This window comes from Lissotriton helveticus, chromosome 7 (genome assembly GCF_964261635.1).
Source record: "Lissotriton helveticus chromosome 7, aLisHel1.1, whole genome shotgun sequence".
NCBI lineage: Eukaryota > Metazoa > Chordata > Amphibia > Caudata > Salamandridae > Lissotriton > Lissotriton helveticus.
The window spans coordinates 722,369,771-722,441,859 of NC_136068.1; positions in this window are offsets into that span (position 1 = coordinate 722,369,771).

Here is a 72,089-nt window from a genome sequence, read left to right on the forward strand (position 1 = left end):
ATGTGTAATTATTCAAAATGCAAATCTGTCATTTAGCAACATATGTTTGCGCTAAATGCATACATTTTTGACCACCCGCGTAGCTAGGGGGGTGCGGGGGGGGGCGGTCCGCCCCAGGCGGCAACATTTTCGAGGCGGCGCACGTCATTGATGGCCCATGGCGGCGGCCTTTATAATTTATTTGGGGACACTGTCAGTGTCTGCAAACAAATTATAAAGGCCGCCGCCATGGGCCATCAGTGCTGCGCAAGCGGGGGCTGCCGTGTATTTGGATACCAGACCCAGAGCAATCAGCGGTAGCGGTAGCGCGAAAGCGCTACCAATGATCGCTCTGGGAATCATTTTTTACCAGCCCCCCCTGCGCTGAAAGCGCTGCAGTCACGTGCACCACCACCAAGCGCTCTCGAGTCTGTGTACAATGCACGAGTGCGCTTTGTGACTTTCACTTTTGTTCTCCGGCTGCTGTAATGTTATGTGGGGTCTCCCAAATTCCAGGTCAGGCACCTTGCCCGAATCCTTTGAATATCTGGGTGGTGCTGAACTCTTCAGGCAGGATCACAGGCTCCGATTGCTGACTGAGGCACTGCTGCTTTCATAAGGGCACTGGGCAGTCCTTGGGCGTCGGAGCTTCTTCATGTGAGCCACGGGGGCCCATATGCAGTCCCCAGCGTTGTGAGTGAGAGCACAGGACGCGATGAGGTCACATCCTCGCCCACAAAAGCCACGGAATGAGAGGTCCGGGCCTGTCTGAGCCTGTACACTCAGGCAGCCCCTTATGGCCTGACGCTGTGCCCGACATCATGGCGACAGGGCGAGTGGAGAGTCTGCATGTGGCATCAATCTGGACTGTTTATAATCATTATCGAGGCCGGCTTCTGCTTCATGATGTCAGGGAGGTCACAGCGGCAGAACGTGTATTCAAGCTATGAGACACGGCTGACACTGAGTGAGTTTATTTACAATTTAATAAACGCTTTGTGGTGGTAATGAATATGTCCCAAATTACGTGCAGCCGGTTTTATTAAAAAACATTTGCGTTTGTTGGTGTTATGGGGCCTTTGTTACGCCACTGCACCAGTTTTTATTAATAATATCAGTGACATTTTCAATTACTGGAATATAAAGTATTCCTGCACTGAGTTCCAGCAAACTCAAATGAGTCATGTGTTGCGAAGTTAAAATTGTGCAAACGTTTGTGTAGTGGAATTTTGTTAAAACAAGTTGCAAATGTTGAATGCATTACCTTGTTGAAGTGATAAAGGGAGGGGAACGAAGAGAGGAAGAGTGAAAGTGTAAAAGAGAGAGATAGAGAAATTGAAATAACTTACAACATTGAAAGAACATTCCTTGTCCAGATCTAAAGAAACACCAAGAGCTGTGTAACCAACAACCTTCTATCAATGTGGGTGATTTAGGGTCGACCACCATTTGTTTTCTCAGTCAGTATGTTACAAGTATGCAGGCACATGCTGATGTGTGCAGTATGCAGATTCCGAAGGAAGTGAGGGTTAGCCACGATTTCATGCAAACAAGATTTGATTTTTGAAAAATAACATGTTCTAGGTTAAACTCGTGAGAAACGGTAATGGGAGAGGAACTATTGTCAGAAAAAGATGAAACAGTGAGTGATTCCAAAAATTCTTTAGCAGCTTTCTCTGAAAGGACACAAGGTTATAGTGCGCTTACTGATGTACTGTGTTGATTCGCCCACTCAACTTCCAAATACATTCAATGTTTATTGATAAAGCAGACTACAGGTTGGAGAGTAGAGAGGAGACGCTGCCCTAACAGCCACGCTCCCTAGCACCCACTAGTGGTGCCTATCTACAGGGCCTAATTTGAGCCGGTGGTTGCAGGTGGGACCCACTGGCATTCTTTGATACAGGTGGCCTGTGCACATGTCTCAATTTGCTGAAGAGGCGTCAAAGCGCTTTTCGGTGAGTAGCATGCTACTCTGGAACTTAAACACTATTAGTTGATTTGGTGTAATGTAATTGAAAGTAATTTGAGTTGTTAGAATATTATTTGGACTGAAAAGGAATAGTGGGGGATATGTGGAGTTGGACAAGAGGAAGTCATTGGGCCTCTTTTTATATTTAAAACCTATGTTTTGTTCAAACTAATATTTTTTTGTATTTCACTTGCAAACAGCGTGCCAATCGCAGGCAGCCTGCTTCGAGGTCACTTAAAACATTGATTTAATGTCTTCTTCTCTTTAAGTGTCTTGATCCATAATGCCTGTCAGAGTAGTATGTATGTGAGGGGGTTGGGAGGGCAGCTGTTGTAAAACGATTCCTTGCACTGTTGTAGATTTAGGTTTCTCTCTGAGTTTTCCAGATCCAAGCGTGAGGTGCTCACTCAGTGTATTTTTTTCCTTTGCATTCTGGAACTTGTCGTGTTGGGTGTATGATGGGATGAACAGGACTGGAAACCCCTGAGTGCAATAAAAACATATGGACAGGATGAGCTACTCAAGCTTGGAAATGGAGAACCTGAGAGGTCTGTGGTTTATCAGTGGAGCCCGTGCCACCAGAAATATCTCATTCCAGTCCTAAGCTTTCCTTTTAGAAATCATTGCCATTTTGTACTGTAGTCCAGTAGGCTCAACTGAAGTGAATCACGACTGCGACTCCCTACATTCAATACGTTGTTGCATAAAGAGCAGAGACCCGAACATGGTGTCCCAATGAGAGGATGTAGCGTTAGGGCCAGACTCCAACAACTATGAGTGACATTTCCACGCGAGCAAAATCAAGCAATGAAGAGGAGGGAAACATATAAATATTATAAATTACACCCATTTGAACAACGAGAAACTATAAGAAGATCTTAAAATGGCTGGAAAGCACCAGAAATGGACAGGCACGCACATAGCTAGGGGGTCACAACCCAGGCTGGAAGGTACTGAATGTGGTGATGAGGAATAAGGTTAAAAATACATGATAATGGGATGGAATAATGTAGTATGTATAACGTGATGATGTAAAAAAAGCAGTGTGCGATTTCTCTGTCACTAGGCCTTGCGTGAAATGAACTTCTATATATCAATAACAATCTGGTGGTTTTTGGCCTGACAAAGCCAAGCTACATGGTTGACTTCATTGGGGGCTCCGGAGCAAATACGCCCTTTTTTCTGCAGACCTCTCCCCTCCCCCTCCCGCTATCGGCCGGGGGCGGCAATCTGAGGGGTAGCCCCGGGCGCCAGAAGCTCTAGCTACGCCCCTGTTTTTGACTTGAGGATGTATTTCACGATAAAGAGAGAAATACACAATAGCAACTATCAACACCGGCTCACATTTGGTTGTTCATATTATTCCTGCGCAACCTTGGTATAATTTTGCTGCAAACATCTACATAACTAGGCAAAGTGGAATAACGGGCTTAATTTCAGGAATTATAGGTAACATGCAGGGGTGTAGCTTCACCCCCCCCCCGAATAAATGCATTCTAGACTTGAGAGTTGGGTCTTGGGGCCTATGCCTTTGTTCGCTTTTGTCGTCATTCTCATTTAAATAAAAGGTTTTTAACGTTTTATTATAATTTTTCTCATCAGGGCTGTAGCCATGGCCCATCAAATTCAAATCAGTGTTGAACCTCTTCCTCATGGGAACAGCGTATCCCAAACATTGGTCATTCCTCCACCCTTCGACATACTGTGGGGCAGACTTATGAGGACTGGCGCATCCCTGCAAATCAGCAGGGATGCGCCAGGTAAGATGCGTGATGCAAGTTTACCCTTGCGCCATCACAGATGCGCCGCATTTACTATGGGGTGCATTGTGGGGCAAGGATAAACAGATGCGTGACGCATCTCCCGTCGGAAGGGTGGCGCATTGCTGGAGTTGTGTTGCAAGCACGATGCAACTCCAGCAATGCCCGTGGCCTGCCCATACATAACGTGGTGCGTCACGCCTTACGCCTGCTTCAAGCAAGCGGAAGGTTTTGACGCAGCGGCGTCGGAAAAGTGACTGAGTGGAATCTTGTAGATTTCACTCAGGCACTTTACTGAGGCTTTACTGTGTCGGTACACCCCCCCCCCCTGCGGCGGAACGCCCACATGAAACCTGACGCAGGTTTCATGTGGCGCAGGGCTTTACAACATGACGCATCTTCCTAGATGCGTCATGTTGTAAATAGGGTGCAACGTGGCGCATGGTTTACGCTGCTGCTGCGTCACAGAAGTGACGCAACGGCAGCCAAAAGTGGTGAAAGGGGCTCGTAAGTCTGCCCCTGTGTTTTGGTTGGGAAATTTACGATTCACAACTCCCCCCACACACTCACACACACACAATCTCACAAACTGAGCTACAAACCTGGTCAAATGCATGACAATTCGAAATGTGAATTATGCCAGAGTCATTTATATTTCATCTGAGCCTACCTGCTATGTCAATAAAATACCTACCAGTATTAAGCAGTCTTCCCAATGTCTGTGATAGTGACTTATAATATTCTGTACCTGCTGTGGAAGCCCCAGAGCCCTCCCTTCCTGGCGCCTCCCCAAGCGCAGGGTTTTTCCTCCATCAACATGCAGTCAGCTCTGAAATACAAGATCACATGAAAGTTATGATGAAAAAATGTTTTGTTTTTTCCCCCCAATGGAAAAGCAGGGAGAGCTCGTCCTTTCACGGAAGACATGACAAGCGTTTATGTGGAAATGCAAATTGCCGATTGTTGGTGCAGATGGGTCCCATATATTTCTGACTTTGAACTTTAATTGGGGCTCCAGGAATGAGATATGGCTTCTCTCTCGCGCGCGCAGATTTATGTTCCACACTTAGACTCCATTTATCTCTGTAAGTAGGGAGACGGCCCTTTCCCTTAAACAGATTTTCATGCTTGTGGCTTAAGAACTGGCAGAGGCGGCTCTGGCGCTTGTTTTGTAAGCCTTGTTCAATCCACTGCGGCTTCCCTGTGAAGTGGAGCAAGAAATAAAGAAAGAGACCAAAAAGCTGAATGAAAATGACTTTGGAATATGGCAGATTCCGAAGCATCAGGAAGGATAAAAAGCAGCTGTTCAGATATGAGATGGCGGGAGTGCTGCTGTAGACTTTAATGTTACTAGCACGTGGTGGATACTTCATAAGGGGATCTCTGCGGGAGTCCAAAAAGGTTACATTTGCCCAGTAATTTGTAGCACATTACTAGGATTGTCTCAAAAGCTGCAATCTTTGTTCTAAATCATGGGCTGAATAGTCCAATCCGGTGACATAAGTAACGCGACTATAATCCTACATTTTTATAAAGGGGTTTTGTATGAAGAAGCTAATACTGGATGTGGCTGCTAGAGTGCTCCCGCCTCTGCTTGTGTACGGCCTGAATTGGTTCTAGGCCCTATTTAAAATCCTGGGAGTTAATGTCACCAGTGAGGCTTATACAGTTAGACCTTTGAGTGTGACAGTTGCAGACTGGGAGGGAAACTGCAAGGTTCTAAGAGTTGTTATCCTGCTGGATGGCTGGAGTGGACTTTTAGTGGGACATACTGTGGTAGACAACGTTCTAGGGGGACACTGTGGTAGAAAACCTTCCAGGAGGACACACTGTGATAGAAAACGGATGTACGACATTACAACGCATGCTTTTACATCGCATGCTTTTACAACACATACCATTACAACGCATAGTGCTTTGGGGCGCTGGTTAGTGATTTATTTAATTTACTATTCCAACTCCAGTCCCCGTGGATAGTAGGGAAGGCGTTGGATAGCAAATTAAATATATTCCCTATCCTAGAGCGCCCCCCAGCGAAATGCGTTGTAATGGTTTGCGTTGTAAAAGCTACGATGTAAAAGCACTGTGTGGTAAAAGTTGCGTTGTAAGTGATGTTCCCCATAGAAAACCTTCCAGGAGGACACGCTGTGATAGAAAACCTTCCAGGAGGACACACTGTGAAAGAAAACCTTCTAGGGGGACACACTGTGTTAGAAAACCTTCCAGGGGGACACACTGCGTTAGAACACCTTCCAGAGGGACACACCGTGGTAGAAAACCTTCCAGGAGGACACACTGTGATAGAAAACCTTTCAGGAGGACACACTTTAATAGAAAACCTTCTAGGGGGACACACTTTGATTGAAAACCTTCTAGGGGGACACACTGTGATAGAAAACCTTCCAGGAGGACACTCTGTGATAGAAAATCTTCTAGGGGAACACACTTTGATAGAAACCCCTCCAGGAGGACACACTGTGATAGAAAACCTTCTAGGGGGGACACACTTTGATAGAACACCTTATAGGGGGACACACTTTGATAGAAAACCTTCCAGGAGGACACTCTGTGATAGAAAATCTTCTAGGGGAACACACTTTGATAGAAACCCCTCCAGGAGGACACACTGTGATAGAAAACCTTCTAGGGGGACACACTTTGATAGAACACCTTATAGGGGGACACACTTTGATAGAAAACCTTCCAGGGGGACACAGTGTGTTAGAACACCTTCCAGAGGGATACACTGTGATAGAAAACCTTCAAGGGGGACACACTGTGGTAGAAAAGCTGTGAAATTAAAAGCTCTACATTTCAATCTGAATTTGAAGGAGTTATAGCTCAATAACACCTATAGCAGTATTGCAGAATAAAGCAGAGAATAGAGGTCAGAACACAATTATACAAATAGCTTTTAAGTGCTATTCTGAAAAGAAAATGGCATAAATGTTAGGCAGATTGTTTCGGATTAGAAGGGCCTGATCAGAGAATGCCCTACCTTTGACATGGAGTCTTTGAAAATGAGCGTAGAGATGAACTACAGAAGCAGAGCGAAGCCTTCTTTTAGGAGGGTATTTATTAATCTCCTAGAGATGAGTTTAAGAGTTTTACCATAAAGAGAATGATGGACTATTCAAAGAACTTTAAAGGTGATGAGTTACCATTTGGAAGACAGTGCAATTCGCTTAAAAGAGATCTGTATTTCGAAAGTGAGAAGCCTCACCTACCATTTGAGCTGAAGGATTTTAGATGGATTATAACTATGTCAGTGGAGCAGCTTTTTATCCAAGTTGAGCGTATTGCAGTAGTCCAGCCTTAAACTTTTTTTTTTATTTCAGGAATTTTTTATTGAAAAGAAAAGTTTTGTATATACAAGGTGCAGTATACAGGGGGTACAGTTTGATGGAAGAAAGGCAAGCTTGTTTGCTGTTAAAAGAGAGCGGAGAAGCATATGAAGCACAGGAGCCTGCAGCCTAAGGAAGGCATCCACTTCATTCTTGCCCTCCCCTTGAAAGCTCTGGAAAAGAAGTCTTACTGATAGTGGTGGCTTTAATATAAAAAAAAAAGGAAATTGATGGACAGAATGCAGAACAATGTCATACATACACCCCTGTACAGAGATCTGGGCCTAAATCCATCGTTTTTTTGCTCCCCATGCCATTCCAGTTTGGACCCAGCCATATGCAAATCAGTCCTGACCCTGTGCCCCATGGGAACAGTCCAGCCCGAACAGCCAGGCCAGGTCCACCCTGGGTTGGAAACAAGCAACCTAGGGCCGGTTTCGGGCTTTCAGCCCACATCAGCCAGGATAGCTTGAGTCCAGTGGCATGGAGAGCATGGGACCGACGTCTGGGCATACCCTTCCAACTCGGGTTGACAAATGCAAGCAGACCAATTGATGGACAGAATGCAGAACCATGTCATACATTCACCCCAGCACAGAGATCAGGGCCTAAATCCATCGTTTTTGTGCTCACCATGCCATTCCAGTTTGGACCTCATTTCACTTATCACACATAACTACCCAGGCATATTTTGCAATGATTTGCGTACACCTGCGTAACATTTACATCTGTTGTGGATTTCCCAACCAGCTCTATAAATAATAAAAATGGAGGTGCTACGAATAAGAACACTCAATATATAAGAAGATTGGAGTTACCCTTCAGAAAGGATATGGTGTGGCTCTTAGTAGCACAGGTCATCTCTGACCATAATTTGCATGTCTGAACACAGACAAAATGAGAAACAGCACGTAGAGCTGCCTGACACTAAGTTAACTGGAAAACAAAAGCCAATGCATCAATCATTCCGGAGGGAAATAAGGAAGCAGCTGTCATTCACAACATAATGTTGTTGTGGTCTAATAGAACATTGGAATGTTGGGAGCTCCATTGAAAACAATGGAGTGCTCCAGGCTTCTAATGGCCGGTAGTAGCACGGAGCTCCAACATTCTAATGTTGTCATTCATGACTGTTGCAGTGAACAAAGGCCTCATGGAGCTCAAGGGGATTTCAATCCCCTCGGGCTCCATGAGGCCTTTGTTTTATTTGTTAGAACATTCTGCCCTCTAGTGGCAGAGTGCTCTAATAGCCTTATAGCCCTCCATAGCTGGGCTATACCGGCATTAAATACACGCTTTCTTGTTAAATTTCCTCGCCTTCGGCTCAGGCCTTTAAAGCTGGAGTGGGCCTTTAATGACCAGTATAGCCCGTTACAGTGCACTATAAGGCTATTTTAAGTGTAAGTATATTGGGAGTTAGAGCACAGCTCAAGTAGAGCAGCACCAATTGTTAGGACAGGTATTTAGCATGAGACCACACTGGAAGACTTTTGACTATGAAGGGAGTAGAAACATGGACTGTTCTGGACCTGGCATTGAGATCCCAACAGGACTGTTCTCATTGTGAAACATTGCAAAAGGAATCCAGAAGCACAATGATAACACTTATAACAATGCACAACTCAAGGTCCATCAAAGTGAAAAGTGATCTCTGTACATGTTGTCCCTTGTATTTTTTCCACAGCTGCTTAGTAACCTTACCACTATTTTCAGCTAATTGCATATTACTATGATTACAAATGTTATGTTGTCTGAGGCGAGGAGCTAACTAAACCCTCTGACTAAAGGGCACCAATATAGAAGATGTTGTAGTATAGAATTCCAGAATTTAATTTACCCAAAACAGCTCGGTGGAATCCCACCTACAGTTATTTATTAAACCCACACTAGTGGGAGACAATCTTAAAAACCTGTGTGTTGCCTAAATAGTAATTAGTATTTACAAACACATAAGAACCACAATGAACAGGGTGTATTTCTTTGTGTTTCCTTGTATGTAGATGCAAGAAAAGTCACCTGCATATTCCATGTCAGTTTAGTGCTGTCGGTTGCTATCTCTAATACTGATTACTTTACAAGCTTATTGAAGGATCTTCCGTAACGTGTCCTCTTCTTGGTTACAATAAACATAATATCTATCTGCCACAGTGGTGAAGGTAGACATGAAGGAGGAATGAACATAAACATTTTCTATACTAATGGGTATTTTTTGCATCGGTCCCTGATTATAGAAAATATCACTTTTAAAGTCACATTCTTTAGGTTTAAAGCCCAGCTAGCAAGAACCCAAGTTAATTGGGCCAACCGAAAAGTTTTTGTTGTTTCTCAAAAATTCACTCAAAACAGAAAATCTGAGGTAATCTGGCAAATAAAAGTAGGTCTTACAGATTTAAGCCATATCATTGTAGAACAATCTTCTCTAAAAGCTAGGTATGGGAAAACATCAGAGACTATTTAGAAAAAGGCTGAAAGCTATTTGTTTAATTCAGATGTCTTAGTCAACTTTGTTTGGGTACTAAAATTCTACTGCTTCTGGAAAGTTAGCCATAGATCAGAGCAACTATGGGCCTCGTGTATAAAAGTGTTTTACCCATTCTATGTCTGTGAGAACATGTGTTAGTGCATATGGGCATATGGTCTGTATACAAACAAAATGAAAATAACATTTATTCTTTTGTTTATTAAATTATGTTTTTATTCTTGCATCCATCTATTCACAGCAAGTATCTTCAGACCCATGAAGAATCAACTTGTCAAACACAACATTTTCCTAACCAATTGTAAAACATAACAGATATCAAGTTGTTTTTAAATGCATTGTGAGCTCATCATTCTGCAGTTTTAGTGGCATATGTCGTATGCTGGGCTTTGCCATTCTGTCACTTTATCCGGACTATTTCATCTGTATTTTTACTGGTCTCCTTAAGAAGTTGCTTTAAGAAGTTCAAAGAGTTTAAACCCATGTTGCAAGTCTCATAAAACCATATTACCCATCCCTATGGCCATACTCCAAGTTATCTGTCCACATTCTTTCTGCAATGCAGCTGCAGGAAATTTGTCTTTCCTCCATGGTCACTCCAAATTTTTCACCATTTTCAGTACCTCCTTTGTGCTGGACTTAGAACTCTGTCCACTGTCACCCCTACTAAACAGGAGTAAAGTGCCTTTGGTCCCTCTTTAAATATATTGAAACTGGCTTAGACTGAGATGCCATACCCTATTTTCCTATAAGGCCATAGTACATGGTGCAAAAATACCCCCACAGCATGGAAGGTTAAAGGTCACTTGTGCACTCTAGTACTGATTATACTATTCACTACAGAGACAGAGAAAGCATGGTTTCAGAGCTGCTGAGTGATCCATCTCCCAGAACCTCAATGAGCCCTGGGGATCCCATCCCCCTGGGCTGAATCCCTATAAAAAGGCAAGGGGCATGCAGACCCCCTCCCCAAGCCTATTGTGCCAGCGGAAACCCCATTCCCCATGCCATCGCTTAAATTATAGTGGTGTGCCCCCGTTCCCGCCCAAGCATCCACCAAGCAACCAAGCAGCATGTGGAGGCCACAAGGGGAGCCCCAGGGCCCCCATAGCCCCAGCCAGCTCCTTGCATGATGTGGTAGCTGGCATTGATCCAGCCTGTAGGGAGTAGCTGTATTTGCTTGCCCCATCCGGGCAGGATCAATATTTGTTTTTCTGCGTGCAGGAGCACGGGCATGGAAACAAAAGTCTTCTTCTCCGAGTGGCAGCAGGCATGCCTTCCCTCCCTGCACTCGTGCAGGCAGTGAAGGCATGTTTGCTTCGGCCCGACAGAAAAAGTAAAAATCCTCTGACAGGTGGGAGCAAACAAATGCTTCCCTGCCTGCCCTGGTATGGGCAGGGAAAATACTGTATCTCAGAGATAGGCACCCTGGGAAACAGTGACTGAGCCAGCTCCAGGTAATGGAATACTCAGGACCTTTTTTAGGCTTCAGAATGAGGGGGCTTCACAGCCCTTCACTTTTCAAAAGAATTTCAGCCCCGGAGGATGGGTTCCCTTAGGCCTAATAAGGCTTCAGAATTGGGGGGCTGCACAGCCCTTCACTTTTCAAAAGAATTTCAGCCCCGGAGGATGGGTTCCCTTAGGCCTAATAAGGCTCTAGGAGGGGGGGCATGCACCCGTCTCCCCTGAAAAACAATTTGTGATGCCCTGCAGGCCGCAGCCCACCCCAGGAATGTTTTACTAAATGAAGCATGGGAGCCCATTTTTAGTGTCTTTCATTTTGCCATAGAACCTCTGTCAATTTGCAGAAAAATTTAAATAACAAAACTTGTTGGGCCCCAGACAAGGTCCCTCTAGGATTCCACCATCAGGCCTAGGGGGTCAGGGTATACCTATCCTGCCCCCTTTTGTCTTTTTCCCATATTTTTTGGGACTGAGGACCTAATCCCAAGTCCTAAGGTGGTTGCTGCCACATCGTTGTTGATGTGGTGTAAGCCAAGCAAATCTTAGCAGTTCTTTGGGGTTCGCAGATTGTTCACTGCATGATATATACAATTCCTTTAGAAATAATTGCTCAAAAACTACTGAACGGATTTACACCAAATCACAAAAAAACACTCTTTCTGGACCAGATCTAGCTTTCTGCCAAATTTGATGTAAATCCATTATGCAGTTTGTGCTGTGGCAGTGTCTAATGTACCTTTGGAAAAAAAATGGGGCAACTACATTTTGGGACCCCTCCTTTATCTTGGCCCCCACTTGATGGATCACCCTGAAACTTTCCATGCGCAGACTACACAAAAAGGAACAACGTTTTAGAAATTTTTGTGAAGATTCTTCAAAAGGGGCCAAAAGTATTAGCAACACAACAAAGGAATTTCCTATGGATGCACAATGCATAACTAAAACTACCCAGTGGTGACCAACACTGGGCTATATATGTATTTCTCCACAACCTGTTCTATGATAGAAGACAGGACCGACACAGCTTGGAGTCCCATTGCACGTCTTTATTTAAATACGGGTTGCCATAATGAACACGTTTTGGTCATGAAATCGGCCTTTTTCAACATAACAGACGCCATATTTAATGCACAATTTATACCACATTGTCCCCACATGATTATTAAACATAGAAGATTGCTTCAAATGTATCTGACCTTTACCCTCCGTGAGATTTATCAGAGTGCCCCAATGCTAAATTTAAACATCATAACATTTGGTAAATCATTAAGTACAGTACCATATCCGTTGATGACATTAAAGATCAAGGACCTGCAGTAAAATACCATACACACACACACACACAATATATAAATAATCCTAGTAGCCTTGATGATGGTAAAGCTCCGCAGAGTGGTTTTGGAGCCGTCATTATGTTGTTCAAACAAATATTTTACAAGAAATTGTGGTATGTGGGTTTTATGCCAATACATTTTGTAGAATAAAAGTTCCTTAAATAGTATATATAATTAATATTTTACAAGGAATTGTGACATATGGGTTTTAGGTCACTGAATTTTGTAGAATAAAAGTCCTATTTTTGTATGTGAGTGTGTGTGTGTGTGTATATATATGAGGCATGCACCGTTACAGCATTGAAATATAAAATAAATAAAAAATCTGGCACCCGCATATTCTGTGTCTGTGATCCTGTTTGTGCGAGGGGGCAGTAAGGATAAGTGGAGTCGATATATATATATATATATATATATATATATATATATATATATATATATATATATATATATATATATATTTTTTTTTTTTTTATATATATATATATATATATATATATATATGAACACGTAGTTGTAGCTGTTCCCAAGCCTCTGTATCGGCGGGCTCACGGCAGGGGTAGCCACCCCCTTGAATAAATCACGTCTCCACCAGCGTTTTCCTTCTCGATATTGTGGAAAAGAACTACACAGGAGCCATGGCCTCAGTCAAAGTCCAGGTTTATTTCCAGACACAACATCCTACGCGTTTCGGAGTGAAAACTACTCCTTCATCACGGGCAAAGATTGTGCATCTCAACAAAACAAATAAAGTAAACTAATGTGTCACGTGGTACAACAACATAAACAAAATACTTAATATTTGTACTTTCATACACCAATTATAACAAATTGATTTTTCATTGTATGCTCTTTTCAGGCGAGTGACCGCTTGCTGATGTCTTAACCAAAGCTTATTCAAAAACATTTTGAAAAAACATCTTCAATAAATTGCCGCCGACCCATAAAGTTAAACATTACCATCCGTAATTTTAACAAAGTTTGACTCCATGTTTTCATACTCATATAACATTTCTGCTAACACTGAGTCTGTCATTAAAGTAAAGCGACAATGAATAATCACCATCTCTTAATCGGCAAACATGAGACTCGAACCCTCGGTCTCAAAAGACAAAATGTTAGTCTATTAGCCGCTTGCGCTACACAGTTTAACCATGCTCAATGTAGAACTGCCGTGGTACATACATGGTGTTTCACAGTAAAATACCATTTTCCAAAATAACACTTAAAACGACTCAAGTGGGCCCAAAATTGCTCGTACATATGTTCCAAATGCAATTTTCATGGCGTTATACAGAGGGTCTCATGGTATCAGCAATCTTATTTGTGACATGTAAAACAAATGAAAGTATTGCCCAAGTGGGCCAGAACTGTTCACAGTTGATATTGTAATCGGGTCAGACAAAATCATGCCCCAGTGGGCTAATAGTCTTGGTCAGCAAAGTAGCTTCTCATCACTCACTCTTGTACATACATCGGTAATATCTACAAAGATAAGATAAAGTCCTGTTAAAATCTTCATAGCCAAAAAAGAGGTTTCTGAAGAAAACGCACACAATTCTAAAAAACAGCAAACAGAGTAGCAACAGCAACAATTAATTTACACATGCTCAAATTGAATTTAATGTAAGTGTACTGACAGTTCTTCGTCCATATTCAACCCATGGGGAACCATGGTGTTGAATCTGATAATACATTTGGACTCTAGTTTCCTAAGTTCAAGCAATCTATTGCCCCCTCTCATGTTGGGAGAAACACAATCAATGGCTGCAAATCTGACAAGGTTAGCATTGCTTTTATGGTACTCATGAAAATGTCGGGCTATCGGATAGGTTTTATCATTGTTACTGATTGCCCTTAAGTGCTCTAACACTCTCTTCTTGCCTTTGTGGATGGTGCTACCGATATAATACTTAGAACACGGACATTTGAGGGTATAGATGACATATTCAGTATTGCAATTGAGGTGTTTTTGTATGACCCATGGAGCCTCATTGTCATGAAATTTCAAGGATTTGACGCTGCTGCTGAATTTGCAAGCCTTGCATTGATTGCAAGTAAAAAAAGCCTTGCACTGCATTCTTTTTTATTGGAATCGGGATCATATTGCTACACAACTGATCACGTAGTGACTTGGGTTTTCGAAAGGTTAGGGATGGATAATCACCTATATAATCTTTCACGTCATTGTCAGTTTTTAAGACCTCCCAAAACTTTTTGAGGCTTTTTCTAACTTCCCACGCATGTGTATTGTAAGTCGTGATGAATCTTATTGGTTCCTTGGGCTTATTTAAAGATTCGTCAGATTTAGGAAATATAAGTTCATGACGATTAAGGGCGTCCACTCTATTGATGGCTTTTTGACTGTTTTGGAACTATAGCCTCGTGTCAGAAATCTTTCACTCATGATTCCTTTCTCTTGTTCAAATTTCAAGGTTGTACTGCAATTTCTGCGAGCTCTTAACAGCTCGCCATAAGGTATGCTCTGTATAAGATTGCGAGGATGGCAGCTGTCCGCATGTAGTAGACTGTTGCCAGCCGTCGCTTTTCTAAATAAAGAGCTCACAATGGTGTTATTGCTTATCTCTATTTTGAGATCCAGAAATTCCATGGAATCCTTACTTATGTTATGTGTGAATTGGAGATTCATTTGGTTGTTATTTAGTATTTTCACAAATTCCAATGCTTGTTAGTCAGTGCCACTCCACACACAAAAAATGTCATCTATGTACCGCAACCAGAGGACGGCGTGGTCTTTAAATAGCCCGATCTTGTGGACAACCTGCTCCTCCCACCAGCCCAGGTAAAGACCCGCAAAGCTGGGGGCGAAGCAGGTCCCAATCATATATATATATATATATATATATATATACTATGTGTGTATATATATATATGACCTGCTTCGCCCCCAGCTTTGCGGGTCTTTACCTGGGCTGGTGGGAGGAGCAGGTTGTCCACAAGATCGGGCTATTTAAAGACCACGCCGTCCTCTGGTTGCGGTACATAGATGACATTTTTTGTCGTGTGGAGTGGCACTGACTAACAAGCATTGGAATTTGTGAAAATACTAAATAACAACCAAATGAATCTCCAATTCACACATAACATAAGTAAGGATTCCATGGAATTTCTGGATCTCAAAATAGAGATAAGCAATAACACCATTGTGAGCTCTTTATTTAGAAAAGCGACGGCTGGCAACAGTCTACTACATGCGGACAGCTGCCATCCTCGCAATCTTATACAGAGCATACCTTATGGCGAGCTGTGAGTAACACACTACTCCGGAACCCATAAAGGATTAATGGTGAATAAGTATAGTGAAATATGAAAATAGTTTGAGTGGTGGATATTAGTCAGTTAATTGGATTGAGAAGGATAGCGGAGGGATAGAAGAGGGAAAAAAGGTTAGCATTTATATAGCATTTGTTAGCCCTAATGGGGTGTTGAAGCACTTTCTTGGCAAGTGGCACGCTACTCCGGAACCCATAAGGATTATGGGTGAATTAGTATAGTGAAATACGAAACTAATTTGAGTGGTGGATGTTAATCAGTTATTTGGATTGAGAAAGATAGCGGAGGGATAGAAGAGGAAAAAGGTTTGCATTTATATAGAGCTTGTTACCCCTGATGGGTTGTTGAAGCGCTTCTTTTTTTGGCGAGTAGCATACTATTCCAGAACCCATAAAGGATTAGTGGTGAATTAGTATAGTGAAATATGAAATTTGAGAAGTGGGCATGTTAGTCTGTTATTTCGATTAAAAAGGATAGTGGAGGGATAGAAGAGTGAAGGCTTTTTTTTTTTTTTGGGAGGTAATAGCAGTAGTGGGAGGGTTGGGATTAGTAAAAAGGGATGAGGAGGGGAAGAGTCAGAGGGAAGAGTTTAGAAAGGCTTGCTTTGGGGGATCAGTATAGTAAAAGAGGTGTCAGGTGGTGCAAGGAGGGGTAGAGTAGGGGAAAGTCTAGAAAGGGCTATTTTGGTGATCATAGTAGTGTTATGGGATTTGGAATGAATGACAGAGTGGCGGTAGTTGATATATCGATAGAGGTATACGGTGAGAAATAGTGTGAGTAATAGGCTAGTGCATTTGAAAGAGTAGTAGAAAGAGGTTGAGGTACTGGGTTTTTCAGAACCGGTACCAAACCTTTAAACCAGCGGTGCCAGGGTACACCCGAAGACCTCGGGTTCTTTCCTGATTCAGACCACAGAAACTCAGAGTCTTCTAGGTGAAGTCAAGGATCGATTTTATTGGCTGCAACCAAGGTAACAAGCGTCCTAGAAGTACAACACACGGGATGTATATTCTCAGGAGACTGCTCGACTTCACAAAACCAGGCTTCTCTTTTTATAGAAAATATTCAGCTTCAGGCAAACATTCTTGAATTTACAGTATACTATTCACATACTTCTGTTACAAAGGAAAAGCAGAGTCATGGTGACAAGCCCATATTTCACTTTGTCCAGCCCAAAATAAATTACCCGGCAAGGTCCGGTATTTCCATCAGATATCAGTGGACCCCTAATAAAAACGGGCCCCTCCCCATCATAAAGCAAGTGAGAGAAAAGAGCAGGGACAGATGTGAGCAAGATTCGGCAGGGTGTGTGTGCGATAAAAAGGTTTTATGGCTTGTTGAGCCTTGATGCTATCTTGTTCGGCCACTGGGAGAGGAACTGACCTAACAGGTTCGGCCTGGGGCAATGGTTCCAACTTGCACAGGTCATAGGAAAGTCAATTAAGGTGTACGTGCCCTTTTGGAATCGAATTTAGCAGTATTATAAGCCTATGTAAAGGGCAACTCACAAAATGGCTGCCGCATACAAAATGGAAGCCAAGGGTTCAGAACGAAAATGGCGATTTCGAGGTGAAATCGTCACTCGAAATTGACGAAAATGTTTGTACATAGTGTACTAGCCATTCTCGGTCTTTTGATACTAAATTCGTCATGTTACGACGAAGTTTTATTCTCAAGTCCAGAATTTTCAGAACCACAAACCCTCCTTTTGCCCTTACATAGGCAATTTAACCTAATCTCATGCTAATCTGAGACCAGGTCCATATTCCTAAAGTCATTGAGATGTTGCTGTAACATCATTCTAGTACTTAGTTCGTCTCTTGATACAGGCTTCCTTACACATGATGTGACACAGAGGCCACATATTGCAGGAGCACACTGCACGCACAGACAGAACAGGAAAAGAATGGCTAAGACCATCCCAATGACCATCAGAATTTTCCATCCCCAAGGGGATATCAGTTCCCAGAACCATCCCATTAATGACCAATCTCCTTTATCCACATGAATAGATTCGGAAATCTTATGCAGTTTGGAGATGGCCTGGTACACTGTTGGAGCGTTATCTGGGATGAAAACACAGCAACTCGATTGGATCAATCTACATACCCCACCTCGGTCTGCAAGTATGACATCTAAAGCGACCCTGTTCTGAAGGGTCATAAGACGATCCGACTGGAGCTCAGCAGTCAAGTTACTAAGGGCACCAGCAGTTTCAATCACGGTGGACTCAACTACCCTTGTCAATTGCCTCATGTTCCTGCTGTTAGCCATGGATCCCCAGAACGGCAGAAAACCCTTTGCAAAGTCCCCAAATTCTTGACCTGCAGTGTCTTCTTCACTCAAGACACCTCTAACTACCCTTGTCTTGTGGTAATCTGCCGCTGCTGTGTAGGTGGGAGGCAACAGGAATGAAACAAAACACGAGCCCGAAAAGTCAGGGGGCAACCATGTATAGGCTCTATCATGGCAGATGAAATAGGTACCCTTAGCTGCTAAAAACGATGGGGAAGTCTGGGCTGCAAAAACATACGTTTTAGTGCAGATACTCTTCCCTAACTGAGCTCTGGAATTCGTGCCATTACCTTGCAGACACAGATGACCCTGATGGGGTACAATCCAAATCGGGGAAGATCTCTTAGCTTGCTGTTTCTCACTCAGAGTAGCTCCATATCCGGTTATGTTCCAACCTATGTATACTAGTGTCTCATCACTCGGGATAGTCTCATAAGAAATACCTTCCTTAATCATGTCTACTATACCCTTAACTAGAGCACTATTTTTAGGATTGTCTGTTACAGAACGTAGGGGGTAGACTTCATGTGCATATATGAACATTGTTCTGTATGCCCACACAGAACCATTGTGGCTAAATGGCAGGACCAGATAAGGGATACCTTTATCCGTTGTGTGAGGCATAAGACCACACACCCAACAGTTAGTCGTGTTCATTACAAGTTGGTGTTGGTACAAGAGCTGAACAAAGGAGTTGTTAATAAACTCTAACCTCCTAGCTGATTCGTGTTCAGGAAGGGGTTGAAAAGAGTGTGGGGAAACAGTAGAAGGAGGAGGTATAGGCGATGTAGTGGGTGCAAATGTTACTCGAAAAGAGAATAACACATAACTTATTAAAAATATCATTACACTGAATAGCATGAAAATGCACAATATAGAGAAGCTCTTCTTTGTCATTACATTACACATCCTGTGTTTAAAGTTCATTTCCTTGGCAGGTCTCTCCATCTCGGAAAACTCCATCCTCTCTAAAGTGCTGCCCGTGACGGGAGGTTGATTCTGCTAAGGAATGCTTCTGTCAGTCCGGGGCAACTCCCTTAGACCAACCAGAACTGCCGACCTAACGTCGTCAGCTGCACCCCAAAGACTTTAAGCAATCGCGGCCCTAGCAGCGGAACCCGGATGGCGGTTCGAAAAACAAAAATAAGCAAGTTTCTCAGATGGGAGAGCTGCACTTTTAAAAATAGTACTTGGAGGAAAAAAAGAATTGTTTTATTTGTCCATAGGTCTCGGCCTCAAATTGTAGCGCTTTTTCCCGGGTACTGTCTGATCCTGAAACAGGAGTTCAGGCTCTGTAGTGTTCAACCGTTTTGATGGTGATGCTGCTGGTTGCAAAATATTGACACTCTCTTGTTCAGTTAGCGTTCCTTTTACCCGTGCAATACTGAAAGGTAGGAAACGTGGCACGGTTTCAGTTTCTGTGTCGCCGACACCCTCCTGGACCCACTGGTCATACGGCAGAGGTAAAGGGATTCTTTTACAGTGGACCCCGTGGATCCAGTGCTTCTTCCCTTCCACTCGAACTGCCGATCTTGTGGAAAGAAGGACGAGGTGCGGTCCGGTCCACCTGGGCTGGTTGTTTTTGATCCGCTGGAAGTTCTTGACCAAGACCCAGGATCCAGGGTCGATCTGATGTCCTGGAGTCTCAGAGACCGGAGGCAGGGTGTCGTGAAACTGTTGATGCAAAACACGCAATTTAGCCGTCAATTCGTACAGATAATCAAGCAAAACAGGGTGTTCGATCTTGCTGAACTTGGTGGGTCTAGGCACTCCCCATATATTGGCCGGGCGGCCAAAAACTATCTCATAAGGACTAAGTTTCACTCGCGAATGCACAGTCATTCTGGTGGACAGGAGTGCTAAGGGTAGAGCGTCAGGCCATTTAAGACCCGTGCTCGCTTGAATTTTGGCCAGTTTTAACTTAAGCGCGCCATTATAACATTCTACTAATCCAACTGATTGGGGGTGATTTGCAGCGTGGAACCTGTGTTGAATGCCTAGCCCTTCACATACTCTCTTCATCACTCGACCCACAAATTCACTTCCATTATCACTCCAGACCATTCTAGGCATTCCAAACCTGGGGAAGAACTCTTTCACAAGGGCTTTAGCTGTGGATAAGGCAGTGTTGTCTTTTAGGGGATAGGCTTCTACCCATCTTGAGAAGGCACAAACAACAACGAGTACGTATTTTAAATTGTTGCACCTCTCATGTGAATGAAATCTAGCTGCAAAACCTCGAACGGATACGTAGGAGGTGCAAAATGACCAGCTGGAGTTGGGGTTCCCCTACCAGGATTGTGTTTCAGGCACACCATGCAATTCTTGACGACATTCTCTGCACACTTAGGAATTCCTGCATTTTGCCATACTGGAGCCAACAACTTGCAAATCCCTTTCACGCTGATATGAGCCATTCCATGAGCCATTGTAACCACTGCAAGCACATATGCATCGGGTAACAACCATCTCTGATGCTCTGATAATTCAATCCAACAACCATTTGCATCCATCCTACCCGTACTTTCTCTCCACATGCTCAACTCTTCCTCTGTAGCCTCAGATTGAATAGACTTCACACTCTCTATCGTGTCCTCACACATTCCAAAATCACCAACCCATCTTGCAAGGCCTGCAACATACATTCGGCTCATCTTATTCCTTGCAGTTTCTTTCGCGATTTCGTCAGCAAATGCATTTCCACGACCAACATCATCAGTCACCTTCTTGTGAGCACTACATTTCACAATCACCACTTGCAGAGGCATGGTCAGTGATTCAAGAAGCTCATTCACCAACTGACCATGCTGAATCTTAGCTCCATGCGAAGTCAGGAATCCACGTTCTTTCCACAGTCGTCCAAAACTATGAGCCACACCAAATGCATACTGACTGTCGGTATAGACAGTCACTTTCATTCCTTTTGACAGCACACATGCTCTTGTAAGTGCAATCAACTCTGCTGCTTGAGCTGAATTATGTGGAATACGTGCAGCTTCAACAATTGTATGCAAAGTCGTGACAGCATATGCTGCAGTCGTGTCACCATTCGGGAGCTTGAAGCACGAACCATCCACCCACAATGTACCATCACATTCAGCAAGAGGAGTATCGTAGAGATCTACTCTCCCTTTCGTTTCTTCTTCTGTTCTAAGAAAACAATCATGCTGTTCTGAAGCATCTAATTCCTCTACAATTGGCAACAACGTAGCTAGGTTTAAAGTGTTGCACCTTTTTATGTGCACATGACTAGCTAACAATGTTATTTCGTAACCTGACAATCGAGCACTAGTTAAGTGCTGTGTCTTGGTTCTATTTAACAACGTGTCTACTGCATGTGGGACCATCACGACTAGTGTATTGTTCATTACTAGACCAGCAGACTGTCGGATAGAAACAGCTGCTGCCGCTGTGGCTCTTAAACAACTTGGCAACGCTCTAGCTACTGGACCCAAACTCGACGAAAAATATGCACATGGACGCTGTTTGTCCCCAAATAACTGAGTCAACACTGACAATGCACAACCTTCCTTCTCATGGACATACAATGTAAAGGGCTTACTGTAGTTGGGGGTACCCAACACAGGAGCCGAACATAATGCTGTGCGCAATTCAGAAAAACTTTTCTGACACTCTTCAGACCAAGGAATGGGATTGGGTGTATCTTTACACGTTAATGCCACCAAAGGTTTGGCTAATAATGAAAAATTTGGAATCCACTGTCTACAGTACGATGTAATGCCCAAGAAAGCACGCACTTCTCTCTGTGTTTTTGGCACACTCAATTTCGCTATTGCCTGAATTCTTTCTGGGGTCAGTTTCCTTCCCTCCTTCGATAAGAGGTGACCTAAGTAGTTCACTTCTTGTCGACAATACTGCAGTTTTGAGAGAGACACTTTGTGGTGCAAATCACACAAATTACGCAACAATGACAATGTGGCTTTCTTACATATTTCCTCAGTATCTGCAGCAACAAGCAAATCGTCAAAGTACTGTACAAGAGTAGCACCTTCAGGTAAAACAATCGTGTCAAGCTGTGTTTTTAAAGCTTGACTATATATTGATGGGCTTTCACAGTAGCCTTGGGGAGCGCGTTTAAAGCGGAAGCTGAGTCCTCCTAAATTGAAGGAAAAATATCCCTGCTCTCCTTAGCAATCGGGATGCTGAAGAAAGCATTCTTCAAGTCAATCACCGAAAACCAGGTGGCAGAAGCTGGAATCATAGTCAATAATGCAGTAATGTCGGGGACAACTGGAAATTGTGGCACAACTATTTTATTGACCTCTCTAAGATCAATCACAAATCTGTACACAGGTGGCTGAGAGGGATCAGTTCATTTTAAAACAGGCAGAACAGGGCTATTGCAAACGTTGCCTCTTGTCTCTTCAATCACATCTTTTTCAATCAATTCGTAAACGATCGCTAGCAAAGCTTTTTCGCCTTCACTAGAAATTCTATATTGGGGAATTTGTGTCATTCTAACATTGGCTTTCAATGTTACAACATATGGCGGTATTTCCAAAAGACCTACATCATTAGGACCAGTAGCCCAAAGAATATTAGGGAGAGACAATTCTGTTGGAAGTTTGTCTCTCGACAAATACATTGGAGAAACCACTTTCTTACCCAGTGTAAGTTGTACTCCAGAAAGAGAACAGTACAAAGTCGCATACAATCTTTTTAGCAAATCTAATCCTAGCAAGTTTTCACCACAACCTGTTGTTAGAATAAGGGGTGCTTCGAATTCACAAGGTCCAACAGAAAGGGACAAAGGGTCAGAAATTGGATTTGTAACTGGGGCGCCAGAAAAACCTACAGAAACATTCATTTCGCCAGACAAAGGTGCACCAGGGAGTTTGGAGTGCATAATAGAACTCTTTGTAGCACCAGTATCCAACAGAAAAGGCTCTGACACACCTGATGTAATCACCTCAACGTAAGGTCCACTCTGATCTACTGGAACTGAAACAACTCCCTCTCTTTGTCTATGGCTGTCCTAGCAATCATTACCTTCCCAATGTTCATCTTCTGCATAGTAATCATCAGCATAGTACTGAGCTGTCCTACCAGATGCGGTATTCTGCTGATCGAACCTATTCATCGAATTTTGAGGTGGAAGAGACTGTATGTTCTGGGGGAAATTTCCACGTCCTCTACCTCTAGACGCTTGTTGAACACCTCGACCTCTTACACCAGAAGCACCATTTGCACGCTGTAATAAAATAGGACAACTATACTTGAAATGACCATCTTCCTTGCAATATGAACACTGATTGGGGCCTACAGGGACACGTGGCTGAGTATACTCGACTCTTTGCAAGTTCCTCTGATACTGTTGAGGCTGCTGATAATTATTCTGATAGTTACTCTGACCACTATTATTTTGACCACCACTATTCTGGCCACCACCACCACGTGGCGGATATGCTTGCTGTAACAAAACCTTCGTTTTCAACTCTTTAGTTTTCTTTTCTGCTCTATCTTTCTCATCTTTGTCTCGATTTTCGTAATACTGTGCAGTAGCCAATATCTGTGCTGAGGAGGAAACTGCCCAAGAACTCTCTGAGTCTTTTAACTTTTTACACAACTCTGGAAGCAGATTGTGCACGAATTTATCGACGAACAAACAAACGCTGACCACCTTCTGTGCTCATATCTTGACCACTGTGGTCGACAAAAGTCTCTTCAAACCTGGTGAAGAAATCTGACACTGTTTCATATTTCTTCTGCTTACATGCAGACAACTTATCCCAATTTACACGTACTGCAGGCATTATCGTTTTCATGTAATCAATTATTTTACCAGGAAGTTCAGCTACTAAAGGCTCAGGCTTAGCACCACCAACTTGTCGGGCATCTGCAGCAGTAATATTAGCCCATGAGTCACCTAACTCCTGATCATGATCTGTATGACGAATCTTACCCCATAAAGGCTGTGGAACAACATTCCCAAATAACATATCGATATCGGCTAAATTCATGATACATGACCCTGCAGTCTGTGACAACTCTTTGTAATACCCTGCGGGATTTTTACGGGGATCAGGTAATGTCTGTTTAAGGGCTAAAACTTCAGCTCGCCTCCATGGGACATGTACCCACACCCGCTGGAAATGAGGCTGAATAGGTGGGTTGGCATTTGTATCACCCTCTCTCCATTGTGGGGGAACTTCTCTCATTGGGTATTGTCGTGCCTTTTTCCTACCGGGTGCGTCATGCTCAAATAGTGATTGAGAAGTGCCCCCCTTACTCCGAAATGACAACAATGTCTCAACCGCTCTCTCGACATCGGGACCTACAATCATGCCCTCTCCGAACTCGAACCGTACATGACTCAACTTTTGCGGGTTGCATTCCAGATCATTGTGTTCCAAATCCTCACAGAGGAAAACACACATTTGTTCAAAAACATATCTCTGCGTCGGTGCTTCCCATTGACGGAAGACTTCCATGACAGACTCTACATCATACCTTACAGTGTCCATAACCCATTTATGTGCTAAACGATTCACTGAATCTCTATCTTGATAGTCAGGCAGTTGACTTCGCAACTGTCTTCGTCCCATGTTAGGGGTCGTAGTAGGCAACCCGAAAAGAGGTGAGAAAAGATTGGTAACAGTGTTGGCCATTCTCTGCCGAACGGAAGGAGAAACTGAAGGAAGAACGGGTGGAAAAACAGGGTGAGATAAGGCAGGGGCAGAAGCAATAGCAGAGGGATCATTAGGAGAAATAAAAGGTGCACTAGGCAAAGTCGTAGAAAGCACAGGTGAAACAGATGTGATCGGTGGGCCTTGAGGAGGCTGCACCAAAGGAGCAGGAGCCAGCTGAATAACAGCTGGTGGGTGCTGTGGAGGAACAGGAGGCACAGGTTGCACAACTAAAGGTGCTGTGCTGTGGCATTTTGCGCATAGGGGGGTGGCGTTCTTAATAAATGCGACATTGAGGGATCTTTTTCAAGCCCTTTTGCTGCATCTTGCTGAGGAGGTGGCAAAACTGGATAGCATTTATCTATTATCATTTTACGTTGCCTGTGCAACTGCTCACTCATCTGTTCTTCTTCATTGTCTTTAAACTGCATAGCAGCTTGCATTATCGAAATTCCCCCTTCTCTCTTATTTTTCTTCGCTAATTTAATTTCCTTCTGTTTGGCTTCTTTACGCCATAAGCGGAAAGAGTCAAACATCGCCGGCCGGGCTTTCTTTTTGAAAAGTTTAACTTCGAGGTTATCTAAGATTTCGGTATCAAAGCTACCATATTGGGGCCATTTTAAAACACCATCTTTTCTGGTGTATTTGATCCACACTTCATTGTATGTGATGGGGCCTACTCCATGTTTCACATATAACTCGTAAGTTGGAGTTCCAACCGGAGGAACCGGACATGAGTCCTCCAATCGGAAGTCCCTATTATTACAACCAAGACAAAACAAATATCCAAGTCTAAGACCAGGCATCTTCGCTCTCTAGTCTAGCTCCAAACTTCAAAGGATTATCGATTACGATATTTCTCGTGAATACACGAGTCATCCGGCTTTGGCACTTGCAAGTTCCAAATTAAAACCAACTAAGGACTGGGAGACGCTCCACTTCTACTTAACTGAGATATCGATGACGTCACCAGAAGACTCGTCTTATCGTTTCGCTCTACCAAACTTCAAGGGTCCAAATCAGGGCGATAGCCAGGGCAGCAGTCCTTCGTAACCGTCGGGAAGCGGGGAACCTCGCAGCAAAGACCTTCGGACCACGTCGACATGCAGGGGTCGATGAAGTGGTTGGCCGTCCTCCAGAATTTTCACACGAAGCTCCTCACGAACCTCTGGCTGGACTGGTATAGCTGGTATCGCCCCAAACGTTGGGCGCCAACTGAGGTACTGGGTTTTTCAGAACCGGTACCAAACCGGTAACCCAGCGGTGCCAGGGTACACCCGAAGACCTCGGGTTCTTTCCTGATTCAGACCACAGAAACTCAGAGTCTTCTAGGTGATGTCAAGGATCGATTTTATTGGCTGCAACCAAGGTAACAAGCGTCCTAGAAGTACAACACACGGGATGTATATTCTCAGGAGACTGCTCGACTTCACAAAACCAGGCTTCTCTTTTTATACAAAATATTCAGCTTCAGGCAAACATTCTTGAATATACAGTATACTATTTACATACTTCTGTTACAAAGGAAAAGCAGAGTCATGATGACAAGCCCATATTTCACTTCGTCCAGCCCAAAATAAATTACCCGGCAAGGTCCGGTATTTCCATCAGATATCAGTGGACCCCTAATAAAAACGGGCACCTCCCCATCATAAAGCAAGTGAGAGAAAAGAGCAGGGACAGATGTGAGCAAGATTCGGCAGGGTGTGTGTGCGATAAAAAGGTTTTATGGCTTGTTGAGCCTTGATGCTATCTTGTTCGGCCACTGGGAGAGGAACTGACCTAACAGGTTCGGCCTGGGGCAATGGTTCCAACTTGCACAGGTCATAGGAAAGTCAATTAAGGTGTACGTGCCCTTTTGGAATCGAATTTAGCAGTATTATAAGCCTCTGTAAAGGGCAACTCACAAAATGGCTGCCGCATACAAAATGGAAGCCAAGGGTTCAGAACGAAAATGGCGATTTCGAGGTGAAATCGTCACTCGAAATTGACGAAAATGTTTGTACATAGTGTACTAGCCATTCTCGGTCTTTTGATACTAAATTCGTCATGTTACGACGAAGTTTTATTCTCAAGTCCAGAATTTTCAGAACCACAAGGTTTGTGATGAGTCTAGAGTTGAAGTATAAGATATATTGAGATAGGTATAGGGTGAAAATCGGGTAGTGCATTGGATATGCTAAATTAGAAGAAAGTCATAAATATATAGATCCAAAAGGACATGGAAAGTTTATAGATGCATAAAAGAAGTAAGCATATGTAGATTAAAGGTATTGATAGAGGTGTAGGGTGAGAAATAGGGCAGTGCAAATAATATATATATTTATTTTTTTGTAGGAAAGTAATAAATATATAGATCCACGTACATGGAAGATATATAGATGCATAAAGGAAGTAAATATAAGTAGATTAAAGATGCATTCGATAAACTCTGGTTTTGAAGTATTGTCCTAAAAAATGTATTTATTTATTTATTTAAACATAATTATTCTACATGTTGTACAAAGCAATACACATATATAGGTACATATCTATAGTACAAATAAATACTTATATACAGAGGGATATGCTGTATATTTCAGTTTACGTATTGTGCTTATGTAGGGAAGAGTCAATTCTTGAGTAGTTGAAGATGGGGTGGTTGTCGGTGGCTCTTATCTTAGGGGTAAAGAGTTCCATATTTTGGCTGCTTGAACAGAGAAGGATGTGCCACCCATGTTTTTTTTCTTGCATCTTGGGATTTTGAGGTGAGGTGCCACTCTAGAGTGGAGGTTCCTTTGATGAATGTGTTTAGTGATTTTAGTCCTGATGAAGAGCAGTCCCATTCCATGTATGGCTTTGTGGGTGATACAAAGCAGCTTGAACGTGGATCTTCTGGCAACCGGTAACCAATGCAGGGCATTCAAGGCAGGGGAGATGTGATCTTTTGGTTTGATATGCAAGAGTAGTCTGGTAGTTGAGTTCGGAATCCGTTGTAGTCTTTTCATAGTCGTTAAAGGTGATCCGCCGTTGAGGCTATTGCCTTAATCGAGTTTGGACAGATCAAGGGACATAGTAGCTTGGACCTTGTGTGAGAATCCCAAATCCCTAAAGCTTAATCTTGTTAGGATATCCACTTGGGTATTCATCGTCACACACAGTAGATAGTTATAGTTAGGACCTACTATCCATAAAAAATAGCAACATTCTATTCCCAATAGCTTTGGTGCCGGTTGACGAATCTTCGCAAAATTTTCAAAACTCTTGGCCCGCTCCGGTCCGCTCCCATCTTGAAAGTTTCAGGGTGATTCAGCAAGCGGGGCAGAGAAAAAAGGGGATCCAAAAACGTGTTTTCCCCATGCAATTTCCCATAGGAAACTTTAGACACGGCTACAGTCCGAACTGCTGAAAGGAATTACACCAAATTTGGCAAAAGGTAGCCCTTGGTTCAGAAAGATCCCTTTTTGTTAAATGGTGTAAATCCGTTCAGTAGTTGCTGAGAAAAGCAAAATTAAAAATGTTTCGATATCTAGAGGCGCGCAGGATCCGCGCACCCTCCCGATCACAAGCTTTATGCTAATTGGCTGTCAACACTCCAAACCAGGAAGTGTTGGCAGCCATCATGTGCCTCCGAGGCACAAGAAATCAGTAAAACAAATGCGCAAAACACGAATAGGGGGCAGGGTATAAAACACCCTGACCCCCTAGGCCTGCTTAGGGGGTCCCACAAGGACCCCCCGCACTTTGTTAATATGTATCCCCGGGTGGGCCAAATCCCGGGGGCAATATTTGTATTGGGATGGGGGGCCTAAAAGGGCCCCCCAGCCAGACTGCCACCCCGGGACTTTTCAAACATAATTGCTGGGGTGGCTCACAGCCCCCCCAGCCCCGGGGACCGCCACCCCCTGGGACTTTTGAATGAAATGTGTAGGGGGGGCTCAAAGGCCCCCCAAGCCCCAGGGACCGCCACCCCCTGGGGCTTTTGAATGAAATGTGTGGGGGGGCTCAAAGGCCCCCCAAGCCCCGAGGACTGCCACCCCTGGGGCTTTTGAATTAAATGTGTGGGGGGCTCAAACGGCCCCCAAACCCTGGGGACCGCCACCCCTGGGGCTTATCTAAAATATTTGAGAGGGCTCCCTGCCCCCCCGCAGCCCCGGCGACCGCCACCCCAGGGGCTTGTTTTTCTTTTTAAACCTGTGTGGGGGGGCTTGAACGCCCCCACACGCCTCGGGGACCGCCACCTCCCTGGGGCTCTAAATATTAAAATTAGGGGGTTCGTGATTGACCTTCAAACCCCGGGGACCACCACCCCCTGGGACTTTGTAAATGGTGGGAGAGGGCAAGCCTTGTCATGGCCCTGGGGACCTTCACCCCCCGAGGGCCGGCTCCTACAGTTTCCCGGGGTGCCCACCCCGGAACACTGCAGTTTTCGATGGCAGGGCGGGAGCCTCGCGCCTCCCGCCCTGCTATAACAATCTCTGCTTTGGTATTTGGAAGAGAGAGCAGGAAACTTGCTCTCTCTTCCAAATACCAAAGCAGATTGCTTTTCCACATTAGGAGCTGCATTTTAGCAGCTTCACGTGTGGAAAAGCAATGTCGGCTCCCGCAGGAGGCGCGGAGCCGGCAGGACCGTTTATACACATAAACACACAAACACTCACATACAATTTATAGGCCTTTAATTCTACGAAATGCAGTAACATAAAACCCATATGTCACAATTCCTTGTAAAATATTAGTTATATATACAATTTGAAAAACTTTTATTTTACAAAATGTAGTGGCATAAAACCCCGATGTCACATTTTCTATAAAATAAAAGTTTCATCAAGATAATGACAGCACCAAAACCACTTTGCGGAGCTTTACCATCATCAAGGCAACTAGGATTATTTGCCAATGGAGGTCTAAATTATGAAGGAAGGTTATCTAATTTATGCAGTAAGAAATGGCAAGATATGCAACACAGTCAAATGATTAAAACACCCTATTTTACCAATATGGTTACTTACCTTATTGTATAATATTACAACATGGAACTACCTTGTTTAATTCACTGTTTTTGAGTAGTAAACCTAATTCTACAGTGGTTCAGCAAGATAAAATGCCATTTACTTGATGTAGCGTGTTGTCTATGGTGTAGGTTCATTGGGGAGCAGTTCAAATAAAATTATGTGCAAAGGTATCTTTTGAGTTCACCACTTTCTCAGCTAACTTTTTGCTCTGATTCCATGCCATAGCAGTCTCTGTAAACGTTTGACTTACTTCTTTTAATGTAGTGTGTGCAGCATAAGGACCGTTCTCTCAGCTTCCATATTGTAGACGAATGACGTCTCTTTCTCTCTCTCTCTCCTCCGCCCCTCCCTCCATCCCCCAGCATTACCAAACACTTTCCCTGAGAAAAAGTGTTGGAGAGAGAGAGAGAGAGAGAGAGAGAGAGAGAGAGAGAGTCCTATTGGATCTGCCAATCTTTGATGAATCTGTGCATTGCTTTTGCAGTCCAAATTAGCCAATTAAAGTACAGCATTGCTGAATTATTGATGGAGACAGCGCATACATCTCTTTCTAAGTGGGACGCCCACCCCCACAGTATTGCCTCACTCATTATTTATCTACAAGAGTTGCCCAAACTAATTGCCCATCCTCGCCCACTCTTCAATAATAAGTTAGATACGATGTGCAAGCGCCGAGAGTAGCTTGATGCAGTGTGTAATACACACATGATTTGTCTCACTCCTCCTGTTGTATGGACACATCTCAAACGGAAAGGTCTCTTTGCAGTAATGCCAGCTACTACTAGCACCTAGTGAATGCGGCTGCTTGTATTGACATTCAGATGAAAGAACAACAAAATAAACCCCCAGGATTCGAGGGTTTGACCTTCTAGTTCCCATTGTAGCCTCGGCTGGTTGATTAATCCCTTCCGGCATCTTATCAGCAGTTTAGAAGTGCTAGAGAGCAGTACAAACACATCTAGTTTGAACCTTCGAGATATTTGCTGGTACCATCTCTCCTCAGCCTCTACAGACCGTATGAAAGGAAGTGTTTTTCCATGAACTGAAGTGCGGCTTATTCACTGAAAACCCCAGGAAATCAGAAAAAAGAAGTGTTTGAAGGAAAAAAGATCAGAAAACATGGAGTTTTCGACAGTACCTAAAGGTATTTGCTCACAAAATATTACTGCTTGCTAAAGTGACTGCATCTGACCTTCTCCCCCGAATACAAATTTAGACATGAAAGTATTATTAATAATATAGTATTGGCCATTCAAAATATCACATTCCACATATTCAATTTTCTTGTTTGCCTTCAATTTTATGTGTTATTGTAACCAATCTAAGGCACACGTATACAAAGCTTTTTTGAGGTCGCAAACGGCCTGATTCACAGATTCAACTGCAAAAATTGTTTTTGTTTCGATAAACAAAAGCCAAATCACGAATCTGTAACTTGTTAGCAAATCATAATTTGGTTTTGTGATTGGAATGGCTGTGTTTAGGGCACCCCTTTCAGATACTAATTTGAATTGGTATGTATTAATGTTTTGTAACTGACTTCCTTTTGCCAATACAAGTTTACCAATACCTCATGGTAGGTGGTAATCCATTCACAAATGGCAAGGTGTCCCCAAAGGACCCCTTCTCCTGTGAGAATGTTAAAATACTATTTTTAGCAGCAGACAGTGGTCCCACTGACCACTGCCTACTCTTAAAAAAATAAAAATAAAAAGTTTTTTTTTTCAAATGTACCCCATTTTCCTTTAAGGAATGTGGACTGCATTTAAAAAAAAGTTTTTTTATTAAAAAGCAATCAGAGACATGGTGGTCTGCTGACCCCAGGAGGCTACCATCCCTGTGATTTCATGGGTAAACAGATTATTAGTCTTTTACTCAGTCATTTACTAAGCTCTTCTAATGAACTTTCTGTAGATACATCACCAGCCTTGTCCTGGGTAGGATGAGCCAACCATTTCTCATGCTGTGAGCCTTTTCCAAGGACACTTTTAGACTTTGGATGGTGAATGATGGCACTACAAATATCAACCAAAGCTTAAAAAACACAAAACATACGCACAGGGTTCAGAAAGATGAATTCAGACGTAAATGTATGTTTATTATTAAATGTACCAGTTTTACACTTGCCAAGAATTCTACAATTGGATATGCATTTAAGTGTTCGGACATCTCCACCACGAGTATGGAGTTCTCTGCACCTATGAATCCCACTCAAGAGTTGGGACATTGGGTATTGCATGCTGTGACTAGCCTTGAAGTTTGTATACATCCACAAATATGTTTGTTTGTAGACATTCACAAACGTCTCTCACTCCTCTTTTCCCCATGAACATTTTAGATTTTTTTTGCAGTCAAGGGCTGATATATCTGCCTATTAAGGGCCAGATGTAGGTGGCCAATTACCGGTCGGTAACGGCCGAATTCGGCTGTTACCGACCGGTAATTGGATTTTGAGATGTAGGGCATGCATTTACAGAATCGGTATTTTACCGATTCTGTATTTACCGATTCGGTAAAATTACCCAATCGGTAAATACAGACTCGGTAAAATACCGATTCTGTAAATGCAGATGTAGCTGGCACATGTCAGAGTGCCACAGGGCTTTAAGAATCGGTATTTTACCACCTAATCCAATTGGGTGGTAAAATACCGAATCCAGGTGTGCATGCACATGTGTGCATGCACACCTGTGCCATGTGACACACAGACATGCCCTCAGGGCATGTCTGTGTGCCACATGGCGCACATGCCTATTTTTGGGGTGCCAGAGGGTGTCAAAGTGACACCCCCTGCACCCTTGCTAAAATCGGTATTTACCGATTCTGTAATTACAGAATCAGTATTGCCCATTGATTCCTATGGGCTGCAAGGCCCATAGGAATCAATGGGCAATACCGAATCGGTATTTACAGAATCGGTAAATACCGAATCTTAACGATTCGGTATTTACCGATTCTGAAATACCTACATCTCCCCCCCTCTATTTTATCACCTCTTAAATACCGATTCGGTATGAATCGGTATTTAAGAGGTGGTAAATTAAAATTACCTACATCTGGCCCTAAGAGTGGTAAGGAGAATGGTTCACTCACAGATTTGGTAGTGGTGGAGTGGAAGGGCTTTCATCAGTAATCACAGTAAAAAACATTTTCCCTATGATTTTTTTTTTATATAGGGGACTGTGGGGCATATTATCAAGGGGGTTTATCTCCGCTTTTTTGGCTTTAAAAGCCAAGAAAGTGGAGATAAAATTATCTCCCTATTACCAAGCTGTCGCTAACACCAGTTAGCGACAGCTAGTAGGAGATAGCGACCATCTTGGGCCCCACTTTGCATGTCCGTGATATTTATCACTAATGACATGCAAAGTGGGCGTGCCAAGATGTTAGCGACTGGAAACAGTCGCTAACATCGCTATCTCCTATTACCAACTTTTGGAGATATTCGCGCTAAGCGCGAATATCTCCAAAAGCTAACACCTGCCCCTGAGCAGTTCTTAGCCATGTTATCCAATGGGAGGTGGATAACATGGCTAAGAGCATTAGCTCGATAATGCATGAATATAGCTGACTTTTCAGCGATATCCATGCATTTCGGCCGATTTTTATCGCTTAGGAGATAAACCTTGATAATAGCAAGGTTCCTAAGCGATAAAAATAGGCGATGCTTAGCGATACTTAGCGATAAAAAAATTGTCTCTAACCCTACTTAGCGATAAATATCGCTATTTGTTGATAATATGCCCCTGTGTTTCCCTTCTGCGTAATACTGTTGTGAAATACTGCAGAGAGACGGAGTAGGATCCTGATGGGAATGTCACATGACCGTTTAAAAATATGCTTTGAAATTTGCCCCTGGTGCAACCTTCCAGGTGTACTTCTTAGAAAGTTAGTCAAGAAAGTCCGAAATAACTTATAGTTATACCATAAATTTCAAACTTTTTTTGTGACTCGGAAGATTAAACATGTATCTAAACTATGCATAAAAGTCTCTTGAAAATAAAATGTAACTAATCCTTTCTAAAATAGTGTCTAAAATTAAAGGGAACGTAACGAAAGTCACTGTGACACTGAACATTTTTTACACTGGGGCAAATCAAACCACAGACCTAACTAAACCTGGAGGCAATCTAGGACTGCCAGGTTCTCTCTCTTGACTTTGTAGTGGTTATTCAGATTGTCCCCCTTCATGTTTCTTTCCCTGCAAGATGTTTCTGCGCCTCTGTTTAGGTTGCTTAGATTCCTTATAGTTTGAAAGAATGTATTTAACTCACCCATGTCTGTCCTTTGTTCTGTCTCTTCTCTTTGAATGCCTTATGCTATAATGCCACCTTTTTTCTATACTCCGCACTCATGTTCTCTCTGTCTCTCACTCTTGTTCTTTCTCCTGTTCTCCTCTAGCTGTAGCCCTTTAACCCCTTTAGTGCTGCTGCCGGCCAACGGTCATCGCGAGCACTACCTTGCCAGTGCTGCGCACGCCCGTTGGCTGACGCGGCCGCACCCGTTTCTTCGAACGTTCAGCACTTGCGCAGAACGTTCGAAGCAACAAACGGGTTAACATACGTGTTCTCTATTTTTCTTTCTTTCTTTATCTCTGTTCTTCTTCATCTCTCTTTCTTCACAGCTGTTTGTAAAACAAAAGAAGCCCACATTTTCTTAATAAAAAAGCATTCGATTAGAAAACTAAGTTTGAGGTGTAAGTTTGTTATATTTTTTTATTAAAGTTAAAGAGTAGACAAATAACAACAAAACACAAACTAAAATAGATATACTCAACTATCAGTAGCTGCATCCATGGGCACTTGAATGATGTGGAAGTGGCAAGGTTGACTTAATTAAATGGCAAGAAAAGACAAATTATGAGGTGTTATGTGGAACATTTTATGGAAATATTAGTTTTCTTTTTTTCATTTCCACACAAATTGATACAAAATTAATATCGAAGCTAAATAAAATAAGCAAAACACAAAAGTTTCTCAAGAATAGAAAGAGTACATATTCACAGGATCTTATTGAAAATGTTATTGACCAACAAACAATAAAGTCGTTTTGCCCAGAAACAAATTATATTTAAACTATACCTTCCAACTCTGAGAGTGAGATGATTTGAGTGAAACAAACACATTTGCACTCTGAAAACAAGCATACATGTGCATACTTCATAAAATAAAAGTTGCAACTCTTTTATTCAATGTAGCCTAGTTGGTCTTTAATGTTGGTTTTGTGTTTGCACTAAATAACAAAGCAATTTTTTATATCAAAACATGACCCTACAGAATGTAATTTTGTGTTGCATACATAACGCAATAGCTCATTGGGAAGTATAACAAGATCCAAGACATCCTGTGTTCAGTTTCAGCTGTTCCTGGCTAGTAGCCACCTACTGGGAGAAAATCTCCCTTTAGAGGCTGAAACCTAACAGTACCAGGATATGCCGTTAGAGGGCAGCAATGTCCCTGCTGAGCAGAGGCAGCTCCAGATAGAAGGGCAGGCCAAGGGCAAGGGGACGCTTGAACTCGCCTTCCTTCCCTACGAGTGCTATCTGCACTATTGGTTTGTAAAGTTGGTAGCACTGCTGTTGGAAAACTGGGGGACGGTCAATCATTGTATATAGCCATAAAAAGAAGAGCTTCTGCTGATGCCTCCGTTTGTTGCTGCTGCTTTCCTATGTGGATCCTGAATTAGAGGATCAGCATCAGAGCAACAGGTAAGCAACAAAGCCATTCCTCCTACCTAAATTATGCCCATCCTACTGTCTGCTGGGCATGAGGTTCTGTAAGTGATGAGGTCTGGGGAACCCATGTTGCCTGCAGGACTTATGATATCATTATGTATGCATTTTGAATGCAGGATGCCTGGACTAACTCCTCTGCCCCCATGGAGGTCATTTAGACTGCTGGGCTTGGAGTTTCAGGAGGCACATTATGGGCTTGGTAGAGGGAAGGGACACTACCTGCCAGGCTTGGGGTCTTGACAGGTCAATACTTTGAAATGTGTTGGAGATTTGTAGCAAGCCTCTCCACTCTGTGGGGCTTCATACACATTTGCCAGCCAGGATTGGGGCCTCAGCAGACCAGAACTTTGGGTGTGAGGGATTAATGCATGAAATAGGTAGGGCACAAGCTCTGCACCCGTAAATTCCAGTATCCTGCCCACCCCACCAGAACCATGCAATTATGAGTTAAACCCCTGGAGTGGGTAATTACTGGGCACAATTCTGCCTAGTATTTCCTATATAGAGGGGTGTAACATACACATTTAACACCTGTCCTGGGCAGCTGTTAAATATGTACAAAGGCGTTTGTGTGGGACTGTGAGGTGTTGGGAAGGGTTGGAGGGAAAAAGTAAGATGTTAGCTGGTGGGAGGCTATTACATACTTCCCCAGACTTTACAGTTGTTTCCTAATGCAGTTTTACCACCAGGATTTTTCATCTGTGAAAATACAGTCTGTTGTCCTACCACGTGACGGATCCAGATGTGGGAACAACAGCCCACTCACGATTGAGTGGAGTGAATTCCACACAGGAAATCTGCTCAACTCAGCACATAATAAGGGTCTTTGAGCGACAATTTATCACCCAGTGTGAGAAGTTGTGAGGATGAGGCTCTAAAAACTTCATAGATTATTGTTTTAAAACTGTGGCAGCTTATTGATTTGAAAAACTGGTAAGGATTATTATTTTTAATGAAAGAGGGAAGAAAAACAGATCCTCCGCAACAACGAGAGATATTCTTGTGGCCTCAGCCTAAGGTCTTCAGTATAATATGTATATGGCACAACATTTATGTTCTAAGACCTCTTGTTGATAGAACAATGCTCCAGTTTTCCTGCAACTAGAAATCCTACCCTTGTGGGTCGTGCCTTTTGGTAGCGGGAATCCCAATTGAGCTACATTTGTGCAGAATTTCTTTTAACCTGGTAAGATTTGATTTAATTTTTTGGACTTAACTGTGAGCCCGAAATAGAGATGACGAAACAATATGGAAGACTAATGTGAAATCAGGAAGACTTTCCATGAATGTCAATGAAGGTCACCAGTGACAGCAGCTTCAATCCTTAGCTTGTCCCTTGCGACCCCTGGCACTCCCCTTGTAAATCCTTAGATGTAAAAGTTGTGCCAGGAACAAAAGGAAAAGGGGCACTAATGAGTCCTGTTAACTTTCTACTGCCCCATCAGACCTAGAACATTTTAATGAATAAAACTGTGCAGCAAACCTCTAAAATTACTTATTTCCAAAACAAACATTCTGAAACTCAATACACAAATTAATGGATTAAAATGATGCTGTCATGCACATGTGTAACAAACATCTGCCCCCAAAGTGCTGGTTATCACTGTTTAGTGTTACCCTTTTGATGCAAAACCAAAGAACACTTTCAAAAGCAGGCAGCAGGGAGGGTTGGATAGACGACCATGCCCCGCATGGCCTTACAAAGAAGATATAGCGTTATTCTGAGGTGTGGCCAAACACCCACCTCCATGGACAGCAGTGGCGTCACTAGGGTTGGTGTCACCCTGTGCGGGTAACTCATGGTGTCACCCCCTCACGACTTACCCCATGGACCTCCTCTGTGACAGAGCCAAGGCCGCCTCATCCGGCACGCCTTCCCGGTGGCCATCCTGGCTCCTGCAGACCTCCCGTTCGACCACGTCCTAGGTCAGGGTGTCCCTTCTGGATCTGCCAGCCTCTGGTTGCGCTGGTTGTTCTCCGCTGTTTGAAGCAGCTTGTGCCTGCTGTTTAGAGAGATTTCTTTGGTGGCCGCGCAGCATTTGGACCATTGTTCGTCTGTTATCGGACCGCCCAAATCTGCCTCCCAGTCGTACCGGAGCTTGTCGTTACACACCGGTCTCTTATCAGAACTAGCTTTGTACATTTCGGAAATGAGGCACGCTCCATCAGGGTTCTCTATTACTAGTGCGAGAGGGGGAAACACGTCTGGTTCAATTGGAAATGTGGGGAGAGTCACCCACAAGGCCAACCTCATTCTGGTCATAACAAATCGAGTCATAAAACTGCTGCCAGTGTACCGTGTATCGTCGTCCAGTGAGAATACATGTCCCTCGGCTATAAATCCCCTATTGTGACTACGTCTAAGGTAGCCAGTGTGCGCTGCACCAAGCCTTCCTCAGTAATTGGAAACCACCTAGCGTTTGGTAAGGGAAGGGCGGATGAGTATAGGGTTGTAGCACCGGCCAGCTTCCTCAAATTCCCCCATGCCCAGCTGGTGGTGGACACCGTTTGTATGTGGTGTGGATCGCCGCGGAAGCCCCTAAAAAGAACTGTGGACAGCCGGTCGGGAAGAACGAGATCTGTCTCTGGTCGCAGAAACTGTATTCTTGCGTCTGGGTGAAACCATGCGTGTGCATCGCGACATACTAATCGCATTTTGTGATGCGGAAAATATGGAAGTATCCCAAAAGCTAAACAATAGTGGCCAATTTGGACGTTTTTAGAAATCTGCAATAAAGTTCAGTTACATCATTGCTCCAGATCGTGCTTCATAAGTTTGAAAATCTTTAATTACTATAAAGGAAATGCTGACGATGTGTGCATTGTGGCACACTCTTTAGGAGTGTATATGACTTTTTTTTTTCAACTTCTCTGACATGAAAGAAAGTGATCTTAATAGTGTCTTTCAGCAGGTATTTTTCTGTTCTTGAGGCAGTGACGAAGATTCATTCCATGCTCAAACCTCTCACAAACATGTTTCTGGGTACTGAAGTGACAGGCATGAAGCGTGGAGAGGTTACTACACCCTTTGCTTTTTTACAAGAGAACACAACTGCAGTAGTTAACACCATAAAACTTTAGAACCAAAAAATCTTTAGGTCTACCAATTATCAAATGTTATTGGAATAGACATAAAACTAATGTTTTAGCAGAAGCTGAGGGACGCTTTTAATTTCTTGTGTTCTGCGGTGTTCACTACTGGAGTGTTTACCACTTAGTATTGCATGATGTACTAAAACAAATTTGCCTTGAAGGGGTGTATACAATTTCGAAGACAAACATTTTTGCAGACTAAACTAGTCAATCAAAAATTAATTACTGCATTCTTTGCTAAGTGTACATATGCTGTATTAACTAATCTGAAATTGTAAGTTTTCTGTAGTATTGGTGTGAGAAACATGCGCAGCAATATAGACCAAGGTCTAGGTCCTACAATTGTAAACGTTTAGAAATTATTAGCATGAGAGACCTTACCGTGTGCAAGCAAGAAAATATGAAATGTGATCAAGGTTGAAGCTACTTGCCACCGCCCATCTTGGTGTCAGGACAATGGCTTGCAAAATAAATGTGCCTTAAGTCCTACAGTACTTAATAGAATTCGAATTGTATCACAGAGCTACATCCTAGGCAAGAGCATTGCTTCGGGCTGGGTTATAAAGTGTCACCAGACCGTGTGTGGATTTTCTTACATTTCTGGGAGAGCATTTGAGCGTTTACACTCATTTCAGTGTAAGAAACACCAACTTGAGTACAAGAAACTGAAATTAAATTAAATGAAAGGGCTGGTACTTGACCAGATCTGGCTGTACAGAGATTGTTGCTACCTTGACATGGAGCCAATAAAGAAGACTTGGAAAATACTACATGGCTACCTGTGTCTCTATGTGGAGGGCACAACAAAAGGGCAAAAGATTATTAGATGATGTGCTTTGCTTTCAGTGTTGCTTTCACAATTTTTGAAAAACAACACACCATCATTCACAGTTTCCCCCATCCAAATTTCTAAACTTCTATGCCGGCCTCCTAGTCTCACCTATGGCCTGCAGCATCCTTTCTCTTCTATCTGTCTGTCGTTCTACTTTATCCCTATTTACTGGAGTACCCCTGGCTCTTAGGTATATAGAGAAATTGATAATCTCCTTTATCTGGAGTAAATTGTCTTCTAACTGCCGAGTAAAGACAGAACTGCAGAGGGCACTGCAAGTATCAGTGTTTGACAGGTATCCACCAGTACAATGTGCAGTATTAATACAAGCTTTCCTCGTGTATCATGTACAAGGACCAATTATATCACTGTAAACAGCAGTACAAGCCTCCCTGTTCCATGGGCATCTTTGAGTTTTTTATTAGGTCACCTAAAAGCGAGTGAACAATATGGCAAAAAATATGCCTAGAGGCAAAGGAATGTTTTACTGAGGGGGGGAATAAACAAAAAACAGAAAGAAAGTACAGTTCATTCGCTCCTTTGGTAAATGTCTCTTTAAGAGAATTGTATCTAGCTCTGAAGGTCTCCTAGTGGCGAATGTGTCTAGCTCTCAATCCCCAGCTTAGTGTATTACTTCTCCACCTAGAGACTGTATTTGCCATGTTGTATCCACTTCAGAAAAGTGTATCTGAACACTGAGCCATGTGATGTGGACAATATTATTGACTTTCAATATACACTATGTAATTCACCGAAATTTCAACAACATAAATATCGACAACAAAAATATCACTAAAAATAATAATAACGAGCACCAAACATAGTGGACAAAAATATTGTTATTCTAATATTTTTTCCTGAAAAATATTGACACGTAAATATCATGAACTAAAATATCTACAAAAGTTCTGTTAAAAAATATGAGTTTATTAAAAAGCTTCACAGACACTCAATAAATGTTGGAGGAAATGTGATAAAGTGGGCACACCTTTGCACTACACCACAGTAACATACTGGAAAGAAGTGTCAGCTACTGTTAGTAAAATGGTGGGATTCCCCATATCTACATACCCCATGGTTATAATTTGTATATATGTGCCTACAGGCATGTAGGAAATAGGGCGAGGAAATTGGAAATTGATTTACCAACTTCTATTCATTTCCTGTCTCTCAATATCCGGGCATCGGAAGCAAATTGCCAGCACAATATGCACACATATTGCTGAAGAATATGGGAGAGATTTGAGGTGAAGACGCCGAGATGTAGATTGAGGATAAGAGGTTTATTTAGAGATGATGCATCCGCCTTCGAAGGGGCACTCGATCAACTGCTTACAATTGGAATACAGGGCTCGGTGACCTCAAAGCACATTCTACACTAAAGACATTCCAATCTAGAAGCTTGCTCATTAACCCCACATCTCCCTTTTTATAAAACAAAAAGTGATGCGAAGTTAACAACAAAATACCAATAAAGATAACATGAGGTTAGAACAAATTCAACAATAACAAAACACTGTACCCATACCCCCTCCCTTAAAGGAAAATAAAATAAAAATGAAATTTTATAAAGATGCTATAATAATTGGAATACAGAGCTCGGTGACCTCAAAGCACATTCTACACTAAAGATATTCCAATCTAGAAGCTTGCTCATTACCACAAGATTGTCAGCACATATCAATAAACAGTGAGAGACCTTTACATGGACTTAACAGCCAGAGTTGGACGATGTAGAAATGGAGCACCAAAATAGAAGTTACAAAATTAGGTACAAGTTTTTAGTAAACAATGTTTTGAAATTGTTTACTTACAGAAAGGTTTTCACTTATCATATAGCAAAATTATATTGTTCGGCAAAATAAAACATAAGTACAATAAATGTATATATATATATAATATTTTCAAAAAGAAAATAATCAACTATAAATGTATGGAGTATCAGCTCAAATTTACAAATTTAGACACATTTTAAAAAAGAAGGAATAAAGCGCTCTATGTAGATATTAAGGTTATCATTTATTTGCTGTATATTAGTGCTTATTGGGTGATATAGATCTTAAGTTTCGAAGTTGCAATAATTGTTATTTTTGGATGTATTTTAACAAAAATGTGGTTCAGCTTTTTTTTACATTTAACATACTTTTTTGGTCTACTAGTATTTATTTTTAAAATGTTTTTGAGGGGGGATATGGTTAAATTTGATATGGAACTAATTTTTGATAATAGTTTACTTTTTTCTTTTATGGGAACTCCTATTTTCTTTCTTGCATGATAAATGGAACAAATTATTAGTTGTGTTTTCATTTAAAAATTAAATTAAATTATAAATTCTGTTATGGAATTATCTTCTGGAATAATGTTAAAAATGTTGTCATGAAATCAGTTACAGAAAAACATGTGTTTGCCTATGTCATCAGTGATGCTACTAGTTATGTCATAAGTTATGCCATAAGGGATGTCCTTAATAATGTCACCAGTGATATAAGCAATGACTATGGTTTGCACTGTGAGTCATAATTGTGAAATTTCAGAGGTTTTGAAAGTTTGAGCCAGATCGATTACTCAATTTCTAATTAGTAAATTTTCTTTGAATTTCACGTCTTTAACTTATCTCTGAATGATATCAATTATAATATAAGTCTGAAAATGTACTACTGTGCCAAAAAATTTCAGTTTACCTATGTCTTCCCTTTTTCCCAAAAGCTTTATGTAGAGCGTATTTTCCCCAAGCAATCTATCCTCCAGATGTATCTTGGTTCACCATCTGCGTTTACAGCTACATATGAAAGTTTTGTTTGCTTTCTTTCATTTTGTGAATGTTCATTTAGTATTAAAAATAGTTTTTACTGTTTTCTATCTCTTTTTAAGTCTTCTCAATTATGATTGTTTTGTTCAGAAGAATCTATCTTTTACAATGTTTCTGCACTGTCTTCAAGTGTTTCCTCTACATTTCTTCTTAGAGGTGAGAAAGCTGAAAATATTTTCGAAAATGTCATCATGTAATAATAATATAGTAATGCATCAAATATTAAAATGAAAAATGCACAATAACTTGAATGTAGAAAAATGTGTTTTTATTTAATGTGCAAACATGAAAAGTGCTGTTTATTTTCTGCAGAAAGCTTTAATTTCTGTAATTTTACACTTGCTAGGCTGCACTATTCATTTTTCCAGCTCTATTTTAGAAAATAAATGCTTTTGATAAAATAGTGATTTCACAGTATAATCGAACCCTAGGGCTTGACTTTTTGTGAAATGGGCTGTGTCCTGGAAAAATGTATTCCTTCTTTTCGCACACCCTATGATTCACTGTAGTTAGATTGTTTTTTTTGCCACAAATGCATAATGAACAGGTGTATTATCGAAAAGAAAATGCTCACTGTAGCTTACATTTAGTGATTTAACTAGAACATACCAGATTTTGAATGTGTAGTTTCATTGAGCAACTCATTGATACACACTGGGATACTAGACAGCTAACAAAGTAGGCTAGCAAAAGGTTCTCATGAGAATCTTTGTAGATGTAACTTTTTGAAATACATTAGCCATTTCTAGCTGACTTCTTGTTGATGTGGATGTTTACTGAGAGAACTGAGGGCAAAGACGATGAACCATTGGAAGACCTCTCGACATTGGGCGATAATGACATTCACCTGTTTTTGGAACATGTCTATCTGCCTTCTATATATTATGGGTTCCTCGCTAGAGTGGTAATACCCACAACTCAGCCCATTCCATGCCTCCCTGCCCTGCCATGCCCCTTGACACCTTGTTGTTCTGCCGGGCCTGCTATAAGCTACCACTTATGGTGATTTATTTAAATTTCCTTGCACTTTGTGAGGAGACATTTACATTTCCGTTTTATGCTGATCATAGCTACTGCTGTGATTTTTTCCTTCTCACCCTTTTAGACGGTTCCTACTGCAATTATCCAGAGAACTCAGCAGAGTCTTCAGACCTGCCCTTTATGGGGAGTTCATTCTTCCTCTGAGTTATCTGAATTTGCTTCCAAATCTACTTGCTATAGAATTTTTTATGGGTTCTTGTTAAGATAGAATAAGTCCTTTAGTTAAGGATGATACTCTGAATGGAACATCCTGTTTTTTGCTTCTCCATGCTCCTTCTAAGCAAATTTATATCTTATTATTTCTGTAATTGATTTGCCACAAATTGGAATAAAAGAACAACAATACCAACTAATCTACTAAAATGAGAGAATACATTTTTAAACTTCACCAACTCTCTATTGACTGAACATCAAATGTAATTATTGATGTATTTGATTTGTTATGCTCCATGGCAAAGATTCACTGGCTGAGAACCGCACAGAACTTCTGGGTTCTCTAAGTAAGTACGTTTTATGGTGGCATCTTTTGTGGAAATGTTCGAGAGATTTCCGTACTAGCAGAGGGAAACAGAAAAGTACAGATAAAAAGAGAAAAGCTAAGTAAAAGAGTGACAGTTTGAGATAAAAAGACAGAGATACACAGAGTAAAATACAAAAGGCTTGTACAGATCCAATAGAGAAAGAGAAGTAGTGAGAGTAAAAGAGTCCTAGTAAGAGTAAGCTGTGCACAGACATAGTTAGAGACAAAGGAAGAAAACTAAAGAGCCAGAGTAATACAGATTTACGGATGAGCAGACGGGGAGAGAGAGAGGGAAGCACAAATAGAGCTAAACTAGTCCAAGAGAGTTGAAGAGCGAAGGAGAGACAGAGAGACATAAAAAGGAAAGAAAATGAGAGAGATGGGCATTGAATCACAAAAGCATAGTGAGAGAATATCACAGAGAAAGAGAATGATAAGGAAAGAGACATAGAGGGACTTAGAGCAACAGTGAGTGACAAAGAGCCTGAAAGAAAACATCAGAGAGTCATGGAAAGACAGTGAGTGTGAGAAAAAGACAGAATGACACAGATAAAGATAAACAGTATCACTTGAAGAAGGAAAGTGAGTAAGGCAAAGGCAGAAAGAGATAGGAATACAGGAGGAATGAGGCTGCGGGAGAGAGGAAGACAAACAGTGAGTCACGGAAAGAGAGAGAGATAGAGAGCGAGAGAGAGAGAGAATACCTCAGACAGAAAATAAAAGAGAGAGAGTCAGAGAGAAAAGGAGAGAGAGAAAATCACAGAGAAACAGGAGATGGCTATAACACAGTCAGAAAAAGAGAGACTGGGTCCAAGCAAGCAAGAAAGAGACAGGCCGAGAAAGTGAGACTGAAGGAGATGGAGAGAAAAAGTGGCTGTGGTAGAGATAGAGATGGTAATACATAGAGAGATACAGCGAGAGAGTAATATGGAGAAGAAAATAGACAGACACAGAGGAAGAGAAACAGAAGGAGAGAAGTATAGAGATGAAGGGAAACAGAGGGACAGACAGGGCAAGAGAAACAGACAGAATAAAAAAATGAAAGATAGAAAGAGATAAAAGGAGAGGGAACGAACAACAGGGCTTCATAGTCAGAGTGATCATGTATAGCAAGCACATACGTCCACAATAATGAACATATGCTCTGCCTCTAGAGACACTTGAGTTTTAGTTAACCTGAAAGAAATACAGAGAGGGAGGTCTAAAGAGACATACAGAACAAGCATTGGTAAATGCACGAGGTCTCGCCTGTGAGAGTATTATTAAGAGGTATGGGAGCAGTGTATGAGTGCATGGAGAATGGTGAGAGTGTTCCCTGTGCAGGGTGAGTGGTGCATGAATGAAGGTTGATACATGTCTGATTGCAGCCCTTAAGAGTTTGACACTGCTCTGAGGTCTCAGCTGCAAAACAGTAATTGACAGGAGATATGTGCATAGGGCCAAAAGGGGCCGAAACAGGAGAGTAGTTTGTGAGTTGCATTAAAAGGAAAAAGAGACAGCAATGAGAAGAGAGAAACATATAGATGGCATGCAAAGCGTGAAAGGGTGCAGTAAACAGTACTATATATCTAGTACCCATATACATTCATATATAAAAAGTTACAGTGCTGTGCAGGTGAACCTTAAAAAGGACATTATGAAAGAGTCAAACTACATTATTTGAAGCTGGTAAGCATAAATTCTGGTTTTAGAAAGGGGGCTGGCTATGCTATTCTCAGCTAAGTCATAGAAATATGGCAACCAAAAAAAAAGCTGGGGCTAATGGGCAATTTACCGAACTGGAGAAACATATGCTCTACTTCACTTGCACAGGTCGTCTGATTTTCAATTTGTAATCACAGATCATACTACCACCAAGAATAAGCATATATGGGTACCATGATCTTTGAAGAAATGTCTTTGAAAAAGAAAGGGTGGCCATAAATAGATAGATGGATGGGCAGGCTGATTTAAAGTCTGTCTAGTACTGGGAAACTCCTCTACAGATGGAATCACACCCTGGTATGGATGAAGGAGGTAGATCCACAGAAAATGGACCTATGATGGAAGCATGGTGATTGTAAAGGTGATCAATTGTATATCTAGTGAGAGTGCCCAAATTGACTGAGTACAAAAGACAGGTTAGAAAAATGGTTTCAGTGATATCAGACAAAGAATATCAGCTGACCATGTTTGTAATACTTATAAGAGGACACAACATAGATGACTCTGTACCCCAAGCTTGACAAAGCATTATAAACTAACCCTGAGCTCACAGCAGCCATCTAGCCATTTAGCGATTTAGCGATCGTGAGTTTAAACAGTAAGGCACAAGCCTTGCAAATACAAGATGGTGTACTAAAGTTTAGTACATGCTTACGCTGGAGCAAATAATCTACACACAGAGAGGATATTTGGAAAGATGTAGCTACATTTCGGGGTCCTTCTTAGAATATATGGCTGAGAAGAACTTGGATGTGGATGTTTTATGCTTACCATGTCTGAGGGCATTAGTGATTTTATCTGAGGGTCGATTGTAGAAAGGGAGGAGACAAATTAATGTTTGCCCACTTAGCTACAAAGGAAAGGTGCTTGTATTGAACAGTATCTTTAGGGAGGGTAGGGAGAGTATTGAAGCCGGGGGATGGTGAAAGTGAAGGGTAAAAAAAGAACAGGTTTGCAAAATGTTCTGAAATCTAAAGGACAGCTATATAGTAAATGAGTGATTGCAGGAGTATCTGCTGGTTTGTTTGAAAATATAGTAATAATAAGGGAAATTTATAAAGCGCATGGTTACGCTAAGAAGCGTGTCCCCGCGCTGAAATTGAAAACTCAAGAGCAGAAGTGAGGAGTGGACCCGGCTATCTTGAAAATAAGTGTGTTTTTAGTTTCCTCCGGAGGCTAGGTTCAGATGGATCCAGGCGGAGATTAAGAGGTAGAGCATTCCAGCTCTTCGCCACCAAGTAGCGAAAGGATCTTCCTCCCATGCGGGCCCTTCTCACCCTAGGGACCTTTAGTAGGCCTCCATGCGAGGAGCGCAAAACGCGTGATGGTACATACCTGGTGACTAGGTTCTGGAGTGGTGCTGGCGCCTTCTCAGCAAGGATACGGTAACAGGTACAGAGGGATTTAAATTCAACTCTGCTCCTTACTGGCAACCAGTGGAGGGTCTGAAGGGCAGCTTTGGAGTCCGATCTTTTAGGGAGTTTTAATATGAGGCGGGCTGCAGCATTCTGTAGCACCTGAAGGCGATTAATTGCCTTACAGGTTGCTCCCAGATACAGCAGGTTGCCATAGTCTAGACGCGATGTGATGAGGGCATGCACCAGTGTTCTGCGGGCGGACGTAGGAAGGAGGACTAGGACCTTCCGTAGGCTTTTTAAACCGCTGAAACAGACGCCCGCCACCCTGTCTATCTGGGGCCCAAGAGACAGGTCGGCATCAAGCCATACCCCAAGACTTCTGACTTCCTGCCGGGGTATTGGAGCCTCACCTAGGCTTGGGGGCCACCACGCCGACGACCAAGCAGATGGGCTCCCTCCCACCACGAGCACCTCGGTCTTGTTGCCATTTAGTTTCAGGCAATTTGTGGACATCCAGGTTGCAAGGTCTTGCATGCAAGCCCTGAAACTGTCCATGGCAAGGCCGGGTGCACGCGAGAGGGAGATAACCAGCTGCGTATCGTAGGCGTAGGATACAATTTGCAGTCCATGTCCCACAACAATCGGGGCCACTGCGGAGACATAATGATTAAAAAGGGTTGGGCTCAGGGACGATCCCTGGGGAACGCCCTGGACCAATCCTATGTCTCTAGAATAGTGGTCACCCTGGCGGACCTGGAAACTTCTCCCAGTCAGGAAGGATTGGATACATTGGAGTGCGGCTCCAGATATTCCTCCGCTATTCAGACACTGTAGCAAGGTGGTATGGGCTACAGTGTCGAATGCTGCACTCAGGTCCAATAGGATGAGCGCCATAGTATGACCCTCATCCACCCCCTGCCGTAGGGTCTCCACCGCCATCCCGGTCCCGTGGAGATCCTGACTTCACAGATCTGCAGATTTTTAAGAGATCTTCTGGAGGCGGGGTGACAAAGTCGGTCAATCTAAGTCTCTCTCCCCATTCCCTTGGGCTTTCCATAAATTCTATCCCGTTGATTGGTTGAATTGGAAATGCCGAATAAAATTTAGATATCTTTTCGGCAAAGAAATCTGCGATCCTGTCGCAGGACTCAGGCGAGCAGTCATCAGGAACAGCGGCTGGTTTTCCACTTGAAAGAGTTTTGTATAGCGAAAACAGCTCTTTCATCGAGTTGCCAGCGTAGCTAATTCTGGTTGTATAATATGCTGCTTTAGACTTCCTAATTGAGCCTAAAATCCTCCCAAAACTACTTAAAATAATTACTTGTTACTTGAGGTGGGAATATATTTTTAAATGAGCTGCACTGTGCTGCATGATACTGAGTATGCCTTGCTTCATTGAAAGTGGACTGCTACAGACACCAAGGAAAGCGTGCACTGCAATTATGGAGATCGGGAAAGCAGCTTAGCTTTCAGCTTTTCTGTTCAATGCATTCAAAATCAGTACATAGTGATCTATGAGTAGGTAAAGCAAATGAATGCACCAGAAAAAAAGCATTTTAAAAATACCTACTTGTGGCGACCCACATAAACTTATCTTTGGCGTGCCCACCCATAAACATGCAGAAGGGCCGCATGTAATGTCCTGCATCACACACGCTCTACTTGTGCATCTGTGTAAGGAAGTTGGTAACCTGAAACAATGGTGTCTGCATGCTGGGGTAGTTGTTTTCCATCAAAATAGACCCCTACATCACCTCTGATAAGCTTTTTGCACCTGGATAAACAATGCGGTTAATTTGTAAACCTGGGCAGAGTTCACGGCGTTCTGATACGTGGACCTCCGAGAAGTGCAAAAAGCTCTGCCGTGCTAGACTGAGCTCCGAAAGCAGCAGAGTGTGTTAGATAAGTGCCGTTCTCGGTGATTTTCAGTGCCAATTGCTTGTCCACACTGTGCAATCATTGCAAACGGCACCATGCACAGCGCAAGTGGGCGGTGCTTCCTTTCTGCTGCCCGAGTCGATTTTTATTTGAGCAGCAGCTTTCCCAACATGAGTGGCTGCAAGCATACGCGACCACTCGCAATGAGAAATCTGACCATCCGTGTTGAGAAATCTCGCTGGGAGGTTGATTATCCATGTTAGCACTCGCCAACTCGATGTTGAGGATCGAGAATAAGGAAAATTCTCACCAGGAGGTGGATTTTCCTGGCTCTTACTCGCCAACTTGATGTTGACGAATGTGAGCAAAGGAAAAAACTCAGCTACGCTACGTGAAGCAGAGTTTTTCTGAAATCCGCAATCTCGTGTAACGCAGAGTGCAGAAAACTCTGCAAACTTCACAAGCGGAGCGGAGTTCACCACCCAGACTTACTAATTTGTTTGCCAAAATGACAGGCTCGAATGTGGTTAACAATTTAGTTTTGGTGTTAGCTAAGACCTTTCATTGTTACTAAACTTATATGTACAGCATCCTGACTTATTGGAAAATTTTCCCAGCCCTCTTCATCCATTGGGTCTCTCACATTTTGCTTCCACTCACTACATAATGCAGTTTGTGGCAAATTGAGTGATACAAATCTGCCCTTTAACAAGTATCACATCCACACACCATGAGGTTCCTTGCAGTGCTAAGTACAATTTGGCAATATGTGCCTTTTGAGACCAGAAATTATTTTTTGCTTTGTGTTTTTTTCCTTTATATTGACGAGGGTTTGGCATCTTCCTAAACAGTAAAGAATTGCAAAAACCATGAGAAGACAATACAAAAAAAGCAGCTATTGACAGACCTATTGGTTCTGCCAATGGTTGTTCCTAGTGAACATAATAAATGAGGTGCAGTGTAGCATCATATAGTGAACGTTTTTTATGCAAACTGATATTCTAATATTTTTTCCTGAAAAATATTGACACGTAAATGTCATGAACTAAAATATCTACAAAAGTTATGTTAAAAAATATGAGTTTAATAAAAAGCTTCACAGACACTCAATAAATGTTGGAGGAAATGTGATAAAGTGGGCACACCTTTGCACTACACCACAGTAACATACTGGAAAGAATTGTCAGCTACTGTTAGTAAAATGGTAGGATTCCCCATATCTACATACCCCATGGTTATAATTTGTATATATGTGCCTACAGGCATGTAGGAAATAGGGCGAGGAAATTGGAAATTGATTTACCAACTTCTATTCATTTCCTGTCTCTCAATATCCGGCCATCGAAAGCAAATTGCTAGCACAATATGCACACATATTGCTGAAGAATATGGGAGAGATTTGAGGTGAAGACGCCGAGATGTAGATTGAGGATAAGAGGTTTATTTAGAGATGATGCATCCGCCTTCGAAGGGGCACTCGATCAACTGCTTACAATTGGAATACAGGGCTCGGTGACCTCAAAGCACATTCTACACTAAAGACATTCCAATCTAGAAGCTTGCTGATTAACCCCACATCTCCCTTTTTATAAAACAAAAAGTGATGCGAAGTTAACAACAAAATAACAATAAAGATAACATGAGGTTAGAACAAATTCAACAATAACAAAACCCTGTACCCATACCCCCTCCCTTAAAGGAAAATAAAATAAAAATGAAATTTTATAAAGATGCTATAATAATTGGAATACAGAGCTCGGTGACCTCAAAGCACATTCTACACTAAAGACATTCCAATCTAGAAGCTTGCTCATTACCACAAGATTGTCAGCACATATCAATAAACAGTGAAAGACCTTTACATGGACTTAACAGCCAGTATTGGACGATGTAGAAATGGAGCACCAAAATAGAAGTTACAAAATTAGGTAAAAGTTTTTAGTAAACAATGCTTTGAAATTGTTTACTTTCAGAAAGGTTTTAACTTATAATATAGCAAAATGATATTGTCCGGCAAAATAAAACATAAGTACAATAAATGTATATATATATAATATTTTCAAAAAGAAAATAATGAACTATAAATGTATGGAGTATTAGCTCAAATTTACAAATTTAGACACATTTTAAAAAAGTAGGAATAAAGCGCTCTATGTCGATATTAAGGTTATCATTTATTTGCTGTATGTTAGTGCTTATTGGGTGATATAGATCTTAAGTTTTGAAGTTGCAATAATTGTTATTTTTGGATGTATTTTAACAAAAATGTGGTTCAGCTATTTTTTACATTTGACATACTTTTTTGGTCTACTAGTATTTATTTTTAAAATGTTGTTTTTGAGGGGGGATATGGGTAAATTTGATATGGAACTTTATTTTTTGATAATAGTTTACTTTTTTCTTTTATGGGAACTCCTATTTTCTTACTTGCATGATAAACAGCACAAATTATTAATTGTGTTTTTATTTAAAAATGAAATTAAAATTATAAATTCTGTTATGAAATTATCTTCTGGAATAATGTTAAAAATGTTGTCATGAAATCAGTTACAGAAAAACATGTGTTTGCTTATGTCATCAGTGATGCTACTAGTTATGTCATAAGTTATGCCATAAGGGATGTCCTTAATAATGTCAACAGTGATATAAGCAATGACTATGGTTTGCACTGTGAGTCATAATTGTGAAATTTCAGAGGTGTTGAAAGTTTGAGCCAGATCGATTACTCAATTTCTAATTAGGAAATTTTCTTTGAATTTCACGTCTTTAACTTATCTCTGAATGATATAAATTTATAATATAAGTCTGAAAATGTGCTACTGTGCCAAAAAATTTCAGTTTACCTATGTGTTACCTTTTTCCCAAAAGCTTTATGTAGAGCGTATTTTCCCCAAGCTATCTATCCTCCAGATGTTATCTTGGTTCACCATCTGCGTTTACAGCTACATATGAAAGTTTTGTTTGCTTTCTTTCATTTTGTGAATGTTCATTTAGTATTAAAAATAGTTTTTACTGTTTTCTATCTCTTTTTCAGTCATCTCAATTATGATTTTTTTGTTCATAAGAATCTATCTTTTACAATGTTTCTGCACTGTCTTCAAGTGTTTCCTCTACATTTCTTCTTAGAGGTGAGAAAGCTGAAAATATTTTCGAAAATGTCACCATGTAATAATAATATAGTAATGCATCAAATATTAAAATGAAAAATGCACAATAACTTGAATGTAGAAAAATGTGTTTTTATTTAATGTGCAAACATGAAAAGTGCTGTTTATTTTCTGCAGAAAGCTTTAATTTCTGTAATTTTACACTTGCTAGGCTGCACTATTCATTTTTCCAGCTCTATTTTAGAAAATAAATGCTTTTGATAAAATAGTGATTAAACAGTATAATCGAACCCTAGGGCTTGACTTTTTGTGAAATGTGCTGTGTCCTGGAAAAATATATTCCTTCTTTTCACACACCCTATGATTCACTGTAGTTAGATTGTTTTCTTTGCCACAAATGCATAATGAACAGGTGTATTAACGAAAAGAAAATGCTCACTGTAGCTTACATTTAGTGATTTAACTAGAACATACCAGATTTTGAATGTGTAATTTCATAGACCAACTCATTGATACACACTGGGATACTAGACAGCTAACAAAGTAGGCTAGCAAAAGGTTCTCATGAGAACCTTTATAGATGTAACTTTTTGTAATACATTAGCCATTTCTAGCTGACTTCTTGTTGATGTGGATGTTTACTGAGAGAACTGAGGGCAAAGACGATGAACCATTGGAAGACCTCTCAACATTGGGCGATAATGACATTCACCTGTTTTTGGAACATGTCTATCTGCCTTCTATATAGTATGGGTTCCTCGCTAGAGAGGTAATACCCACATCTCAACCCATTCCATGCCTCCCTGCCCTGCCATGCCCCTTGGCACCTTGTTGTTCTGCCGGGCCTGCTATAAGCTACCACTTATGGTGATTTATTTAAATTTCCTTGCACTTTGTGAGGAGACATTTACATTTCTGTTTTATGCTGATCATAGCTACTGCTGTGATTTTTTCCTTCTCACCCTCTTAGACAGTTCCTACTGCAATTATCCGGAGAACTCAGCAGAGTCTTCAGACCTGTCCTTTATGGGGAGTTCATTCTTCCTCTGAGTTATCTGAATTTGCTTCCAAATCTACTTTCTATAGAATTCTTTATGGGTTCTTGTTAGGATAGAATAAGTCCTTTAGTTAATAATGATACTCTGAATGAAACATCCTGTTTTTTGCTTCTCCATGCTCGTTCTAAGCAAATTTATATCTTATTATTTCTGTAATTGATTTGCCACAAATTGTAATAAAAGAACAACAATACCAACTAATCTACTAAAATGAGACAATACATTTTTAAACTTCACCAACTCTCTATTGACTGAACATCAAATGTAATTATTGATGTATTTGATTTGTTATGCTCCATGGCAAAGATTCACTGGCTGAGAACCGCACAGAACTTCTGGGTTCTCTAAGTAAGTTCGTTTTATGGTGGCATCTTTTGTGGAAATGTTCGAGAGATTTCCGTACTAGCAGAGGGAAACAGAGAAAGGTACAGATAAAAAGAGAAAAGCTAAGTAAAAGAGTGACAGTTTGAGATAAAAAGACAGAGATACAAAGAGTAAAGTACAAAAGGCTTGTACAGACCCAATAGAGAAAGAGAAGTAGTGAGAGTAAAAGAGTCCTAGTAAGAGTAAGCTGTGCACAGACATAGTTAGAGACAAAGGAAGAAAACTAAAGAGCCAGAGTAATACAGATTTAAGGATGAGCAGACGGGGAGAGAGAGGGAAGCACAAATAGAGCTAAAATAGTCCAAGAAAGTTGAAGAGCGAAGGAGAGACAGAGAGACATAAAAAGGAAAGAAAATGAGAGAGATGGGCATTGAATCACAAAGGCATAGTGAGAGAATATCACAGAGAAAGAGAATGATAAGGAAAGAGAAATAGAGGGACTTAGAGCAACGGTGAGTGACAAAGAGCCTGAAAGAAACCATCAGAGAGTCATGGAAAGACAGTGAGTGTGAGAAAAAGACAGAATGATACAGATAAAGATAAACAGTATCACTTGAAGAAGGAAAGTGAGTAAGGCAAAGGCAGAAAGAGATTGGAATACAGGAGGAATGAGGCTGTGGGAGAGAGGAAGACAAACAGTGAGTCACAGAAAGAGAGAGAGATAGAGAGCGAGAGAGAGAGAGAGAGAATACCTCAGACAGAAAATAAAAAAGAGAGAGAGTCAGAGAGAAAAGGAGAGAGAGAAAATCACAGAGAAACAGGAGATGGCTATAAGACAGTCAGAAAAAGAGAGACTGGGTCCAAGCAAGCAAGAAAGAGACAGGCCGAGAAAGTGAGACTGAAGGAGATGGAGAGAAAAAGTGGCTGTGGTAGAGATAGAGATGGTAATACATAGAGAGATACAGCGAGAGAGTAATATGGAGAAGAAAATAGACAGACACAGAGGAAGAGAAACAGAAGGAGAGAAGTATAGAGATGAAGGGAAACAGAGGGACAGACAGGGCAAGAGAAACAGACAGAATAAAAAAATGAAAGATAGAAAGAGATAAAAGGAGAGGGAACGAACAACAGTGCTACATAGTCAGAGTGATCATGTATAGCAAGCACATACGTCCACAATAATGAACATATGCTCTGCCTCTAGAGACACGAGTTTTAGTTAACCTGAAAGAAATACAGAGAGGGAGGGTCTAACGAGACATATAGAACAAGCATTGGTAAATGCACGAGGTCTCGCCTGTGAGAGTATTATTAAGAGGTATGGGAGCAGTGTATGAGTGCAGGGAGAATGGTGAGAGTGTTCCCTGTGCAGGGTGAGTGGTGCATGAATGAAGGTTGATACATGTCTGAGTGCAGCCCTTAAGAGTTGGACACTGCTCTGAGGTCTCAGCTGCAAAATAGTAATTGACAGGAGATATGTGCATAGGGCCAAAAGGGGCCGAAACAGGAGAGTAGTTTGTGAGTTGCATTAAAAGGAAAAAGAGACAGCAATGAGAAGAGAGAAACATATAGATGGCATGCAAAGCGTGGAAGGGTGCAGTAAACAGTACTATATATCTAGTACCCATATACATTCATATATAAAAAGTTACAGTGCTGTGCAGGTGAACCTTAAAAAGGACATTATGAAAGAGTCAAACTACATTATTTGAAGCTGGTAAGCATAAATTCTGGTTTTAGAAAGGGGGCTGGCTATGCTATTCTCAGCTCAGTCATAGAAATATGGCAACCAAAAAAAAAGCTGGGGCTAATGGGCAATTTACCGAACTGGAGAAACATTTGCTCTACTTCACTTGCACAGGTCGTCTGATTTTCAATTTGTAATCACAGATCATACTACCACCAAGAACCAGCATATATGGGTACCATGATCTTTGAAGAAATGTCTTTGAAAAAGAAAGGGTGGCCATAAATAGATAGATGGATGGGCAGGCTGATTTAAAGTCTGTCTAGTACTGGGAAACTCCTCTACAGATGGAATCACACCCTGGTATGGATGAAGGAGGTAGATCCACAGAAAATGGACCTATGATGGAAGCATGGTGATTGTAAAGGTGATCAATTGTATATCTAGTGAGAGTGCCCAAATTGACTGAGTACAAAAGACAGGTTAGAAAAATGGTTTCAGTGGTATCAGACAAAGAATATCAGCTGACCATTTTTGTAATACTTATAAGAGGACACAACATAGATGACTCTGTACCCCAAGCTTGACAAAGCATTATAAACTAACCCTGAGCTCACAGCAGCCATCTAGTCATTTAGCGATTTAGCGATAGTGAGTTTAAACAGTAAGGCACAAGCCTTGCAAATACAAGATGGTGTACTAAAGTTTAGTACATGCTTACGCTGGAGCAAATAATCTACACACAGAGAGGATATTTGGAAAGATGTAGCTAAATTTCGGGGTCCTTCTTAGAATATATGGCTGAGAAGAACTTGGATGTGGATGTTTTGTGCTTACCATGTCTGAGGGCATTAGTGATTTGTATCTGAGGGTCGATTGTAGAAAGGGAGGAGACAAATTAATGTTTGCCCACTTAGCTACAAAGGAAAGGTGCTTGTATTGAACAGTATCTTTAGGGAGGGTAGGGAGAGTATTGAAGCCGGGGGATGGTGAAAGTGAAGGGTAAAAAAAGAACAGGTTTGCAAAATGTTCTGAAATCTAAAGGACAACTATATAGTAAATGAGTGATTGCAGGAGTATCTGCTGGTTTGTTTGAAAATCCCAAAACTACTTAAAAGAATTACTTGTCACTTGAGGTGGGAATATATTTTTAAATGAGCTGCACTGTGCTGCATGATACTGAGTATGCCTTGCTTCATTGAAAGTGGACTGCTACAGACACCAAGGGAAGCGTGCACTGCAATTATGGAGATCAGGAAAGCAGCTTAGCTTTCAGCTTTTCTGTTCAATGCATTCAAAATCAGTACATATTGATCTATGAGTAGGTAAAGAAAATGAATGCACCAGAAAAAAGCATTTTAAAAATATCTACCTGTGGTGACCCACATAAACGTATCTTTGGCGTGCCCACCCATAAACATGCAGAAGGGCCGCATGTAATGTCCTGCATCACACACGCTCTACTTGTGCATCTGTGTAAGGATGTTGGTTACCTGAAATAATGGTGTCTGCATGCTGGGGTAGTTGTTTTCCATCAAAATAAACCCCTACATCACCTCTGATAAGCTTTTTGCACCTGGATAAACAATGCGGTTAATTTGTAAACCTGGGCAGAGTTCACGGAGTTCTGATACGTGGACCTCAGAGAAGTGCAAAACACTCTGCCGCGCTAGACAGAGCTCCGAAAGCAGCAGAGTGTGTTAGATAAGTGCCGTTCACGGTGATTTTCAGTGCCAATTGCTTGTCCACACTGTGCAATCATTGCAAACGGCACCATGCACAGCGCAAGCGGGCGGTGCTTCCTTTCTGCTGCCCGATTTTTATTTGAGCAGCAGCTTTCCCAACATGAGTGGCTGCAAGCATACGCGACCACTCGCAATGAGAAATCTGACCATCCGTGTTGAGAAATCTCGCTGGGAGGTTGATTTTCCATGTTAGCACTCGCCAACTCGATGCTGAGGATCGCGAATAAGGAAAATTCTCACCAGGAGGTGGATTTTCCTGGCTCTTACTCGCCAACTTGACGTTGACGAATGTGAGCAAAGGAAAAAACTCAGCTACGCTACGTGAAGCAGAGTTTTTCTGAAATCCGCAATCTCGTGTAACGCAGAATGCAGAAAACTCTGCAAACTCCACAAGCGGAGCGGAGTTCACCACCCAGACTTACTAATTTGTTTGCCAAAATGACAGGCTCAAATGTGGTTAACAATTTAGTTTTGGTGTTAGCTAAGACCTTTCATTGTTACTAAACTTATATGTACAGCATCCTGACTTATTGGAAAATTTTCCCAGCCCTCTTCATCCATTGGGTCTCTCACATTTTGCTTCCACTCAATACATAATGCAGTTTGTGGCAAATTGAGTGATGCAATTCTGCCCTTTAACAAGTATCACATCCACACACCATGAGGTTCCTTGCAGTGCTAAGTACAATTTGTCAATATGTACCTTTTGAGACCGGAAATTATTTTTTGCTTTGTGTTTTTTTCCTTTATATTGACGAGGGTTTGGAATCTTCCTAAACAGTAAAGAATTGCAAAAACCATGAGAAGACAATACAAAAAAAGCAGCTATTGCCAGACCTATTGGTTCTGCCAATGGTTGTTCCTAGTGAACATTATAAATGAGGTGCAGTGTAGCATCATATAGTGAACGTTTTTTATGCAAACTGATCCTGAACTGTATGTGACTGCTCCTTAGTGACGCGCTTAATTTTGACTGACACTGTCTTAGCTCCACTGGCATAGGAGGCTTGACCTGTGAGTAGTTCATGTCAACATAGCGCCTACTTAAATAATTACAAAGCTGTTTATTTTTCCGAAAATGTCTGCCTGGCCCCGAGGTACACCATGGTCTGTCCATGAAGTCATGTTGAGTCCAGCAAGAGAAAGCTGAAGATGAGAACGGACACACTCCAGATGTATCTCCTTAAGGTAAATGTGCAGGGGTGCGATTATCAGTCACATGTGTTGGCTCAACACAGTGCCTCGAGCAAGGCAATAGTATCTGCTACTGGACCCGGGTGGTGGTCGCGAGGAAAGGGGGTGAAGAATGGAACGTCAAAAAATTAACACTTACCTGTAACTTCCGGCCCACCGGAGGATATTATGAAAGAGTCAAAATACCACATGTGAAGCTGGTAAGCATAAACTATGGATTTAGAAAGGGGGATGGCTATACCATTCTCAGCTCATTGATTGAAATATGTCACCTGAAACAAAGTTGGGGCTAACGGTCAATTTACCGAACTGGAGAAACATTTGCTCAACTTCACTGGCATAGGTGGCACTTCAGGAGTGCAAGCCACTCCTGTCCTTGCTCTGCCAGCCCCGCTCCACCCGAGAGTCAGTGACAGCTATAGGAAACATAAAATGATAATAACAGTTATTATCATTTTATTAGTCCTTTTATTGAGTAGGGCGATGCTCCTCCGCCTTAGTGGAGGAGCCGTCACTGGAGCAAGGCAAGCTTTGGTCTAACAGAAGGAGCGTGCTCGGTGACAGCAACCCATCTCTTCTGTAAGCAAAGAGAAATTTGTGCAGGGCTATTGTCACTCTGTATTTAATATACAGAGTAAATAATAAGATATGGGCTTGTGCTACATTGAATGTTTAAAGGCATTATTTTATTACACCTTTCATGGATGGGTCAGCACACTTCTCAGCAGAGGCAAGAGATAAACAGGATACAACACGTAAAGCATGAGGACGTTTCTTTTCGTCTTAGTTTAACGAGGGTTTCTTGTAATAGTTTTTATTCCATTCATCTCTTTGACACTGCAAAGGGGAACGCTAGTGGAGCTATAAAAGTAATAAAAAGAGACATGTATGGCACGCAAGGAAGACGACTTTAAAGAAACAAATAAGAAAAGAAACTTCGTGTACTGTAGCAAGCCTTACAGAGGATGAATGCACAGATGGAAGTAAATGAAGGAAGAGAACAACATGACCCTCAGAGCTCACAGAATTAAGAAGCGATATTAATCAAGAAATTTAAAAAAAACCTCTCCACTGACTCATTCTTTACCAGTAACTGGGGTCACAGGGAGGCACAGAGGCCTGAGACCATTAATCACTTGTGCCATGTTTGAAAAGCGCAAGAGAGTCTTGATTCTAAAAGCTTTGTTTGGCTCACTAGGAATAATACTGCCTTGCTAGTCTGGCATACTCCATGCGTGCCATATTGTTTCTACATCATATAAACGCCTATTTAGTGATGAATATAAACGAAGAACTTTTCTTTGTCCATGAGGTTAAATGGTGCACTGTGTGCCAGCCATATTTAAATAAAGGTCTTGTTATATCGGTCTGTGCAAATTAATCAGATTCAGAAACAATAATGTTAAATTGTGATAACGAGTAACGAGCAAAGAGCAGAACGTGTAATTAAAGTGACAGTCTTCTATAAATGTGTTTCACATTAGTTCATCTAAGTGTAGCATTGAACAGGCACAGGGCAGCAATAGACCACAGTTACTATGAGTGTTATGATTGGCTGTGCAAATCTCCATAAATCCCATCTCAGTTTAAATAAAGTCTACAAACGTAGTCTATGAAGCTTTCCAAGACGCGTTATATTCCCAAAAACGCCCCCCAGGGGCTCAAAACCGGCCCCCACCCTTGCGGCGCACGGGGATTGCCCGGTGCCCGCAACGGCCAGTCCGGGCCTGATGAAACCCACCCCTGTCCCGTGCTCCCAGCACGCCATAGATTGTTTGTGTGAATGTTTGTGTGGACCGTTTTGTGACATGACATGTACAGTTGCCTTGGTTGTGCAGAAAACTTGTGTTGCTTTGGGACGGATCACTTTTTTTTTTTTAATATGCGATATTGAGGATCGAGGTGAAGAAGGAAAGGCATGTGAAATGGAGCGCACCAAAAGGCTTCGTGCTGTTTCGAAATGCGGAAAGAGGAGCTGAAACAACACGCACCAAAAGCTTCGTCTTTTCAGCATAAAGACAGCCTCATTAATGCGCACGTTCCGTAGAAGGTGCACAACGTCGGTAAATTTCTTGGGTGTGGCAAGACTATTTATTGCCACACCCATCTTCCAGAAAGCGCTTTGCCTTCTGCTTTCTGATCTGCTCAGACTTCCCTCTTGCCTGTTCCTTCTTGAAGATAACTACAGTTCTTTAAAAAGCTTTGTTTTCTTCACCGCCGGTCGGATTGAAGCTGCAGCATTCCTGGAGCTACAAGAGAAAGACATATGAGCTAAGTGGAAGTTTTCTTTATTAAGGCGCCCAAAGCAAGAAAGCAGGAAACAAAGAATTTGAACTTACCTTGATATTTTCCTGGAACAATTTTTGGATGCTCTTTGTTCTGCAAGGATAAAGAACAGTCATTACCTTGAAGAAAAAACGAACCTTGTATTACAAATAGTGTGCTCATTTAATAGAAGAACCATCATGTGGTAGGCTTTGTTATTCCTTTTGTTTTTATACAGCTCGTGGAGAATATTACACTAGGAATTTAACAAGTACCAACTGACAAGCAGTTAAAGCTTCAGTTCTCTCAACACATCACTACAGTCACCTTCCAATCTACTCTTCACGATTACTTCAAGGACGCGACGTTCAACACATCTAGATCTCAGGTCGACAACTAGGAACATATAGCGTCCAGGATCCGGCCCTCCTCCCAGAATCCCAACTGTGTAGCCTTGGGGTTTCTAATCTACTAGGTTATTGGTAGGGGTATTGGGAAGTTGGTCTATAACGTCTCTGCGAAATCTTCTTCAAGCAACAAACAGGTAAGATTGCTTGGAAACCTGACAATGAGAGGGAGGATGCGTTGAGGGGGGTTTGTGAGGTGCGGAGGGGAAGTAAGCCAACGTGATTCAACCCTCTTATAAGCATGTTTCTGATATTGATGTTATGAACATCTATTAAGAATGTGTGAAACAAATGCTTAATATGTGCATTGGTGGCAGGTGGCCAAAATAAAGTCAGGCTAAGTGAGTTCCACAAAAGTGGAAGGAAACAGTGCTCCAGCGATGGAAAAATGATAAGAGAATACAAGGAACAACACAGTAACAAGCATTGGTAAATGGAAGAAACAGTATGCTACAGCCCTGGAGGAAAAGTAAGTGACAAGCACAGGAACCAATCAGAAGCAATGAAAGCTAGGGGTCAGGATGTAAGCCCCTTTTAAGATCTATTAAATACAATAGATTTCACAAGCATATCCTAAAAAGCAGTTACAGAGACAAAAGAGACCGACAAGAAGGAGTGAGTGAAGAGAAATAGAGTGAAATTGATTGAGCAACAAACAAATATAGAGAGACAGAGAGAGACAGAAAGACAAAAATGGTCACAAAAATATAAAGAGAGATTGAGAAGCACAGAAAGAGCTGGGGGGTGAGTCAGACAAAAATATTGAGATGGAACGAAGGGAGTCAGAATCAGAAAGAAACAAACACAGAGCGACTGAGCTAAGATATAAAATGAGAGAGTGGGACAGTGAGACTCATTAGGAGGGTGAGACAGTTGCAAAAAGTGGGAGAGTCACAGAGAGACATAGATGTAGTCACAGAGAGAATGCCTGATTTGTTAACCTTTTTTCAGATTTTTAAAAAAATATATATTTAAAGTTGCAGCACTGAATTTGCGATCTTCTGTCCATTGTCTCCATTTGTTTTCATTGCTGTTGTTGCATTTGCATGTAAGCTGACAATCATAAGGAGTGATCTTGTTGTGAGCCTCATTGAAATGGATCCATTGTATCTACATTTTTTTCAAACATCATTGTTTTAAACTTCTTTCCTTCTTTACTTTCTCGTACTCTTAATATGTGTTCCTATCTCTTTTCCCACATGCAGTTTCTCTGAATGTGCAGGGCATATGGGCAAACAGTGGTGACCATGTTAAAAAAGAACATGCAACATAGGCTTATTGTAAGTCCTGTCATAGTTTTACATATGTTTTAAAAATGATTTTTTCAAATCACGTGCATATCTTTCACTGCCTCATCTACACTCTATTTTTTATATTTTGCTTAAGAAAAATGTGGCTTCTGCTTGAGTTTCAATTTTCAGTGTTTAAACACATTTTGTTCTCTCAGATATTGTCTTCTACTATTATTCAGCAAATTTCAGCTGTTGTAAATAGTTTTAAATTAATTCTTCAGCATTTTATTTTCACCTTCAGATCGGACTTTATTGACCATGGTTTTCTGAGTTTTTATTAGCTTACATACTGCTCCTTCCCTTCAGAAGCTACTGTTTTTTAGACTACTGTTGTATGTACATAGTTATAGTGGATAATATACCTTTAGGGATCGAATGCTGTTGTGTCAGTATTCCAGCTCCCTGAGGTGTCATGACTGTGGGATTCTCTGAGTGGGAATTTCTACATTAGCTGGAGAGGAAGCACCAACCACAGTCTCTAGAGTCCTTCTTAAAACCCTACAATGGTCTAAGAGTCCGGATTTTAACATTGGCGACAATCTTCAGCCAAGCGATCTTCATAGAAGGCTGCACTGTTGAGTTGGTGTGAGGACCTGAGTGTAGACGTCCAGAGAAGCTGCTGAATGTTAAATGGTTGGGAGATTTTTGAAGGAGACTATGTCGAATGTATCCTAAGGATTAATCATTCATTACAGACTTTCAAGTGAATCTTGATGAATTTACTATAGTAAACGTTTAAAAGGTTAACTTGCTCGAGCGCTCAACTGTTATTCCTTGAGCTGCCTTTCTACGTCATCTGTGCATGAACTGGCATTGGCGCGAGAAGGAATGGTTCTTCCGACATTCAGCAGGAAAGATTACATAGCAGTGTGCCTAACAAAAACTTGGCAGATTGACGTTATTCACGTCTGCGGTACAAGCTGAAGTTTCCTAGGAAAATTATGTCACGTAATGCCGGCAGCCATCTTGACAGTTTTTTTTTTCTTCTTTGGTCTGAGGTATCAATTACAGAGATACTCGGACACCTGTGCTGCGCTGCCCGCTGCAGGAGGTGCGTTCCGTCTGCCTTGCATTACCTGTGTCTCCTGTCCCTGCAGGAGGTATCTGTATGTGGATCTTATCCTCAGGTATTTTCCTCAACAATTATAGGCACACCGTTTTGGACCTAGTGCCTGACACCAGTCAGTGGATTTACCCGTACTTTCAGATACTTACCCAATTTGTATGATGGTGAAGAAAAACATCTGGTGATTTGGAATATCGACCACCAAAAAAAAGATCGGAGTTGACTTTTCATAACATAGTATTTCATAATATAATGAAATCAAGGACAAGCATAACTCATAGTTCAGTTCACAGGTGGGGTAATGAAGTGTTTGGTAGGCCGTATATTAGACCAGCATGTATGCAGCAATAATTCAACCTCCTTTATTCCTTGCTCCACCTGGTACTCCACCTATTGAATGAGAGGAGTGGATAGAAATTCTTGAGAATCATATAAAAGCACTAGATTGTAGGGAGTTTCGAGCAACAAGGAAGAAGGCATTGTTATTGAGTGCTTTGGGTAATGAAGGTCAACATGTCTTCAAATATTTACCAATAGCAGTGGGAAATGATTGTCAACCAATAGCCAACCCATATTCTGAAGCTAAAGCTAGGTTACAAAAGCGCTTTGCAAAGGAAGCTAATATTGTTATGAGTAGGCATTGTTTTTATACTCAACCCCAGAGAGTGAAGGAGACAAAAGATGAATTTTGTGGCATGATTACAGGAGTTATCTATCAAATGTCATTTTGAGGTGATGAGTGATGAGTTGATCCGCGATTCATGTAGGAGCAGAAAAAAATGCAAGAGAGGTTGTGGGCGGTTAAAAATCAGTCATTGAAAGATGCTATTGACATAGCGAAAATGGTAGAACAATCTGAGTTAAGTATGGAGGAAATGGAGAGAAAAGATGGTATTGATGGTGTGAATTGTATTGATCAGTGGGAGTCTGAGGTACTCAATACTTCTAGTAAGGTGTATAACAAGAATAACAAGAAAGGGATGTCTGGTGGGAGGTGTGCTGGAAGTGGGGCTAACTTGAATGTTTCCAAGCCGTTGGAAAACATATGTGTAATGTGCAGGAGCAGCTTTCATAATTCTGACTTCAAAAATTGGCATGCTATAGGTAAGGAATTGTTGAAATGTGGTCACAAAGGATATTTTACTCGTATGTGTAAATTCAATAACAGAGCCAAAGTGGCAGTCATACAAGAGTGTTAAAGGGATGATGAGGATGTAGATGGAGTGTTATGCATTTCTGACATTCAAGATGGTTCCGGAAGGTGAAACAGACCAAAGACTACTTTTCAAATCAAGGGAGAAACTGTACAACTGATAGTGGATTCAGGATCTCTGTATACCATAATTCCAAAGGAAATGTTTTTGGTACATTGGCCCAAAGTGCGCTTACTTCCCAAGGATTCCAATCCTGGGGGTTATCAGGGAGAGAAGATTGATATTGTGGGTTTTATGTAAACCGATATTGAATTTAAAGGGAGGTGTATTCATGGAAATGTCTATGTTTCAGAGAATGGACCTGCAATTTTGGGTTGGGAACATCAATATGATCTTCATATCATTTTTAATCCGAGAGCATCCAATCAGGTCATGGTGGTGGATGACATCACTGTGAAAGAAATTGTAAAAGTGGCAATCAAAGTGTTTAAAAATGATATTGGATTACTGAAAGGATATGTGCACAAGATCATGCTAAAACCTGATGCTATGCCAGTTCAACACAAAGTGCGCAGGGTGCCTTTAATAGTGCGGCAAGTGGTTAAACATTTGCTTGAGGATATGGTGAAACAGGGAATAATAGAGCCCATAGCAGCAGCTAGTTGGATTTCTCCAGTGGTTACCACGGGAAAATCTGATGGCAGTTTTAGGTTCTGTGTAGATCTACGCACTTTGAGTCAAAATATAGTTGTGGACAACTATCCCCTCCCCAATATAAATGAACTGGTATTGTTTCCTAAAGGGGAGACATTTTTTCCAAGTTTGACTTAAGGAGTTCCTGTCACCAGATTAAGTTGCATTTAGATACTAAACTTCTAACAGCGTTTATTACAACAGAGAGTGTGTTTCTGTGTACCAGAATGCCGTTTGGTCGCGCATCAGCGGCTTGTGTCCTACAAAGGATGACAGGTCAAATTTTTAAAGGAATGGAGAGTGGTGTCTACTTCCTAGATGACATATTGATTTTTGGGAAGACAGTTGAGGATCACCATATGATTTTGGAAAGAGTTCTGGAAAGGATAGCTGAGGCTGGCCTGACACTTAAGAAAGATTAGTGCAATTTTGGGTGGAGAAGGTTGAGTATCTAGGGTATACCCTTTCAGCTTATGGTGTGAGACCTAAAAGAGATCTATTGGAGGCGATGAGGAAGGTGCCTGAACCAGAGGATAAAAATCAGGTCGGGTCTTTTCTTGGGCGTATTGAATATTATACGAAGTTCGTAAAATAAATGGCTCAAAATACAGAGCACATCAAGAAATTGTTAAGGAAAGGTTGCAAATACACGTGGGGAGACGAGCAACAAGTGTCACTTGAGAACATAAAACAGGACATTTGTTCTGCTGGGGTGTTAACTCCATTTGATACCAAACTTTTATCCATACTCACAGTGGATGTGAGTGCTGTAGGCATAGGTACTGTTTTGTCGAAACTACGCAAAAATGGTGCGAAAACTGTAGATTTTGCCTCCAGATCTTTGACTGATACTGAGAGAAATTACTCAGTTAGAGAGAGGGAGGCATTATCTGCTGTGTGGGCAGCTGAATATTTGAAAACGTATTTATGGTGTTTTTCCATAATTATACATACAGACCAGAAACCACTACTTAAGATTTTGTCACGAGGAGGTGCTGGCAAAGGAATTGCAAGATTAGCTTGGTTGGCAGCCCGCTTACAAGAATACCAACATAAAGTAGAGTATATACTAGAATGGAAAAACGCACAAGCTGACAACTTGTCATGGCTTCCATTACCGTGGAGGGATGTTGATGAAACAAGGGTGGATGAATTAGACAAAGAAGGTGCAGTGGCAAATGTGTATGACTTGGAAGAATTAATTCAGAGTGCAATTAGAAGTGAACGGTGGCTCAAAGGTATGGAAAAAGATTTGGTGTTACAACAAGTTGTAGAGATGATTGTTAAAGGTGTAGGTGTGAGAGCGTGGTACCAGTAGCAATAAGACCGTATGTTAATATTGTGGATGAACTGTTGGTGTATGATGGGAGGCTTATGTCAGATAAGTTGATTCCCTCACAAGATTTGAGATTACATTTATTGAAATTGCCACGTAAGGGCCATTTAGGCCAGAAATTGACAAAGAAACGCTTAAGGGAGAATTTCTGGTGGCCAGGTATGGATCAAGTTGTATGTGAGTGGGTAATGCATTGTGAAGAGTGTAAGGATGGCACAAAAGGTTAAAAGTTGGAGGGCAATCAGTGATGGGAACTATAGTAGATTCAGGACTGCCTTGGCATACGGTCTGCTTGGATTTTGTAGAACCTATAGGAAGAGAGGCAGCTGAGTTGAGATTTGCTCTTCTTATGGTGGATGTTTATTCCAAGTGGCTTATTGTGAGATTTATGAAAGAAATTACTAGAAAGAGTACATTAGGGTTTCAGATGAGGTTTTTAGAGAAGAAGGGTATCCAGTGAAGACAATCACTGACAATGGCACTCAATGTACATCAGAGGAAATGAAGAGGTATCTCAATGTATGTGGTATGTTGCATTCTTGTACTTCACTATACAGCCCACAAGCCAGGGTATTGCCGAGAAGGCTAGCTGAATGGTGAAAGGGGTGAGTCAAATGGCAATTGAAAAGAGTGGTAATGGTAAGAACATGGTGAAAGCTTTGGTTTGGGCATATCGTTCTACAGAAAATAACTTTACTAAGGAAATTCCGTTTTGCATCATGAGGGGGAGAAAAGCAAATACCAAGTTGTCGCCGGCATGGATGAAGTTGTTGATTGGAGGAGTTGGAGATACTGGTGATGAGAGCAAATCCAGTTGGAGAGGTAATAAGAGAACACAAGTAGGAGATTTGGTGAAGGTGAAGTCTGGTCCAGTGGAAGGAGGTTTAACAAAATTCTATGGACCTTTGAGGGTGAGCCAAGTGCATGATTTGTTTGTGGTGTAGGAGAATGGGGATAGGTGGAACAAGAAAAGAGTAGCATTATATCAGAGAGGAATTGGTGTCAAGTTGGAGAAGGTGGCAGAGAGATGCAGTGGTTTTATGATGATGGATGATGGTAGTGCCGTGTTGGAGGAACTCCAGATGTGGAAATGAATGTGAATGGACATGGTGGGAGTAGTTCACAAGTGGTTCGGCAGGACAGGTCACCAACAATGTGTGTACCTCCAAAGTATTTAAATGACTACATTTGTGTAACTTAAATCCTCCTGTACAATGTATTATAAGTGGAACACTGTAAAACTTGTTATTGTGTTTTTGTGTAAAGGGAATAATATGTGTTGTATGTATATAGTTATAGTGGGTAACATACCTTTAGCAATGGAATGCTGGTGAGTCAGTATTCCAGCTCCCTGAGGTGTCATGACTGAGGGGTTCTCTGAGTGGGGAGTTCTCTGTTGGCTGGAAAGGGAGCACCAATAACAGTTTCTCAGGTTTCAATAAAGTCCTGCTTAATACCCTGCAATGGTCTAAGAGTCCGTATTTTAACAACTACCTAATTGCAAGCAGAGTACTCCTGCTCTTGTTTCTACTATGGTAAATTGAACAAGTGCAGGTGATGTCCAGCTCAGGCAGATTTCTTCTGTTTTCCATTTTGCACATATACTGTATATTATTGTAAATTCACTTCAAAAGCCATTGAATGTCATTTTCCTTTTACCAGTTATATTTTTTGTTAAAATAATCTTACTGTGTTTTTGCAATTGTATCATCGTATCCTTTTTGACCGTACTACATTTTCTGTCTTACCTTCTTCCCTGACAGCTTCGTTTTTCACATTCTTTTTCATTTTGTTTTTTCTATTTCTTACTTTGTCAAAGTCACACATTTTTCTATTTTTTTACACTTGATTAACATCCCCCTTTTATTTTTGTATATTTTTCAACACACTCTTGGATTCTAATGCTGGACAAGAATCAATAACAGTTGTCCTCAAGTTGGCTAGTCCAGATGTACTTCTTGTTCGAGCTACAGCTCCTGCTCCAGTCTATGTACTAGACATCCAGGGGGTGCGGCTCCAGTTCAACGAAGAAGAGTAGGGCAACAAACCTGTCCTTATCTGCTCTGCCTTCCCATGATCATCATGCCTCATTTCTGGGTGTGGGATTACTAGCTCCTTCCCCCTCCCCCTTCAAAGAACTCCCATTCACTGACTGTGTAGTGCAGACTCTGCCAGGTGCTTTTTGGGGTGAAATTGGCTGTGAACTATTCTTAGCCAACCATCTGGCCAAATCCATTGTATTCACTGTTATCCACCATCTAGCCACTCTGCTGTTTCAGTAGAAGTGCCACTGGTGGTACTGCCTGCTTCACCAACCCTTAGAGCTGTGAGGACAGGAAAATGGAGTTCCGAGACTTTGGGGTGACATGTTTCAAGCCTGGGCATATAGTGACTTGTGATGAAACATTCACGATAATGCACATAGCTAAAAGCACATATGCAATCACCATTAAAGGTTTCTTTTTGGGATTTAAAAAAAAAATGTAAAAAATCATTCTCATGTCTATTTTGTCCAACTTAGTATTATGAACTCATTTAAAAAAATGCTGTACCTGCTTTTTTCCTCTTCATTTTGGAGTTACGGCGGCCAACTGATCCTTGTCCCAAAAAAAACAAAGAAGTAATTCCAGATCCACCACACATGCTGAAAAGAGCTTGTGCGCTATAATTGTAGGCATGGTTCCACATCTCCATCTTCTTCTTTCTGTACATGTTTCTCCCAAAAATAAATTTAATTTTTGTGTTTTTCGTATGTGCCACTGTACCTCTAGGTCTTTCTCTGTCTGCCCCTCTCATTGTATTCTTTATGCAACTCTCTATATATTTTGCTCTTTTCCACTATTATTTCTACTTAATATCACTCACTCTTTTTCTGTCTGTCTGTCTCACTTTCTCGACCTGTCTGTCTCTGTCATGCTTCCACTCCTTTTTTTGCAATCTATGTTTCTCTGTATCACTTTCTTACTCACTCTCGTTCTCCCTCTCCCTTTCTCTCTGTTATTCCGTGTTTCTCTCTCCTGCTTTCATTCTATTTCATTTTTCCGTTGTCGGTTTTCTCCACTATCCTTCTCGCACACACATTGTTTCTCCCTCTCAATTACCCCCTTTTCTCTGTCTTCGTCTCTCTCTCACTTTCTTTTTCTCTTTCTTCTTCTCTTTCTCACTGTCTCTCTGTTTCTTTTTCTACAGCTCTCTCTCCCTCTCTCAATTTCTCTGTATCTTTCTAGCTCTCTGTTTGTCTCACTCTCTCATTTTCTCTAGCTCTCTTTTTATGTCTCTTTTTCTTCTCTCTCTGTTTCACAACCTTATCTCAATCTTTCTTACTTTCAGTTGCTCCACTTTCTCTCTGTTTCTTTTTCCTTTCTCTCTCTTTCTCCCTTTGACTTTCCTGGTCTCGCTCCCTATCCTTTTATTTCTCTGTTTGTGACTCTGTCTCTTTCAATGTCTTTCTCCCTCTTCCTATGCATCTCTTTTGTCTCTCTTTCTTTCGCTCTCTCTATCCCTTTCCCTCACTCTTTTTTCTCTGCATCTCTCTTTCTCTCGCTCTCTCCATTACCGTCTGGAGGCACCCTCTGGCATACTGCGTAGTTCAGGACACATAGACATATAGGGCCGGATTAAAAAAGATAACTCAGACCTTTGAGTAATTTACACTTTTGAGTTAATTTATTACTTTTTCCTTTTTCACTAAATCTGAGTGTGAGTTACCACTAAAGAAAAAACAGTAGGAGGTGCAGCATCACAAATGGCCTACCACTAGTGGTGCAGCACCATCCCAAAGAAAGTAATGGGATCGGGAATTAAATAGAAACACACAGGAAATAATGCTAAATTAAATTCAAGTATTTAAAACAGTTAAAAGATATGAATAACTATATCCCACAACCCGAACTCAACAAGTGGCAATAGGTGTGAAATCTTCATGCAAGCACCTGCAGTACACATTCATATACCCAAGCCTTCACCGATACACAGCAACGTGTAGTTTCTGACCTCCATGGAACTTCTTCTGCAGTTCTTTTGCTAAGAGTTTTAGCTGTCAGTTTTCTGAGAAGCTAGTTTTATTTTTCTGCTCCAAATAAAGGAGATTGAAGACGGGGCCATTTTTCTTTTTCTTAAAGCACATGGTTACCCAACAATGACCTCCCAGCACCAAGAAGGGAATTACCTGAGGAGCTCTTGACATGAACACTTGAGCAGCCATGTCTTAAGAGATTTCTGAAAGGTAAGCTCATCCGCAGAGATCCAAAGCATAAATGGAAGAGAATTCCATAATTTGGAAGTGATAAAGGAAAAAGACAGACCACTGAGTCTAATATTGAGGCTCTGTGAATAATTGCTGAGAGGTTGAGGATCTCAAAAATCTTACAGGAATGTAATGTACCAGATGGAGAAAAAGACTCTTACCCTTATTGTTAAAAGCTCAAAATAAACAATGTAGTGCTTTAAATATGTTGCTTTTTTAACGTGGAGCCAATTAAGTGTGACCAAAGAAACTGAGATAGACTGATGTTTAAGCAACCTGAACAGGAGTTGAACAAACTGCAATCGGTTCCGAAATAAAGGTGCTGATTAAAATAGTGGTCGTTCGGACTGCCAGCCACTATTGTGTTGGTCAGGAGACCGCCCAACCAGCAGTCTGCGGTCCGACCTCTGCATTACAATGCAACCACCGGGCTTGCAGTCACAAAGTTTTCCTTTACACAGCGGCTTGTTCTGTGGCACTGGAAAAGGGCCGCAGCAAAAGCTACTGTTTAAAGGAGCACTTTGTTCCCATCCATGGACTGTGTGCCATGCACCATCTGGTGAACGGTGCACGGAGGTGCATGAGGCACTACATGTGCCCCCTGGGCCAGGTTAAGGTGGCCCAAAGTCTATTTCCGGCAGCCTTTTCATGGCGGGATTCCCGCCATGAAAAGGCGGCCGGAAAGGGATATCATAATCCCGATGACAGTGCCTGCCTCGGCACCGCTTCCATTCAGGAATGAGATTCCGACCGTTATCCCGACAGGATCACTGATACTGCCGGAGGCGGTGGCCTCACCCTGATGTTTTAGGCCTGATCACCAGCATTAAAATGAGGCAGTTGGACCGCCACCAACGGTCTGTCTGTGTGCGGTCCGACCGCCATCTTAGTCAGGCCCATAGTATGTTTCCGTAATCAAGGCGAGAAGTTAATAAGGCCAGGGTTACAGTCCTCTAGGTACATTATAGTACCCCAACAATTGAAGTTATGTTCTACTATCATAACTTCAGTTTTAGCGCCATAGAGTTATAAATTGTTAACAAAGACAAGGGAACCCAAAGGTAATACACTAGGGTCCTTGGGCGCTTAATTGTTACTAAAGACAAGGGTCCCTAGAACATGATAGATAAGAGCTTAAATCAACATATGCTAAATAGTCGATATGTTCTTTGTCCAGCCGGACAGAAATTTATTTCGACAATTGTAAAATTTCATATAATTAAGAGTGGATGTCAAGGGGGCACAGCCTGTGACCCACAGACAACAAGACAGAACAACAAATAGGCAAAACACGAACGAGGCGGTCTGTATCCTGATATTCAGTGAACAGACTTAATTACATCAAGGTACAATTGTGCAATACAATCTGAGATTAGGTTAGACATATGGTACATAGGTGTCGAAGTTTCGATGCCAAGCTAATAGATGTGTGGCATCATCTTCAGGACAATATTATATAACAAGCCTGTCTTGGAATTCGTACAATTTGCCTTTCATGCAAAACATATAACAAAATAAACACATAATTGGGAGGAAAATAGGTAAAAAAAAGAAAAGAAAGAATAATTTAGACATTTCTAGCCAAAGACCAATCTAGTCAGTATTCAGTGACCACTCTAGTCAATATTCGGTGACTTGGAAGAGGCATTTGGTGGAGCAGGCATGCCAAAGGCTGACTATGAATGAGCAAGTGTGACAAACCATCCTGGTTTGCTATTATGTGGATGCGCGGTGGTACATGATACATACAGTGGTGAAGACACAGAATTGATCGATAGATATTTACAAGTGCGTCTGCTGAGGCATCGCGGTGCTGACATGCCCGAGTTGTGGTGCGAAATACAATCGTGAGTAAGGGATTTGTTGCGGCCAGTCACGAGCGATTTTACGGCTAGGTGAGTGCAGTGCGGCACAGTGATACAGTGCGGGTATTACAAAGAAGAGGCAAATGTGCATGAACTCCTTGTTGAAAAACAATCGTGAC